Source organism: Gossypium hirsutum, chromosome D13, assembly GCF_007990345.1.
Source record: "Gossypium hirsutum isolate 1008001.06 chromosome D13, Gossypium_hirsutum_v2.1, whole genome shotgun sequence".
NCBI lineage: Eukaryota > Viridiplantae > Streptophyta > Magnoliopsida > Malvales > Malvaceae > Gossypium > Gossypium hirsutum.
The window spans coordinates 35,265,183-35,330,466 of record NC_053449.1 but is presented as its reverse complement, the minus strand read 5'-3'; the positions used below and the strand labels follow the sequence as shown (position 1 = coordinate 35,330,466).

Here is a 65,284-nt window from a genome sequence, read left to right as displayed (position 1 = left end):
TATCTGATAACTAAAGTCCAGTTAGCCTTAACTGTACTAGGTTGGTTTTAGTTTGGGCTAACATTTTATGATAGTAAATAATAACATGGAATAATTCATATATTATATACAATTGTTGAACAATTATATAATCTTTTGGTTTATTTGGATTTCAAGACTTGAGTTTTTATGACTACGGCTAGTTCGAATAGTCCTATACTTGTGGATGATAGGTTTAATGAGTATGAAAGTACTCTCAAACGTCAAAAGTCTACCACTTCGAAGGTGTGGGATGAAATGACAAAGCTTGAATAGGAGAACAAAAATGAATTGAAGGCACAATGTAATCACTATAAAAGTATCTTCTTTGTTGAATCTTCTAGTGGAACCTCTCATTTAAGACGTCATCTAAATAACTATTTGAAAAAAGTTAATAAGGACATCATTCGATACACCATAGCCACTCAACCATCCTTAGGAAGTAGTTTATCATAAAAAAAACTACAAGTTTGATGCTGATGAGTGTCGTCAAGCTGTTTCTACTTTTCTTGTGTGTGGTAAGCATTCATTTAGGATAGTTGAAGAACCAGGATTTAGATATATGATGAGAATTGCTAGTCCTAATTTTAATAATATAAGTAGATATACAGCTGCTAGGGATATCCTAATGTATTATGCAAAAGAGAGAGATCATGTTAAAGAAGAGTTGGCTTAAGCACCTGGTTTAATTTGTCTAACTTCTGATAATTGAAACTTAGAGCATACTAATGATGAATATATTTGCATTACTGCTCATTGGGTTGACAAAGATTGGAAGCTACAAAAGAGAATCGTAAGGTTTAGAGCTTTATTTCCTCTATATGATGGCTTGAACATAGTAGATGAGCTTGTTTATGTTTATTGCAATAGGGTATAGACAAGAAAATTTTTAGCATCACTTTGGATAATGCTTCTTATAATGATGTTATGGTTTCTTGTCTTAAAAATTGTTTTCGTGTGAACCGAGCTATTTTGTGTGATGATGTTTTTTTTTCAAGTTAGATGTTGTGCACATATATTGAATCTTATAGTTAGAGCTAGTTTGGAACTTGCTGATGATGTTGTTGGTAAGATTCAGAATGGAATTAAGTACATAAAAAAGTCGAGAATTCATAGGAAAAGATTTTATGATGTGGCCGACAAAAGTTTTCATTTAAATGTGACTAAAAAGTTGCGTTAAAATATGTGTGTGTGATGGAATTCTACTTAATTGATGATTGAATCTTCTCTTTACTATAAAGATGTGCTAGATTATTGGGGCCAAAGGGATAAAGATTATCAAATATTTGCACTTTCTAATGAGGAGTGGAGAAATGTTACTATTCTTTGCAAATTTTTGAAAGTCTTTTATGATGTGACTTGTGTTTTTTTCTGGTTCTAACTATCCAACGGCTAATCTTTATTTTAGAGGGGTTTGGAAGGTTCACAAGGTCTTACTTAATACGGTTAAAGGTCCTCATTCTTTTTTAACTCCAATGGTTAAACAAATGCAAGAGAAATTTAATAAATATTGGGCTGAGTATTTGTTGATATTGTCATGTGATGCTTTTTTAGATCATCGTTACAAGTTAAATTATGTGTAGTATTATTTTACTACAATCTATGGTATTCATGCTTCAGATTTTGTTGAAATCATTCTTAGAAATTTTAGACTCTTGTTTGATGAGTATGTTAAGAAATCCAAATCCACGTCTTCCTCTTTGGCTGGGAGTTCTAATGTTTCAGATAATAATCTTGTTGATTCTAGTTTGCATCAACACAATGTTAATAGTGTTGATTTTGGGGGAGATTTTGATGAGAGTGATGATTATAAACGATATTTAAATAAATCTAGCACTAAGAGCGAAAAGTCACAATTGGACATTTATTTGGAAGAACTGAAGCTTGAGTTGAATAGTCAAATAGATGTTTTGGATTATTGGAGCAAAAGTTCAGTTCGATATAATGAGTTTTCATTATTGGCTCGTGATCTTTTGACAATTCCAATATCGATTGTAGCTTTCGAGTCTGCTTTTAGCATGGGTAAAAAAGTTATCACACCTTTGACGAGTTCACTTAAGCCAAAAACGGTTCAAGCCGTTGTTTGCTTTGATAATTGGATGCGAGCTAATGGGTTTTCAGCGGGTAATTATTATTCTCGTTTTATTGTTGTAATTTTATAATATTTTTATCAATTTGATTATCTAATTATTTATTCTTATTTCATGTTAGAAATTGGTTGAGAATGATGATGACGATGAGAATGATGTTTCTTCGATTGCTTTTTAGGTTACCTTTCTAATTTTTGATAATTTAATTTAGCTTACAATTTATAGTTTGTTATAAAATTAAATATGTTGATTGGTTAATGTGTAGATATTTTGGTTGGTTGATTACATTTTGCAGGTTTTTGGTGCTATTTTGGTGTTGTTGGTGATACTGTTTTTGTGCTGTTTTTTATGTTGTTTTGATGTTGTTTTGGTGCTGCTTTTTGTGGTGTTTTATTGTTGTTTCGCAGTTATTTATTATTTTATTCCGTTGTTGTTTTTAATATTATTTGGATATTGTAGAACTTTTGTTTTATTATTAATTTTATTATTAATTTAGTTCTAACTTGTTTCTATTTTAATATAACCACTTTTTATTGTATTTTCAATTTGTGTATTGTTTTAAGAATTGTTTTAGTATCATTTTTTATTTGTTTATTATTTTAATATTTATTTTTATGTTTTTAAATGTATTTGATTTATTATATTTAAAAAAATTATTTAATAAAATAATCTAAAAAAATTAATATGGGCCGAACGGGGCTTGGACAAATTTTTAGGCCCAAATTTTGAGTCGGGCTGGGCCAGGCCTGAAATTTTTTTTTAGGCTCGACCCGACCCATGATCACCTCTACTATTGATATACCAAATACTAACCTATTAAATATTATTAAATTGTAAATGTTGATATTAAAAGAACATATTTTAAACAACATATAATATTAAACAATATGATGTTAAAATGTTTTCAATAACAAATTAAAAAGCATTATATATATTTGAATCAAAAACATAATATATTTAAATATAACATATTTCGAGATATATTATTTTTAAAAAATAATATCATATTAAAAGGAATATTGATTATATTTGAACATAAGCATGCGTAAAATATATTATTATATCATATTTAAAATAATATAATATAATACGATACACAAACATTACATTACGACAAATGGTGGTCTTTCTTTTATTTAAGTTTTATGAGATAAATTAAATAATTTTAATATATTTCAATTTCAAATTCCTAATTTTTATAGAAGTACAATATTTTTCAAATTTAATTCTCAAGCATTCTCCACCAATAGTGGTGATTATGGGTCGAGTTAGCCCGAATTTGGTTTGGGTCTCAAGAGAATTTAGGCCCATTTTTTTCAGTCCGGACTCAACTTGAAAAATGAGCTTAAAATTTAATCTGAACCCGACCCAGATAAAAATTGTAACACCCCTAACCTCGTATCTATCATCAAAATAGGGTTACAGAGCATTACCAAAGTTTATAAATCAAACAGACAGAAAATGAAAATATTTTCTATTATATAACATTCATGTCAAAAACCAATCAAAATCATACATATTGTCCCTTATACGAGCCATCGAGGCCCAAAATACACATTAGAAACAAATCAGGACTAAATCGGAAACTTAGAAAATTTTTCAGAAACATTTAATATTTTCAACACTATAGGGGTCACACGGCCGTGTGACCAGGCCGTGTGACTCACACGGTCAAAAGACACGCCCATGTCTAAGGCCGTGTAACTCACTGACTTGCATTCTTTTAAAAGATATAAGGGAAACACGGTTGAGACACACGCCCGTATCTCTGCCCGCGTGGACAAAAATAGGCTATTTAATAAGCCATTTTTCTCACCCAACAAGGCATGTACCTTCAATTAACATTGTGTATATAAACAAGTTATATTATGGCATCCAAAACAAGTCAAATCAATCCTTAAACATGTAGTATATTCTCATGCAACCAATATATTAAACGACAATTACAAACATATTTAACCATATAATCCATGTAACCAAGTAATCCACCAACATTTATGTCTAATCGCATTAATACACAACATGTAAATCATTTACTAAAACTTACCATTTGGTACCAATTGTACTAATTATTCAATAGCATCAAATATATATACACTTACTATAGCATAGTACTAAATCACACCAACTTAGAAAACGTACCTCATATGCATTTTTAACTACTATTTTACCTTTCATCATTCAACCACAAATTGTAACAGCCCGATTTTGGGTCTAGTTAGAACAGTGGTTTTTGGACCACAAATCCGACGAAGAAAAATGTAATGGCCTGAATTTTCAGAGGTGTCGAAACGGTGATTCGAGATCACTAAATTCGACAAATGAGTAGAAAATATTATTAATTTAGTGAGTATAAGTTAAATGTGAAATTAGGAAAATTTTTGAAATAGTGAATAGTTCACTAGAAATAAATATTAAAATAATTAAAATAAAAAATGAGGTATCGAGACCTCAGAGATTTTAAACCGAGCCATAAATATTTTTATAAATATTTATGGAGTGTTAAAAAGTTAGTATTAAAGTTTCGTTAAGAAATTTTAAAGTTCCTATAATTAATTGAACAAAAAGGACTAAATTGTAATAAATGAAAAATTATAGGAAATGATTAAATAGTTTAAATGATAAAAGGAAGAGGGCTTAAAAGGAAAATAGACCCAAGGTCTATTTGGGCTGGACGACAAAGGTACAAAATCAGCAAGAAAATAAGGAGAATTAAGGGCAAAATTGGAATATTACAAAATTTACTTAATAAAGCTAGGATTGAAGTGGAATTATCTAGATTTCTCTTTATTTTTCTACATTCTCATCAACTAAAACATCATAGAAGAGTTTCCTTAAGCTGGTTCTTCATATTTTTACTGTAAGTAAGTTCAATTCTTGATTAGTTCTTGAAATTTTTGCGTTTTTGTGACTTTTACAACTAGATCCACTTGTTAAATTCATTAGTTTTTGATTCTATGAAAGAAGTTGAAAGTTGCTATGTACATGCTGGAAGTATATGATGATTTAGCATGGAATTAGAGCTTTAAATTGTTCATATGCTGATTTTATTGAAAGAACTGAATAGATAGTGAAGGTTTGGACCTAATAGTAAAAGAGTTTGAAGTTAGGGTTTTATGTGGAAATTATGAATTTTAATAGTTGTGAAATAAATTATAATGTCTAGGTAAAGTACTAATTGAGGAAAGTTAGCTTAATTGAGGGGTTAATTGATCAAGGACTGAATTGTATGAACTGTGAAATTTGGGGCAAAATAGAAATTAACATTTTGCACTAAAACAATTTTGGACAGCAGCAGTGGTTTAACTTTGAAAAATCACCAAAACTTTTGGGAATTGAATTAGAGGGTGAATAAAATATTAAATTAAATCTTATTGAGTCTAGTTTCTCATTGAAGAAACAGTGTAAGTAATGGAATTGTAAATTATGAAATATAATAAATTTTGTGAGATAATATCAGAATGATTTCGGGTTCCCCTATTCTAACTTTGGAAAATCATAAAAAATTGAATAAAAATAATTTTGAGTTATAATTTATATGCTTAGAATCCTTAATGAGTCTATTTTCAAAGGAAACAAACAGAAACATAATCCAAATTTTGTACAATTAGATAATTCATTTTTAGTGAAGAGTGGTCAGAACTGTCAGACAGCGAAATAGGGAAAACTTTAAAGAGTAAACTGCACTATTTTATTGAACAAAAAAATTCTTAAAATTTTATGATAAGAATATATGTGAGTCTAGTTTCAAGAAAAATTAACGGATCTTAATTTGGAGCTCTGTAGCTCCAAATAAAACTAATTTAGTGACCCTGACTCGGATAAACAGCTTTGAATATACATGTGAGTGAATAGTGAAATTATAGTTAATGTTGTTTAAGTGTGTTATACACATTAAGGATGTGGAATGGAAAGGAGGAGGAGGAAAGTTGGGAAATATATGAATTATTTGTGTATAATTGGTCATATACTTGATTATAATTGATAAACGATGAAATAGAAATGGTGCTTATATTTGTGCATTATTGGTCATGGTTTAAGCTCATGTGTGAAAAATAAAGTTTCATAGTATGTGTGTATGGTATATTCGGTATATGATTTGGCATGAAATAATGTCATGAATGGTTTATGAATTAACACATGTTGGTAAGCGTGATACATGAATAAATGTTGTGCTCATCCATGCTTATAATGCTTATGCTATACGTGTATTTGGCTAACATATTTGGTGAACATGCTTAGGCTTTGGCCAAGTAGTGGCTATATTATGCCACGTTAAATTTATAAGTTATGCATTAAAATGGTAAGTGTCTAATTTGAAAATATGCTTGTGATCATGAAAAGGGTGGTAAGGTTTAAATTATGCAATCTCTAGTGAAATGGTTTAACATGTGGTTAGTTCAAAAAAAAGAGTTATGTTTAAATACACTAGCTTGCGACTATGGTTGAATGATATGTTTATATCTTGTGTGATGTGCATAGGAAATGGGTGTGGAAAGGTAATGAAATAGTAAGTTCATATGGCTAAAATTTAATGATTAAATGTTAATTTCATGAATTATATAATGTATGATGAAACATATTTATTGTTGAAATGAGAATAAAATAAAAATGTGAAAACCAAACAAATGATCAAATTGAGCGGAATGCCGGATTTGAGTACTTCTGATCAGTGACAAGTGATAAGTAGTAGCTTCAGCTGCACTTATCTGATCAGTGACAAGTGGCAAGTGATAAGTGATAGCTTCAGCTACACTTATCTGATCAGTGACAAGTGACAAGTGATAAGTGGTAGCTTTAGCTACACTTATCTGATCAGTGAGATAAGTGGTAGCTTTAGCTACACTTATCTGATCAGGGAAGAGTGACAAGTGATAAATGTGATCTGTGTAAGATCGTGGCAGTGTTATGGCTTCGGAAAGTGATAAGTGATCATATGCAAGACCATAGTTATACTATGGTAAAATGGAAGTGAAGTACTCAATTTTCCATAACCGTTCCCTAATTTGATTAAGGATGGTAAGTGACAAATGAACCCAAAAGAATTAAAGTAAATGGATAAGTGGTAGTATATTTATACCAGGATGATGTTGTTATTTAAGCTAAAGTGATATTTTCATTGCAAAATTGAGAATTTCATAAATGTGTTAATGAATGGTATAATCGATAAACGTTGAGTTAAATGGTAATTACGTATTAGTGTTGAACTTAATGACATTGAATTGTACGTGAATTAAATGGAAATTGCTAGTGATATGATTTAAATTGTGAGCATGAGAAATTGCGAATTGAATGAAATGGAAATGATGCATTGAATTGCATGAGTACGTATCAGGTCTCGTAGGCCCTATTTATTATGATTATAATATTTTGAGGATATATTGTGAAGAATTATAAAAGCATGTTAATAATTTTGAAAGTTTTAATTTAGATGTAATTTTATAACTAGGTTAAATACGTTTACAAGTGTATGTGTTCTGGTAATGCCTCGTACCCTATTCCGGTGTTGGATACGGGTAAGGGGTGTTACACAAATCATTCCACACATCAACATTTTAAGCAAAATTATGCACATATCAAAATACCAAAACATAAGTCAAATGAGTGGCTAAACTTAACAAAACACATATAAGCCAACATTTAGCCAAAAATAACCTATGTAACACCTCAAACTCGGCCTAGACATTATGGCCGAATCTGGCGATGTCACATGGAAAGGGATTTGAAGACAAGATTGTCGAGTTTAAAAACCGTTACAGTAAGTTAGCTTTTACTTAATTCGGAAAAAAAAAACTAGTTGATTTCCTTTAAAACTTGTCTCTTAGCCGAAGCTTTTGTAACCAATTAATTTAGGGGAAATCATTTCTATTCATGAAAAATCTTAGTTTTTAGAAGAAAAAAAACTGTGTTTTGTGGAGTTGCAATTTTTTAAAAAAATCCATAAAAAATAGTATAAAGTCCCAAATTTAAAGCCAACCAGTCCATAGTCCAGAAGATACATCAAAAACCCCAAATAAGTAATAAATTCTAGGCATTAATGGAAAACAGTCTAAAATTTACATGTGGCCACCGTCAAGTCTTCTGCTGCACCGACCCGTCAAGTCTGGGGATTACCTGTGTAGATTTAACAGAGAAATGGTGAGTTTTTACAAACTCAGTGTGTAATCCCCACAGAAAACATGTATACAGATAATCAACAGAATTCTATTAGATATAGTCTGGGGCCTGTGCCCATCACAGAATCAGTTTGGGCCTTAGCCTATATCAGATACAGAATGCAGATACAGTAAATCAGAATCCTACCCACCAGCCTCTACACACCATCTCCGTCCAACCCTACACACCATGTGGGGATTAAATAAACCCACCTATCCCTACACACCATGTTGTACCGAAATGAGGAATATAATCAGAAGGTTGCAGTTGAGCTGCCAGATAACAGACTTAATAGCCTTTCAGACACTTCCTACAAATAACATCAACCCACCCCGATGCAATCCAACATACAAAATATGTCATGCCATTATGCAATTAATAGTACATACATTCATATATCATAAGTCATGCTCGGTATAAAAATTAGACAGACATATCACACATATAGGGGTCTAAGTAAAGCTTACCAACCCTACAATAGGTCCACAGTCGACTTGGGCGACCCGTACAACCTTACTGAACTTTTCAGAAAAATGGGCTTACACGCTCATGTAGCCCACTTGGCCCAAATTGGCCTTGGCCGCGTGATCCATTTTTAATGTAACCCTGCTAGCCAAATATTCATATATGTTTTCACTATTTACTTATGTGTTCCTTCAAAGCTGTCTACTTGAGTCACTGTTACTAAATTATTTATATCTTGAGCTACAGAATTCTGAATTAAGATCTGGTTGATGTCTTTGAAACTAGAATCAAATACCTTTCTACCATAAAATTTTTAAATTTTTGGTTTAGCCAATAAGTAGGGTAAAATCTTCAAACTTACCCCTATTCTGCTGTCTAACAGCTTCAACCCTTCTTTGCTAAAAGTTAATTATCTCTTAGTACAAAATTTGGACAAAGTTTCCATTTATTTATATTGAAAATAGACTCATTAAAAATTTAAACATGTAAATTTTAACCCTAATTATTTTTCTCCAATTTTTGATGATTTTCCAAAGTTAGAATAGAGGAACCCAAATTCATTCTGACCTTGTCTCACAAAGTTTATTATATCTCACGATTTACAATTCTATTACTTACATCGTTTATTTTATGAAAAACTAGACTCAAAAAGCTTTAATTTCATATTTTTTTCATCCTCTAATTCGATTTCCACAATTTATGGCAATTTTTTCAAAATTAGCTTACTGCTGTTGTCCAAATAGCAAGCAATTTCAGCTTTTCGCTGAATCCTTTTTTTTTTTGCGTTTTGGGTACACACCTGGTTTCGTTTGATGCTAAAACAGTCCCCAAGAACTCCAAAGCCTATAATCAAGATACTCAACATCAATTTAATATATTTACAAGCAAATTAACAACCAAGAATTAATAGAAACTCAACTTACCACCAACGATACCCCTTTGTTTAACTATTGTTAAGACGAGAACACTGAATTCACCAGTCCGAGCCTCCCCCTACGCCCAAATCGTAGAGAAAAAACATTATCATTTTAGTCGCTAAGAGATTCATGACAGAAACGAAGAGAAACACTTACCGAAACTAAGCGAGCACTAACCGCGTGCGAAAACGAAGGAAAATTAATTGATTAGGGAAAAATCAAGAAGAAGAAAAAGAAGAGAAAGATGGAAAAACTCAAAGAATTTTGCCAAGAGGAGAGGGAGAAGAATAGACGGCAAAATTTTTTTGGAAAAGAGAGTCAAAATTTGATTATGGGAAAAAATAAAATAAAATAAAATCCCGATAACCCCTAAAATCCCTTAATCTTCTCCCCTAATTCCCACTACACATCTACTACTCAGAATCCCCCTATTACACAACTCTATCCCAAAATCTAAGCAAAAATAATACCCTTGCCTGTATAAGGATTCAAGCACAAAACCTCCACCTTAATAACACACCATTTAACCACCAGACCAGTAGGCCCATTCTGATGTAATTTACCCAACAATCAAATAAAAGCCTACTGAACAAGAGTAAGGCCTAATTCATTCAAAATACCAAAATTTTCCCAAGTGAAGGCTTGAACTTGGGACCTCCCAAACACTCCCAGAACACATAACCACTAAGGGTGCGTTTGGTTCGCTGTATTGGATTAGAGGTGTATTGGATTAGAGGTGTAATAGCTAATCCACTGTTTGGTTGAATGTAATGGAATAGAGGCGTAATAGTAATCTTGTGTTTGGTTGAATGGAATAGAGGTGTAATAGCATAATGGAAAAAACTAAAATGACTAGAATACCCTTAGTATAAAATTGTTTTGGTAAATGATTATTGTTATTGTTATTTAAATTTTAATAAGATTATTATTATCAGTAATAAATATTTTAATCATATTTAAACATAATTATTATTAAATATATTTTAATTAAAATATACAATTTAATAAAATTCTTATAATTAGCATAAATTTGTTTTGGTAAATGATTATTGTTATTGTTATTTAAATTTTAATAAGATTATTATTATCAATAATAAATAATTTAATCATATTTAAACATAATTTTTATTAAATATATTTTAATTAAAATATATAATTTAATAAAATTCTTAATAATTAATATTCTTATATTAATTTACTCAAATCATAATATATGATATTGTAAAATATAAATTAACATAAATATTATTAAATATATTTTAATTAAAATATATAATTTAATAAAATTCTTAATAATTCATATTCTTATATAATTTATTCAAATCATAATATATGATACTATAATTAATATTAAATATATTTTAATTAAAATATATGATTAAATACAATTTAAAATAATTATTATTAAATATAATTTCATAAAATGTTCTTATGAATTTACTAAAATCAATATAATTTGAGAATTATATTCTGCATAAACATAATTAACTTATACTAAGAAAAAGTTAGATGAAAATGAAATTGTACATCATAATCCATATGTTATATAGTTTTACAACATCAAAAAGTTTGAACATTGATATTTAATGGTGAGAAAGAAATCTTCTGACCCATTCCAATCGGGCAACAGAAGGTCAACTGAAGAAAACGATCATTTGAGTTGGATGATCGGGAATTTTACTCAAAGCATCATACCGCTGATCGTCGGTTAAACCTTCAATTGACCATAAGGCTGAATATAAATTTGAAGCTTTCTCTTCCATCTTTTCTTCTGACTTCTGCTGAACTACCACCTCGGAGGCAATACTCATACTGATTTTATCGCCAACGACCTGGATTTTTTCCCCCAACAAGGTCGCAGCCTCCTCAAATGAAGAATACACATTATCACGAGCATCAGATTTCTTCTTTCTCTTGTTTGAAGATGAGGAACCCCCTTGGTCTCTATCTCCTCGCGGATCTGTACCAGAAACATCCATGTCGTCTAAAGAGACGTCAGCTTCGCAGTCATAGAATGTGTTTCTCTCTTCATTCATAGCTGTAGTACGTTCATCCTCAGTATGTATTTCTTCAAGAACATCAGCAGCTGTTTGAGCGTCTTTCCCAGTCGCCCGATCTCTTGCGTATATCGCAGTAAGCTGGTTGTAGTAAAGGAAAGTACGATGTCTGAACTGAGAGGCTTCTTTGTGACTCTAAAAAAAATGAGGAAATCATATTAGTTATAAGTTTTTTAAAAAAACAAATGAATACTTGAAATACATTTTACCTTTACATAGGATTCCCAAACTGCATCTTCAGCAACAACGAGCTGCCTATGCTCGTCCCAACCAAAACCACTGTTGTTTTGGCCATTAAGCATGTCGTAGACGACTGACCATTCCCTTTTTAGGCACCTAATCCGAGATTCAATATTTGGTTTCGCCTTCAACATTGCTGTTGGTAAAGCCTTTTCTAACATTTTCTCTAGCTCGTTCAAATAACCGGCTTTGAACCCGGTATCAGCATTAAATCTTCCTACATTGTGCAAATCCACCATGCAAGAAACCAAGGCTGCATCCTCTTCTGGAACTCATTTTCTTTTGCTCCCTCGAGAAGCTTGAGAAGAAGCACCCGTTGGTGGAACACCTGACATATTGTTCTTAAGAAAAAAAACAAATTAACATTATTTTACTATTTTGAATATCATGAATCAAAAGGTTAACAGTTTATAATATTATATCGGTAGTTCAATACTAAATTTAAATTTATAACACATGCTGAATGAAAAGATAATTAAATTATAATTCAACAAAGTTTAGTACAATACAGAATTTTAATCAAAGACCACCAAAGTTTCATAAACTAGATACATAAAATAACATCAACAAATCAATTCAAACTCAATTTGTCCCTAAACCTAACTAATTTCTAGATGCTTGCCATTCATCGAACATTTGGGTGGCTAGTTCCATCCTCCAAGTAGCCCAAGCATCCGATGGATGAATATTTGTGATATTCGGATCATCGTCATCCACCACATTAGTAGGTAATCCTTCTCCCACCTTCGCTTCAATGGGATCAATACTCATATGGGTTCGAATAAAATTATGTAGCAAACAACATGCTATAATAATTCTATTGTGCACCCGTACAAGATAAAACGATGGAATCCTAAGTATTCCCCATCTAAGTTTTAATAAGCCAAAGCATCTTTCAATGACATTACGTGCTGAGGCATGTTTCATATTAAAAAACTCTTGCGGGGAACTTGGCTGATAACCCTGACGCCAGTCGTTCAGATGATATCGCTGTCCTCTAAATGGTGCAAGAAATCCCTCAGAATTTGTGTATCCAGCATCAACTAGATAATAACAACCTATAAAATAAATTTTACTCGTACATGATTAATTCAGCAAACAAAGTTTGATCTTAATGAATAATTCAAATTCCTCTAACTATACACTGTACCATGAGGAACTTTTAGTCCATGTCTTCTACTAATGGCATCTCGAAGCACCCGTCCATCGGCAACTGAACCTTCCCAACCAGGAAGAACATAAACAAATGCATCTCAGGTGTACAAACACCTAGCATGTTTGTTGCTATGTCCCCTTTTCGGGTTCGATATCTAGCTTTATCAATTGTTGGCACCCTAATCTTGATGTGGGTTCCATCAAGAGCACCTAGGCAATTCTATATCACATGAAATAAAACCTTGAGTTAGAATACTAATTTAAATCTAAGTCAACTAAACGTTGTACAAGCTATATATAAAACTCAGTCTAATACCTTAAACCATTTCCACCTTGTGTCAGAAGAATCGGCTGTAATTGGCTCCGGCTTTTTAAAAAGACATCTTGTAAGCGTATGACAGCATTTAAAACACTATGAAATGCTCTGCTAACAGTTTCCCCAGACCTTCTAAAGTGATGCTTGATAACTCGATTTTTCAGGTGATGGGAGATGATATGTAAAAACATTGCTACTTACTCATCAACTAGCATGTTTCTTGACGACTTCAATCCCCCTATCGATTCTAACATCTCACATAATTTAAAAAAGGCAGTTCTATTCATCCTAACTTGTGAAACACAGGTCTCGTCACTAGCATATACAAGCCTTTTCACATAATCCCGTTTTGCATAAAAATCTAAGGTATAGGACCAAATCCTTGGTCTATAAGTATGTAGGCTAAGGCTGGCACCCATTCTAAATAAGAACCAAATCGCAATTCTACAGAGTTCCAACCATAATGTCAATGCAATACCAATTCTTTTTCGCCTCACACTTTGTGCAATTAAAGGCAGACGAGCCATTACTGCAACATATTAAAATTAGAACACACTATCAAAGAGTTGAAGTTGCAATTACACATTATAAAAAAATTAAACAATATTAATTTAGAACACACTATCAAAGAATTGAAGATGCAAATTAAATTTTATAAAAATAATTGAGAGGCAAACAAATTAAAAATGAGAGCAACTAGGTTATTAATTTTGGGGGAGTTGATAGGATTATATGGGGGATAACTTGACAAGTTGCTTCTCAAACAAAAATGCTTATAAGAAATTACAGGAAGGAACATTGAATCTAAAAGAATCAAGATGGCACGTGTTTATTTTTAATTAGTAAAATTATTAGTAAAAATTTGCATAAATGATTGATAGCTATTAACAAATTTAATATTTTAAAGATAAATAAAATGAAATTAATAATATATTGTGTTTAACATATAGAAAATGATAATATTTTGTAATCAAATAATAATAAAGAGGTAAACACTCCATAAGTAATAAATAATTTATAACACACAGGTAAAAAATATTATGGAAAAAAAATTTGAATAATTAATATCAATAATAAATATGTTTTTCTATTAATATTAAATTTTAATTGTTATGCCATGTTTTATTTATATTTTCAATTTAAATGTATAGTTTTATATTAATATTATATAATCAAAATGATTTTAATTATATTTTAATATACCTTAAATAACATAAATAAAATTTTTATTTCAGCTTAAAGTTAGCACAATTTATTTTAATAATGATTAAATTTGAACGAGATCTTTGAAAGTATCAAAATCGTTATATTTTTATCATAATTGATATTAATACAAGAATTGGTACTAAAGTTTGATGTCCTTTTTAAATTATAACGAAGAATTGGTACACCGTTATCTTTAAGTATCAAAATATTTATCAAATACAAATAATAGATTAAAAAAAGAAAAAACACAAGTACCAAATTATATATTACTCCTTTTTATAACAACATTCTGTCCATGAATTTCCTTTTTAATACAAGAATTGGTACTAAAGTTTGATGCCCTTTTTAAATTATATAGTACTCATTAATGGTTTTGGGGACAAAGGAATATAACATATGATATCCAAGTACAAATCAGATGTGTGCTCACATGCAATTTGCAATCATAAGCATAACCTGGTTTTCTTAATGAATGAAAACAATTTATAAAACATCTTTTAAGGTAGACATATAACCATAAATATTCGACAGTTGCATGTTAATCTTCAAAAGATCCTAGAATTCCAACGATTTGCTTGAAAGTTGGACAATGGAAGGTGGAGGAGAGAGAGCAAGTGAAAGCAACAACCACGTGAGACCAAATTATATATTGTTTGGAAAGAAAGGAAGTACATCCACAACTGAAAAATGGGTTAATGTTTGATATATTGACAGATTATAAGTTTGACAGATAATTTAACACTTTTAAAAGTAAAATGACAGATTTGGTAATGAAGAAAGCTTTGGGTAATTTATGTTCCTTGGGTGGCATCAATTGGATGTACAAGTCATGGCTTCATTTTCACTTCAATATATATATATAGCCGAATAAGAAAGGGTTTTCTTGGTTTCTCATATATGGCCAGAAGCAGATACAGTGGAAGGAGACCTTATCAGCTAAATATTTCAGAAAGAGTGAAACGTAAAAGCAACATATAGGAAAATACTCTCTTAGTTTCATAATTCCACACCAACTTAGAGATCAAATTAGCAGTAAATGTACTTGGGTGTTAACTCATTTCAAACATTTCAAAGCATTCAAAGTTAACAGTACCAAATTAACAGCACCATTTCAAACATTTATCAGTGAGCAAACATTTCAAAGCATTCACCATTCCAAAAAAACGACTGACCATTTCAAACATTTCAAAGTTGAAGTACTAACAGCACCATTTCAAACATTTCAAAGCATTAACAATACCAAATTAACAAAGCCATTTCAAACATTTCAAAGCATTCAAAATTAACAGTACCAAATTAATAGCACCAGGACTATGCATGTCATTCTAGAGCTCATTATATGCACTTCAACATTGCAGTAGCCATGAAAGAATATCAGAGTATTTCTATTCAACAAAAATCTCAAAAAGCATACAAATCCAAACAGGACATGAGCATTCATAGTCCTTTGTTTTCATTTCTGACTGATCAAGCAGATGGAGCCACTGCAAATAAATTATATAGCCACTGGAAACAATTGTATAGCCACAAGCAATGGGGGAAACTAACCTATAATGAGGAAATCGGAGAGGAGACCGATGATGAACTGCAGCAACAAAGAACCTATAATTCAGGACAAACAAACAAACAATGAAAAAAAACCATAACCGATTTATGTTCGGTTTGAATAAATAACAGATTTATGTTGTTTTCTGATTTAACAATCAATATTCATGTCTCTATTTAACAATCAATATTCATGTCTCTATCTTCTTTTTAAAAATCATTTCTGATTTTATTTAAAACAATGGGTTGAAATCTTGTTTTTATTTGAAGTTAGTTGTTGTATAATTCCATGTCATTCGGTTGAATTTAGATTTAATTTTCAGTAATAGCAGTGTGTAAATGATAGAGAAACAAAACATGCTAAATAAAATGGCTACACAAGAGAACATGCTGATCATTGATAATAAATTAAGCTACAAAAGAAAAAATGGCAAGAGGAACAAAACAAGGTACAGAAACAGAAAATAGAGAAACAAAAAACCACTACAGAAACAGAACATCAACAAATCATATTCCTTTCTAAGCTGCACTACTTGTTACCAAGTAAAAGAATTGAATTTCAAGAAAGAAAACCAAACAAATAAATAAAATTTGTGATTTAAGCAACGTCTAAATTTGATTATGCATCAGTTAACCCAGTACTTTCATCAAACAACTAAACCTATGGAAAGAAACATAAAGCAGACAGTCAGCAGCAAAATAAAATGATATTAACAAGACTGTCAAGAAAATTCATCCAAGACAGTAAGCAAAATAAAGAAACATAAAGCAGACAGAATATGAAAAATGTTGGAGCAAAGAACCTGTAATTCAGGACAAACAAACAAACAAACAATGAAAAAAAACCATAACCGGCAAGAAACGAAACGCCGATTTACCAAGGACTGAAACAATCGCATGCAGAGAGGAAAGAAATAGGTTTGGAGATTACTGATTCAAGCCGTCCGGAGATCTGACACCGTCGAGTCGGAGAGGGATGCAAAGCTGAGATCGGGAGAGGGTAGAGGTTTGGTTCGCTGGCACGTTCTGTTTATGTTGGGAGGGAGAGGGTCGGCTGGAGGCGATTTCGGCAAGGGGAGGGTAAATAAGACACCGATTAGGTAATCTTTGCTGTTGCAAGGGATTACAAATCGGTGGTGAAGCAGCCAAAATGCGGAATCCGTCCGCAACGGATTAGAATAGTATTAGAGAAAACAGCGAACCAAACGCTGTATTCAGTGGGGCCACCGATTCGGGGTGTAATGGATTAGCCATTACACCCAACCAAACAAAGCCTAAAGCTGACAAATATTTGTGTCATATTTTCAAAATAACGAAATTAGAAATTTTAGGGCGTTACAACCTATACATGCCATTATAACTAGAATTAAAACATTCAAAAGTACCGATAGAACCGATGGATGGTATGATATAACTCTGATAAGCTTCCAACCCAATCGAGCTTCCGTTAATCTAAAAAGTAAAGAAAAATAAATACGTAAGCAATGAATGCTTAGTAAGCTTGTATAACCTTTAATCATATCAATTCATTTCAAATATGAAATTTATACATATCAAGAATAATCCAATATTGATACCACAATACTCATGAAGTTATATTCAACAACTCACAAGGTGAATAAATCCATAGCATCACTTATACATATTATTCTAGCATAGTAGGATTTTAAACAACTTTAACTCTTCCAAATTTCTTTATTGTCATTTGCATTTCTTTACTTTCCACACTCATTCCATATGCATAACACACCAGTCATAAGCATATCATTCAACCATTGCCACAAGCTAGTGCATTTAAACATAACCTTTTTCGAATTAATCACATGATAAGTCATTTCATAAGAAATTGTATAACTTAAACCTCACCACTCTTTCATGAGCACTAGCATATTTTCATTTGAGTACTTACCCTTTTAATGCATCATATAAATAAACATATTACCATTTAACCAATAGCTTGGCATTTGCCTATGCATCAAACAACAACACTTGTTAGCGTACTTGCACATATTTCATATAAATTCAACATTGATAAATTTATTTTCTCGACATGTCACAATTGAGTTTATTACTCATCTCAACTTACATAATTTCCTTGTATCATCATATCAAAAATATTCATTTATGTACACATAGTGATAGATATCATTCTCCTACCGTTTCTTCATAAACATATATCATTCATTTCATTATATCAATATATCATGTACCATCATTTCCATGTATGTCGTATACATATTCCGATAATAGTTCGTATCGAACTCATATTGTCTCATAACAGAACATTTCCCATTGAACCATTTAGAATATCGTTGGATATACGGGTAGTACACCGAAGTGTACAAAACTGTAAATCGTCAATTCATGTACATGTATACTCATACGAGCATGTAAACGGGAAGCTCTTCCGAGTCACATAACGGGAAGCTCATATAAGTTGTATCATGGGAAGCTCAAGAGTCAAATTCGAGAAGCTCATGCGAGCCAATATCGGGAAGCTCTGGAGAGCCATTAATCGGGAAGCTCATGAGAGCCAATTAACGGGAAGCTCGTGAGAGCCAAATAACGGAAAGCTCAAGAGAGCCATTTATTGGGATTCTCATAAGAGCTAAATAACGAGACGATCTTACGAGCTGTGGTGTGTCCGCAGCACATGCAGGACCACAACCAATTCGAGAACCCTTAATGACAATGTCATTTGTATCCATTGAATTTCTTAGGTTCGAACGAGACTTGGTACTTATTAGATATCTTCGGATATGTGATCAATACTTATATATGGCAATCATAACATTCAATTTAAATATATAAACATACAACTTAGTTACACGAACTTACCTGGCTAAATTGTAGAAATACCAAAGTTCAGGGGTATTTTGGTAATTTTCTATTTCCCTCAATTTTCCACCCGATCTTGATCTAAATTAATAATTTCATTCAATATATTAATTTAGATGATAAAACAATTCATTTCATGCAATTTGGTCATTTTTATATTTTTACAAAATTGCCCTTAAATTTTTACTTTTATTCAATTTAGTCCTTGAACCCAAACATGCAAATTAACCATTTTTAGCTGAATATTCATGGCATTTAATACAGCTCATTTTTGCAATAATTTCACAAAAAAACCTTGTATTTTTACTATTTTAACAAATTAATCCTTAATCGAAAAATTCATCAAAATCACTTAACAAAATACTTTTATTTAAAAAATAATTTCTCAAATTCATCATTTAACATCAAAAATCATATAGATTCATCAATGGCAACATACGAAAAAAAAAGTATATTATATTTTAAAATTAAGTATATATATAATTTGTTTATATTTTCTAAATATTATTTTATCAATAACTTTTATTAATATGTTGTTATTTAAATAATAATGATTTTATAAAATACACGAACAATTTGTGCATAGCATAAGATAGGAAGTTAGTATATAATATGATAAGATACACAAGCATTATATTGCGAGATGACAATTCTCCCTTTTTTATTTGATTTTTATGAGATAAATTAAGTAATTTTAATATATTCCAACTTCAAAATTCTGATTTTATAGAAGTACAATATTTTGAATTTTATGTAAACATATCTTATATAATTTATATAATAAAAATAATAAATTTAAATTTACTTGAATTCTGTATTGAATTACAGACTAATTTAATTTTTTTATGGGGGCTTATTTAAGTTTATTATTTAATTATAAATACTGATTTAACTTTAATATTTTATTTAAACTTTATCTAAACATATCTAATATAAATTCATACAATCAGAATTGATAAATTTAAATATTATCTGAACTCCTCATTTTAGGTATTAAATTACAGCTGATTTAAGTTTATTTCAATTAGAAGTATTGATTTGAGTAAAACCATGTATTTCTTATTGAGCAGTAGAGAAGTTAATTCATCTCAAGCTTACCACGATCGGAGTACTGATATTTTGGTAATTTGATCATTCAAATTGGTTTTGTTGTTCACATGAATTTTAAATATCTCCTTTTAATTCTTAATTTCCTCTGTTTTGTTGCAACTCAAGAGTAAATTTGGTGGTTGTTTTATAAAATTAACATAAAAAATTAATTAATTATATAAATGACTCATTTTTTTATAAAATACTAAAATAACCAAAATCTATAAAAGTTGGTGGAGCCAAAGTGTTTGACACCACCAACATGCCATGTCAGCAATTGGGATAAATTAATTAATTTTTTGGTAGAGCCATTTAGAATTGCGCCACCTATATAAATACTAAGGGAATACTACAATTTTTTAAAAACAAGGAGGCTTTAAACAAATTTACCTTTTTCTGGTGGAGCCAAATAATTTAGCGCCAGATTCCAATGCCCTATTTTGCTACCTATTATGCTGCCTATTGTTCTTTTTTTTTCATTTATTTATTATTTTTTCTGTTTTTTTTGTTTGTCATTTTTATGTTTTTTTATTTGTTTTAAAATATTTTAAATGTATATTTTAAATGTTTTATAATATTATTTTTTAAAATTTTAAATATAATTTTTTAATGTTATAAAATATTTAAAATATATTATTTTTAAAGATATGACCTTTCAAATTTATTATTTGTTTTATAACATTTAAATGTATATTTTAAGAATTTTAAATACTTTTTTAAAAATTTTAAATATAATTTTTTAAAATTATTTTTAAAGATAGTCAAACGTTTTTAAAAAAATTATATTTAAAATTTTAAAAATAATATTTTATTTGGTGGAGTTATTTAGAATGACTATCTATTGTGAAAGTGCGAAAATAGCTATCCGTTGTGAAAGGGCGATGTCTAGATTATTTTACAAGTTTCCAATCTCTACAGATCCGTTGAAATTTTGTGAGATGCAACTGTTAGATGATGATGACTTGGGCACTATGATGGAAATATGGTGGTCGACTGGGAGTGAGAACCCTCAACCAGTTGAGTTATTTGTTGAGTTAGCGGACCTAGAGCCTTTTGAGAATGTTAGTCCAATAAGACAACATTGCAGATTTGAATTTGATCTTAATGTCAGATGGACAGACCAGTTAGAATGCGAAGGGACATCGTAGATACCCAAAAATCTAAATTATGGTGGGAGTTCGTATAACAACCCTACCCACAGTCCCCGTTTACAAATATATCCGGATGTGATAATAAGCACAGAGGCAGACGTCAGAGAAAAAACAAATAATGGTGAAGACTCTGATCAGGACGTTGGAGATTTTAGTGACCCCATTGTTGATGAGGTCCTGGACGATATTGATGATGAAGGCCCGGAGGAGGTTGAAGATGTTCATGACCCTTCATTTAGTAACTCGAGTCGTGGCATTGTTTTACAAAATGAACTTGGAGGTGACATTTTGAACGTAGATCTAGATGCAACGCATGCATTTGAGTTCCCTGTGTATGCTAATATAGTACTTGCTCATAGATTGACGTCAAATTTGCAATTGGAGGAGTTGTTCGTTGGGCAACTGTTCGAGAACAAGGCAGGTTGTGTGTTTGCCACCAAACAGTACAACATGAAGTTGTCGATTGATTACAAGGTTGCCAAGTCTACACCGACATTATATGTTGGGGAATGTTAGAGAGCCAGTGATGGATGTGGTTGGTGGGTTCGGGCTACATTTATACAGAGGACTCAATAGTGGAAAATACGAAAATTAGAAAGGCGTTATACATGCACTGCCACATGTATGTCTCAAGACTATAGGAAATTGAATACCAAAAGTATTTTCAACTACATCATGCCACTAGTGAAAGATAGCCCAATCATTCCTGTGTCGACATTGATTGCGGACATGCAAGCCCGTTTCCAGTACAGAGTGTCATATAAGAAAGCGTGGTGGGTGAAACAAATGACCATACAAAAATTGTACGGTGACTGGGATTAGTCATACAACGAACTTCAGGGTTGGATTTCAGTGATGGTGGAGTACGTCCTAAGAACTGTCATGGACTTGCAAACATTGCCTTATAGAGCCTGAATGGTCAATTAGAACTGAGGAGAAGAGTTTTCCGTCGATTGTTCTGGACTTTCAATCCATGTGTTAGGGTCTTCTGCCACTGCAAACCACTAGTATAGGTTGATGGAATGTGGATTTATGGAAAATACATGCAAATACTTTTGATTGTGGTTGCACAAGGCGGTAATAAAAATGTACTACCGATTTCTTTTGCCATCGTAGAGTCGGAGAACTCCGAATCATACGCATATTTCATTCGAAACTTGCGGAGGCATGTTGTCAGGCAAGATAACATTTGCATTATCTTTGATAGATCAAAGGGCCTTGTTGCTGTGATTCAACAATTCGAGGTTCCATGGAGGTCCGTCTACTATATTCATCACATCACTGTCAACTTCCACAATGAGTACAAGAACAAAGACTGGTGCAAACAAATCGTGAAAATAGGTAAAAATATCGTATTTAAATTCGTATTTTTAAATGTTTTGAGTCTATTTCCTAATTGGGATGATAACGTGTTTTATTGGAATACATACCTAGGATATAAGCTGGAAATACACTGATTCAGACATAAGTTGGTGAGGTTAGAGACTGATATGGCAACGTCTAAACCTTCTCTCAAATAGTGGTTGGGTAGCATGGAGCTGTGGCAATGGGCTCAATATTTTACTGAAGAGGTACCAACACGGTCATATGACGACCAACCTCGTTGAGGCCGTTAACTCTATCTTAAGGCGTATGCATCACTTGCCAATTTCAGCAGTTTTTTAGCCACATTTTACAGGCTAGCAACCTTAATGCCAAAAATGGAGTTGAAACAAGCAAAATAGTTGGAGGCAAGACACATGCACGTCGAAAATATCAAGGATGCCATGAAAAAGAATGCTCAAAGGGCTAGGTCGATGAATGCAAAACTATATTCTCGAAACCTGGAAACTTTTCAAGTGATAGAGTACATTGATCATCAGTCGAGGATCCCGCTACGGTCCTACGGAGTTGATATCCGAAATAGGCGGTGTCAGTGTGAGATGTTCCAAACACTACGGTACCTGTGTGCGCATGTGGTTGCATCGTGTGCTACCTATAGTTTGAATGTTGAACAATATATTGACGATGTGTACACGCTTGAACGTACGTTGAATATTTCATGTAATGAGTTTTCTGTATTAAGGGATGTATCGATATAGGAAGTGCAACTGCTTAAGTTCGAGATGTTGCCAGATCGGTCACTACGTAGGAAAGTCAAAGGTCGACCGACAACAACAAGGATTCGGATGGATATCAGAGAACAAGTCTATCCAAAGCATTGCACCATATGTAGAACAATTGGCCATAATTGGAGCAAGTGTCCCCATGTAAACGTCTATACTGGTCAATCTTCACAGTCTAAAGGAAATTAAATGTTGTACCCGATGTTTGCATTTTATGGTCTTTTGGAAATAAAGTTTGTATTATTTAATGTTAAGTTTTTATTATAAATTAGTTGTTGCAACTTTTCATGCTTTAAAATATATCATGTTATGCAAAAAAAGGCTAATACATAAGTTGTATAATTATAAAGCAATACAACAAATATTACATAACACTTAAAATGTACATGTATAAAAATTGGAATGAACTGGGAGAGGTATCGCTATTCAAGGTATAGCAGTTTACGGGCCTCTATTGATAGGATGGATGTTGGGGTGTATTGTACACATCAAGAGGATCTGCAATTGGATCAAATGTGGCTTGAGGCGGGGTGGAGTACATATTATTACCAAACATATCAAATGATATTGGTGGTTGCTTTGGGTGATATGAACTCGAACCGCCCATGTCCAGGTGATATGAACTACTCTACGGCCCATCATAAAAAACATTAACCCATTGGTCCGATATGTCCAAAGGTTGGTCCTCTAAGTTGGGCTCCGCCATATGTTGATCCTCTAGGTCGAACTCCTTTATAGGTGACTTCCATGTTTGTTGTCGTGATCTGGTACTATCATAAGTTGTCCACCATATAAATAAACGCGATATCAAGTCATGTACCACTGCATGTATTTATTTGAGGGACTGAAGTCAAACATACAAGAGTGCATCTTAGGCCACCTATTGTACCGGACATTCAATAGTGCTACATAATGCTGATGTTTCACACTGCAATCTGTTGTATGTTTCCCCCTCATGGTCTTACCGTGGACATCAACAAATTGTTGTGGATCAATTGGCACAAATTGTCTACACCTAAATTGTCGCATAACTCGATCGGTGTTGTACCACTCAATGGTTGAGAAGTTGAGCATCGACGTGTTAATGCACCACACATGGGCTTCGGCATGAACCCAATGATGAATAAGGGTTGCAATGTTCAGTGCAGAATATGACATCCATAAGAATTACACAATATAACATAATGAGTCAAGTCACATCACATACTGGAAGTGAATAAGTTAAATCAACGTTACTTAAACTATATGAATATATATTACTTTACTTTCTCTCTGGTGGACGCCTCTATCATTTGGTGGTAAATGATTAATGTCTAGCTCACACCAATTCCCATAGACATGCCCATTTGAAACCGAAATAAACACGTTAGCACTTAAACTTGGGAAAATATTATCCACACTTATGAGTTGTTAAATGTTAAGTATAATTTTGTTTTTACTTATTTACAACTGACCACGAATATGGTTGGTGCCTAACAGTCGCTAGAAATGGCATCTTGTATAGAGCCCAAGACTGCAGCAGACCCAAACAATCGGCCATGTTACTAACCCCATGTTTTGTTGCTCAACAAAGCTCACGGTACAATATGCCCAACACTGCTGATCCCTATCTGTAAGTACCGGCACGAGAAAAATCCTCCAATAGAGGCAAGTACTTTAAGTGGACCTTATTAGACGTGTTGTCTGGCATAAGTACCCCCGATCAACTGCATAATATAGGCTCGAGCAGCACACATCACCTTATGCTCAGTGGCGGTGCTCAATAACTCCTAAAAATCTGCTCTCAACCATGTCAATGTTAAGCATGTGAAATTATGTTCCTTATCACTAGGGGATCATCCAAGCAATCTGTGGCATAATACTGAAGGTTCCAACACTTTGCTTCGGTCTGTGACCACAACACCGTCAATTTGTAACCCAAGTTGCATAGTGATGTCTTCCGATGTGATAGTGCACTCCCCGAACGACATAATGAAGGCGTGGGTCTCCGTACACCACCGCTCAACCAAGACGGATATTAAGTTCGCCCTCGGGTCAAACCTTCGGATCAATGCGACGTCCCCAAATCCCACCAATTGTAAGTATGACATGATTCATTCATCCGTATTGTACTTGGGAAAATGAAACCGCAACCTCAAAACCAGATACCCATCCCGTATGGTAAAATTTTTATAGAAATATGATAAATCAATTATCTATATAATTTAAACATAAAATTATATATTGAAAAGTAAAATTGAAAGCTTGGAAAACAAAAACATCACACTTATATTATACCAACGTAGTCATTCTAAGTATTTTTTATTTAAGTTAAATTTAATGAGTAATAAAATATTAATAATAGAATGAAGATTTGTCATAAAATATTAATAATAACATGTAGAGATCAAATGTAATTTCCAAATATGTTTGAAGCTTAAGTATCATTAATTCTCTTTCATTATTATGTCCTAATCATAATTAAGCATTAAAACAAAAGGCAACCGTATAACTACAAAAAGTACATCAAACAAAGAAAAACAATAATGTCCTAAAAAAACATAGGTGGTATGGGTAAATATAAAAATAAAAGGCTTATTTTTATTGAATCAATATCTATAATAATACATAGAGTTTTACATATAATATAAACCAAGCATATTCAAACTCAAAAATTTATCTTACATACGAGAACTTTTATAAAAAAAATATTCACTCATTAAAGATAAATTTAATATAACTCTAATAATTTCGAGCTTGATTCAATCTGATTTGAACACTTATAATATGATATATGAATTAGTTGAAGCCAAATTAATATATCTTCCTAGTTTCCTCATGTGAATGTGATTTTTAATTTTTATTTAGGTGGTGTCAAATTAGTGAAAGACAAATGTAACTTTTTTTACCCCATAAATGGAACCAAGCATAGCAACAATGCAAAATTAAGCAGAAAGGTCGTCATATTAAAAAAAATTAATACATAAATTTATAAATGTGTCATAAATTAAAAAAAATTATTATTAACACGTAGAGATTGATTTCATGCACAAAATGAGTTAAAAAGGATTAATAACAACTAAATAGAGATCAATTTCATGCAAACAAACACGTTGAGCAAAGTAACGCTTGCCAACAAAAAATGAGAAACTAAAATGGAATCTTTTTATTTAATTTATAATTAATTTTACTGTTTCGTTGATCCTCGATGAAGTGTGATCCATATTTACTCCAGAAGACATTTTGATATCTACATAATTTTAAAAAAATTACATAAATTAAATATAATTAATTATTATATTACAATAACTATAAGATACAAAATACAAACTATAAATACCTTACTAGTTTTTTTTTTCTTGTTTCTTCCGTCTCTTCTTTTACAAAATATTTGAAGGGGACCAAAACCCCACCTTCTTAAATAGGGGACCTTCTTTTTCTCCCCTTCTATTTCTTTTTTTTTTAAACTAAGAATTATTAAGCATTATAAACCTATTGACTAGTCACACCGTTAACATCGTTGACACTATGTAACCAGTCATAATATATATTTTTAATTTTTTAATATATATATTTAAAAAAGCCATAGTTTATTTAACAAATAAATCTTTTTTATTCTTTTTTTCCAATCAATTCAACTTTCAATTTTTTTCTCATTTTTTTTCAGTTTTTTTTTATTTTTTGGTCCTCCATTTTTTATTTCTATTAAAAATATCCCTTTAATTTTCTTGATTTCACATTACATAAATTATTTACAGGTTTTTTTTATAAAACTAACCCAAAAAACTAATTAATTACATAAATGACCTATTTTTTTTATAAAATATATAAATAACCTAAAATAGGTAGTAAATATACAAATATACATAAAATATTATAAAAAATAATAAACAAATAAAAAATAGAAAAATGAAATAAAGAAAAACAAATAAAAAAAAGAGAAAAATGAAATAAAGAAAAACAAATAAAAATAAGAAAAAGGACAAACAAATAAAAAAAGAAAAAAATGAAATAAAGAAAAAAAATAAAAAAGGAAAAAGGACAAACAAATAAAAAATCAAAAAGATGACAATAGGTAGTAGAATATGCAACAAAATAGGGCGTTGGAGTGGCGCCAAATTATTTGGCTCCACCAGAAAAAGGTAAATTTGTTTAAAGCTTTCCCATTTTTTAAAAAAATCGCAATATTTCTCTGGTATTTATGCAGGTGACGCCATTTTACATGGCTCTACCAAAAAATTAATTTTTTTATCTCAATTGCTAACGTGGTATGTTGGTGGCGCCAAATATTTTGGCTCCACAAAATTTTACTGTAGATTTTAGGTTATTTTTGTATTTTATCAAAACATAGGTAATCTATGTAATTAACTAAGTTTTTTGAGTTAATTTTATAAAAAAGCCTAAATTTGGTACACTAAGGAAATAGGTTAAATTCATGTTTCTTTTGATAGCAAAAGTTAATATTAATGTATTGCATTGTAATTAACATTGAACAAATTGTCATCATTCAATTTATAAACATTGATGACTTAGAATATTTTAAACATCACCTTTTGATGATAAAGAAACTCCAACTTTTGGTTGTGTGTGTGTGTGCAATTCCCGTATATTGTGTTCCTAAAAATTCAAGTGATGGAAGTGCTTCTTTTGATGATAAAGAAACTCCAACTTTTGGTTTGTTTTTGTATCTTCTTTAATTAACCATCAATATTTTGCTTAGAATATTTTAAACATCACCTAGTTATTTTTTAAGTTTATTGATAGCTTATTATTAGAGAAAATAGCTAGCTAAGTAACTAATGTAAGTTACGATCAATTGCATTTAATTGTAAGCAGTTACCATTTTTTGGTATTATGTTTTCATTTCATTTCTAGTTGTGCATCAATATAAATACGCACTACTCCTGTACTCACTCTTCAGGATTAATGAAATAATTTATTTTTTTTACATTTCTGATATCTTTCCCGATCGTTGTGCTATCTATGGATTATACAGTCTCAACATATTCAAAAAATGGGAAGTTCTTCAACCCTTCGCTTTTGGCTCTCAAAAAGTGACACTTCTGGTCGATGATAGTAATTTCTTGGCTTGGAAACATGTTTTTCTTGTCATCAAAACCCATCGACTACATCAATTTATTAATGGACTTGTTACTGTGTCGTCGCAAGTAATCGTTGGTGATGATGGTGTTTCCGTTGAAAATCCAGCATATGCTCAGTATGAACAGCAAGACTCGGTGTTATTTGCGTGGCTCCTCTCCTCCTTAAGTGCATCACTTCATAATAAGTTGATTGGTAGTTCCTCCTTTGCATATAAACTTTGGGAGGCTTTGACAAGGATTTTTGGCACTCAATCTACCACCAAAGCCAAGAGGTATAGATCTCTCTTTCATCATTTTAAGAAAAATGACCTTTGTTCTCTCTCCTTGCATATGTTGGACAACTGCTGCCCCAACCTAATCGAGCACCAGGGTTTACTTGTGAAATGACATGGTCAGTTTTCGGAGGCACAAGACCATAATGTTAGATCTGTGGCAACATCAACCATCTTGCTAATAGGTACTTCTACAGATATGACTTGGCTTATGATGATGATGCTGCTAACCCTATTTTTGGAACTAGACATTCTATTGGGCCATCTACTCACTTGAGTTGTGGGCCGTTTGCTTCAGCCTACATGAGTTATCCTGATCATGGCCCATCCGAGTCTCGCCGATCCAAGCCCTATTCTCATTATTTTGATTCGTTTGTTTTTGGATCATCTACAGGTTCTTTACCTTCTATCGGTGCTTCAAATATAGTACAAGAAGATGTTGCCTTAGTATCATCCACTCTATCTGTTCTCTTTGAACTGACGTGGTATCCTGACAGTTGGGCTACGACACATATGCTGAGTGTAGCTCGTACAATGGATCAAGTAAAGTGGTTATAGGTAATGATCATACTATAGCTATCTTGCATGTTGGTGAATTTATTTTATCTATTGGTTCTAACTCTTTTCTTCTCAAAGACTTGTTATATGTTCCAGATATTCATAAAAACCTCCTATCTGTCTCAAATTTTGTGAAAGATAATAATGTGTTTTTTGAATTTTATCCAAATTGCTGCTTTATAAAGGACACGGAAGCACGACAGATATTTCTTCAAGGTGTTAAGTTCAACGAGCTAAATCATTTCTTTCCTGCCACTACCGAGTCCAAGTTTGCATTGATTGATACACATACGACTGCTGATGAATTGTTCCAGACATCAGATTCACATGTCAAGTTCAACCACTGGCATAAAAAGGCTTGGTCATCCTTCTTTTAATGTTATGAATCAAATGCTAAATTCTTGTAATATTTGAATTCCTAGATATAAGTCTTCTTCACTGTGTAATGCTTATGAGCTTAGTAAAAGTCATAAACTGCCATTTCTATTGAGTAAATCAGTGTATCATGCTCCTCTTGAACTCATTGTTGCTGACTGATGGGGACCAACTCCTAGTTACTCTTCAGGCTATCAGTATTATATCTCTTTTTTGGATACATTTTCCAAGCGTACTTGGATTTATTTTCTCAGAAAAAATTTGATGTGTTGCAAGATTTTTTTTTTAAACATATGTTGAGCTACAATTGGGAGTTAAGCTTAAGCAACTTCAGACAAATGGTGAAGGTGAATTTAGAAGTTTTGATTCAAATATCAAGAACTTTAGCATTGCACATCGTCTCTCTTCCCTACACACATCTGAACAAAACAACTTGGTGGAAAGGCGACATCGATAGATCGTGAAAACCGGTATGGTATTACTTACACAAGCACATTTGGCCCTCTCTTATTGGGCTAATGCTTTTTATTCTGCAATATACCTCATGAATATAATTCCTACAAAGGTGTTGAGTGGAGTATTTCCATTAGAAAAACTTTTTGGACAAAAACTTGATGACCACCTAGTTAGAGTTTTCGGATGTTTAAGCTATCCTTTGCTATATCCGTACAATCGACACAAGTTACAGTACAGGTCTACTCCTTGTACATTTTTGGGGTATGCTCCTATCCATAAAGGCTACAAGTGCGTGGATCAAACTGGGCGTGTTTTCATCTCTCGGCATGTATGATTTGATGAAAGTATTATCCTCTTTGCCAAAGCTTCAACACTAAGTTCTACACCAGTCCTAGATAGTTCCAGCTCAGTCACCACACTCTCAGTTCTTATGATTCCATCCACTATAAATATGCCCTCTATTTTGCCTATGTCTGGTGCTTCTGATTCTATTACACTGTCACCTCAGTCTTCTACTACATCTACTCATTCTGACATTCTATCTTTGCAAGCACTAGATTCAACTATTCTTGTAGAACATATTGTGATTCCTTGAACACATTCCTATGACCTTCAGGTACAGATCAACAAGTCCCTGGTTCTAGTAACATTTACCCCATAGAGACCTAGAGCAAAGTTGGGGTGTATAAGCCCAAAGCTTGCATTGCCATGGTTAGCTCTATTGAGCCAACTAATATCCATAAAGCTATGGTAGTTCCCTCATGGAGGAACGTTGTCCAAGATGAGCTATAAGTATTAGTTAGAAAAAATAGTTGGGATTTAGTGTCTCCACCTATTGACCAACCACTCGTTGGATGTAAATGGTTGTTTAAGGTCAAAAAGAAGGCTAATTTATCAAAAAAATCATTTTTTTAAAAATTTACCGAAATTGGCCGATTTCTTGATTATTTACCGGAATGGGTCATTTTCCGAGAAATCGCGTCCACGTCAGCGCGATGTCAGGGTACGTGTCAGGACATCGCGTCCATGTCAGCGCGACCTGCTGACGTGGACGCGATGTCCCGCGCGCGTAAACAGTGGCCCAACGGTCAAAAAATAAAAAACTATAAAAACCCCCTACCCCCATTTTTTTCACAAACAAATCCTATCTAAATTTCCTTCCAAAATTCTCTCAAACTCTCAAATTCCTTCCAAAATCCTTTCAATTTCCTTCCAAAAATCTCTAAAATCCATATTAAATTTCTTTTTCTATTCAATTTCATTTTTTAAGATAATTTTAAATAATTTTATATTTTTTTAAAATAATTTTAAATTTTTTAATATTTTCAACAATGGCCGGATCATTGATTCGTCTTGATAGGAATCACATATCGGTGGAGCAAATGAAAATGGTAAGTATTAAATTTAAATTTTAAATATTATTTAAGATATTTTTATTTATGTATTTTTATATAATTATTAATTTATTGTTTGTTATAAAGTCTGAAGATCGGGTATTGGAATGCAATATCCGAAATATGTATGCTCCTCCATCACCGTTAGTAGAGGACCACCTGTGGGAAGCGGGTTTTTGGCACGTGGCGACGGTAGGCCGGGGATGCAAGTTGGAGCCGAAACTGATCAGTGCGTTGATCGAGAGGTGGAGACCCGAGACGCACACATTTCATCTTCCATGTGGAGAGTGCACTATCACTCTAGAAGATGTCCATCTGCAATTGGGATTGTCGGTGGACGGGCACCCAGTCACCGGGTCTGCCCAATCTAGTAATTGGGAGGCGGTGTGCTACGAACTTTTGGGCGTTGTTCCGGATAAAATGGATGGAGGTAAGGTGGAGATGGGTTGGTTGCGTGCCACATTCCCCGATCCGAATGCAAATTCAATCAAAATTGAAAGAATCCGATATGCTCGATCATACATTCTTCAAATAATTGGAGGTTATCTGATGCCCAACACGTCACGGAGCCGTGTACATCTAAGGTGGCTGCTAAAACTCGTTGATTTTAGAGGAGCCGATAAATTTAGTTGGAGGTCTGCCGTCTTGGCAATATTATATCAGGAGATGTGCGGGGCGACGCGACCGATGAGAGCAAACATCGGAGGTTGCCTGTTACTACTGCAATCATGGGCACGGTTTCACTTTCCATTTCTACGTCCTCGAGTGAACCACCCATATACATTCCCACTCGTAACGAGGTAAATTTTATATTACATTTTGAAATTGTTATGTAGATTTTGTAAGAATGAAAGTATGCTAAAAATTTATTTAATTAGGTGGAACAATCCGGCAAGTTATCGTGGATTACCGTCTGAACTTGAAGATATACGGCTTCTATTGGAGCAACGGTCGGAAGCAGAAGTAAGTATTATTGCAAATAAATATTTCCATACATTCTCTAGTGGATTGATATTTAGTATTTAGTATTTAGTATCATGTATATAAGTTATATTTCTATCATGTTCATGTAGTTTCAATGGACACCATACGAGGATCCGACAATCCGGGCAGTAATCCCGGAATAGTTTTTACAAAATCCGAACGCTTGGCACGCGAAAGTGGTGTTGATCAACTATGCAACCGTGGAGCCCCACCAAACAGACAGAGTCCTACGATAGTTTGGATGTAGACAACCGATTCCTGCGGACCTTGAGGTGTTTGACGATCACCACAAAATCGACCTTCGGCTATTAGGTACGGATTGGCCTAGATACTGGTCAAAGTACACGGAAATGTGAGAAAATCGGCATGAATATGTACCTACTCGGGAACAAATCATCGTTCCAGAGTTAGCGTGCGTTACAGAATACATACCATGGTTTAAGATCCATGGGAAGCCGTATTTACTTACGCCAGAGGAGAGGCAGCAGCAAATACGTGTCGGAAGGGAAAGGCGCAGGCCTCTAAATCCAAGGTGACAAGACTATGAAGGCAGCCCCTCAACGAGGCTCAGGCATTCACCCGGCTCATCATCAGCGGCCATGCAATCACCGTCCCCAACGAGAGCACCGACGCAGTCACCTGACGCAGCAATTCAACAGATGATACCCACGCAATCGCCTTTCCCTATGATGTCAGGTGTGTTTCCTAGCCCTTATATGTACCCTAACCCGTACATGTATCCTTTTCCGAATTCCATGGCAGGTTGGAGCCAAATGCCCGGATCAGCTTCATTTCCTATAATGCCGAGCGGACCACCAATAACTAGGCCAGCGGCGTAGGAGGGGTCGCAAGGGGGTCGTCGGGGAGCTCTCCTTTTTACCAATCGCCAGCAACGCATGGCTTTCAAACTCCGTCGCCGTTCATGATACAAACACCTCCACATACACAATTCTTTGAAGGTGGATCATCGTCCCAAGTCCAACAACCAGATGCCGAACCGGAAGAACAACAATCAATACCGGAAGAAGAACAACCGCCGCCGGAAGCTAGAGGAAGGAGGAATCCAGCGCATAACCGTCGACGGCCGCCATGTGGAACCGAATCCCCCGGTTATAGACATTGATTACCGTATTAAAATTTATTATTTGATGTAATGAAATAGAAGTTTATTCGATGTAATACACAAAAATTTTTCCGAGTTATTTTGATATTATTTGATACCCTAACCTAATTTATTTAAAAACCCTAACCCCTAACCGTAATAAAAAACCCTAAACCCTAACCTAATTTAATTAAAAACCCTAACCTAATTTAATTTAATTAAAAATCCTAACCCAATTTAATTTATTTAAAAACCCTAACCCTAACCTAATTTAATTAAAAACCCTAACCCTAGCCTAATTTAATTTAATTAAAAACCCTAACCCTTAGCCTAATTTAATTTAATTAAAAACCCTAACCCTAACCTATTTTAATTAAAAACCGTAACCCTAGCCTAATTTAATTAAAAACCCTAACCCTAACCTAATTTAATTAAAAACCCTAACCCTAACCTATTTTAATTAAAAACCTAACCTAATTTAATTTATTTAAAAACCCTAACTCTAACCTAATTTAATTAAAAACCCTAACCCTAACCTAATTTAATTTAATTTAAAACCCTAACCCTAACCTATTTTAATTAAAAACCCTAACCCTAACCTAATTTAATTTAATTAAAAACTCTAACCCTAACTTATTTTAATTGAAAACCCTAACCCTAACCTAATTTAATTTAATTAAAAACCCTAACTCTAACCTAATTTAATTAAAAACCCTAAACCCTAACATATTTTAATTAAAAACCCTAACCTAATTTATGTAAAAACCCTAACATAATTTTACCTAATTTGATAATCTTACTAACCATTAACACATTTTTTGGGGCTTAATAATTTTACATAATTTGATAATTTTACTAACCATTAACAAAAGTTTTTAGGCTTAATAATTTTACATAGTTTTACATAATGTTAGATTTGGTAAAATGTTTTGACTGGTACTAACAATTAAAAAATTAAAGTAATTTGATAATTTTACTAACAATTAATACAATTATCAATTAATAATTGAATAAAATATAATTTTTTATAAAATTACATTCAACTATTGCGATTAGGGCATGATCGACTTGTATGGCCTGGGTTCCTACACCATCCGCACAACTTCTGTTGACTGGCTGTTTTTTGGATATCCATATTGTTCCGTATTCTAGTGGAGCAAGGTCGACCCTTCGACTTGTGACGCAACTCTCTATCCGGTAACAGCTTAAAAGGAGCAAGAGATACGGACGGCCACTTACGTTCATCTGGGACCGGTGGGAAAACGTGTCTCCATACGTTGTACATGTTTTCTAATTTGTACACTTCGTCCACATAACTCAGCGGATCCAGACGGAGTTTCTGACAAGCTGCAATAACATGAGCGAATGGATAACGAAGTGCATCAAACTTCCCACAGTCACAAGTCCTGTTTCGCAAGTGTACACGATATTGCCCGCCAACACCTTGGTGCGATCTGTCAAACTCCGTCACGCGAAACCATAAATTGTCTCGATCGTGACACACTGCGTTCACGATGTTTGCCTTCGCCTTCGCCTTGTTAATTTCTTGAACTACCTTACTGCACCATACATGGCCACCCTGCATCTGGCCTGCATAAGTTACTGCTCGCTTTGGAAATAGCGCTGCCAAACGAAAATGTCTCTCGCACAACCGATGTTATCAGTAGATAGCGCGTTCTTTTAAGAACATAATTTATGCATTCTACCAGGTTCGACGTCATATGACCATATCGTAGGCCTCCGTCGTATGCTTGTGCCAATTGTTCGAAACGTATGTTGCAAAGGTAGTCCACTCCTTCTCCGTTTTGGGATCGTAAAATTGCCAACATCTCGTGAAAACGATCTTTATTCATTTCATACCCTACCAATATAAGAACATAGCGAATATTGTATACCACTTCTACCGATAAAACTAAATTGACAAACGAAATAACACAGTTATAGAGTAAATACCCATGTTGGTCACTTGTCGTCGTTCGCTCTTAGATGGATATTGCCTGTAGTAGTTCAAATCAACGTGTCTTAGGTAATATCTATGGTGTGTGCGCTGCCACAAGCTTCTCTCTCGATCAAATGCAGCTAGTATACCAGCGCCCCGGTCTGAAATAACACAGATATCAGGTTGGGGGCACACATGCCTCCTTAACCTAGAGAGAAAGAAATCCCAGTCATCAGATGACTCCCCGGTGTTATTGCAAATGCAATTGGAAGAATTCTCCCACCGCCGTCCTGTGCCACTGCAACCAATAGCCGATGAGTATACCTACCGAACATGAATGTACCGTTAATTTGTACCAACGGCTTGCAGTATAGAAATGCGTCTCGGTACTGCTTAAAGGTCCAAAATAGGCGTTTGAAGACTTGGCATCCACGTAGCAATCGGCCATTGTAGTACGCATGTTCCGTTTCAAGGTCTGTGATGGCACTTGGGACGTATCTCTCTAGCACCTGACACCACTGCCATATTTTATTATATGAGGCGTCCCTCCCACTATTCATCTTCTCCAATGCCTTTTGCTTAGCTATCCAAGCCTTGCGGTAAGAGGGCGTGTACCCCATTTGGCTACGAATATTGGCAATTATCACCGGCACTGAAGTCCTAGGATCTGCTTTTATCGTGAGCATTATCAAGCTAGCTAACATAGCTGAATCCATTTTGGGTGATCTTGTGAAACACCTACAGAGGGAGTACATTAAATAATACAACATTGGAAAATAAAATTATTATTCAGACACATTCAACACTGTACCTGCAGCACATGTATGTAGACCTTTGTACCTTTTTATCTCTCACAACCCTGTCCTTTTCCTTAACGAGGTGACGATTTTCCATGAACATGTGCCATCTTGCACTGCACACTTCGCCTCAAACTTATCAGATTTTGATTTAACGACGTGGTAATTAACGCCGTTTTTGATGCTATGTTGTTTCAAAGCACCAATAAAACTATCCTTATTGGTAAACTGATTACCAACTTCAAGTTCACCAAAATCTACCCCTGAACTTTTACAATCGCGCAACCGGTGTGGTAAATTTGGAAACTCTAACGCATCATCTGCTGACAGATTGACATTATGCATGTGGGCTGGAGGTGAGTATGCTCTGAATCGTGGATTTTCTTCATCATCTGAACTCCTTTCACCATCTTCACCTTCTGTTGGAATAGGCTCCCGTTCAGAAAATAATCTCACCTCTGCACCATCCAGCCCGGGCTTTCGAGGTGGCTCTACATCGGAGTCATCTTCAAACCCACAATCATCTACAGCGTACGACGTCCCCTCACCGGTTGATGTCGTAGGTAGTACGTCATCCCTTCTTCTGGGCATTTGATAACGTCCCCAACTGGATGTAGATTGCCATCCACTAGAACTTGATGCACTTCCCCAGTACGTATTCCCAGCGTCAAACGTCGAGCCACCGATGTACATGTCCCATCCACCGACAGAGTGTCTTGCGGGGGATGTACATTCGACACCGCTACCGAACATGGGCTGTTCCGTATTTTGTAACCCGCTAACCGAGTGTCGGCCAAGGGTCGTGTATAAATCTCGAACACCAGACGGAAGTACATCAGTTGGCGACGTAAATTGTACATATAACTCAATATAAGTTGCTCCGCTAGCAATATGAGTCTGCACCATTGCCTCCAAGCTACGAGCATCTTTTATGTCGAACGAGTCATGTCACCGGATCAACACAAGAACAAAATCGATACATGATTGACAAAACTTTCATTGGCGTCGTTCCGAAGATTTTACGCCTAATTCTTTTACGAAGTTCTGTCAAATCGATGTTCTGGTTAAATGATAGTCGCACCGTATTCTCCGACAAAAAAACAACACCATTCTCGGTGTGGCAAACCTCACCATCTTAATAAATAACAGCACTAATACGCTCACTCATTTTGAAGCTCTAACTTTCTTAGCCTCTCTAAAATGTTTCTACTATGACTTATGCACTCTAAGAACATTTTTTGCCTAATTTATAACCTCAGCCCAAACTTGCTACTGTAGCAAAATCGCGTCCACGAAGGCGCAATTTTATACTATTTGCTCAGAAACGTCAAAAAAAATTATTTCTTACATTACCAACTATAGCGAAATCGCGTCCACGAGGGCTCGATTTCACAATTTCTTCTCAAATATCATCCTGGTAGAAGCGATTTAATACTATTTGCTCAGAAACGTCAAAAAAATTATTTCTTACATGACCAACTATAGCGAAACCCTAAAAAGCCTACACTCTAAACCCTAAAAGCTAAAAAACCCAAACATGAAATCAATGTCAAAATCGTGTCCCCGGGAACGCGCTACGTGGCAAGACATCGCATCTATGTCAGTGCGACCTGTTGACGTGGACGTGATGTCCTGACACGTACCCTGACATCGTGCTGACGTGGATGCGATTTTCTGGAAAATGGCCCATTTCGGTAAATAATAAAAAAATCGGCCCATTTTGGTAAATTTTGAAAAAAATGGCTTTTTTTGGTAAATTAGCCCAAAAAGAACCCTGGTGGTAGTGTTACTTATAATAAATTGCATCTTGTTGCCCAAGGATTTTCTCAAGCTATTGGACTAGATTATCACGAAACGTTCAATCTAGTTGTCAAAGAAAACATCATTCAGACAATTCTTTCTTTGGCAGTGTCGAAGCAATAGAAGTTGCACCAGGTTGATGTTAACAATGCGTTATTAAATGGAGGTTTGGTTGAGGATGTGTACATGAAGCAACCATCGACTTCGATATTCTTAATTACAATGGGATTCCATTAGTCTATAAGTTGAATAAAGTTTTGTATGGTCTCAAAAAAGCTCCAAGGGATTGTTTAGTTTAGGATTTGCAGTTTCAGACCTTTCGAGTCGATCCATCATTGTTCTTCAAACAAACTTCGTCTGGTTATGTCTTTCTCCTTGTGTATGTTGATGACATGATTGCAACTGGTAACTTAGATTCTAACCAAGATGAAGTCATTCAGTGTCTTGATAAGAAATTCTCTTTAAAAGACTTAGGTGACCTGAGTTACTTTCTTAGTCTCGAAATCACCCAAAATGGTACTAGTGTGCATGTGTCCCAAAGGAAGGGTAACATTTTTCCCGACGAAACCCTAGTGTTCGAATATTATTTATAGAAGTAAGGTATATATGTAAGTTCAGAGTAAGTGGGTATTAAATTTGACTAAGGCCCCGTTCTTCTTTGCGTTTTAAATGGACTTTTGCATTAAAAAGTCCTTTTCTCTTAAAAGGAACGAAGAACGGCCTCTATTTTTTCAAAAAATTCACCATCTAAAACGTCATTTTCTCTAGATAGAGAAGTTGAAAATTTTACCATCTAAAAAGCTTGAAGTGCTTTTGGCTGGTAAATAACCAAATTAACCTGTCTTCTCCCCCTTGGAAAAACGTTCTTTCCTCTGCTGTGAAAGTTCTATACCCATTTTTTTCACATTTTCGCTGTGAAAGCTCTTTCCTGCTCTTTGTTCCTCTTCCATAGGTGAGTTCGTTTTTTTCTTCTTCTCTTTAATTATTAATTATGCTTTGTTTTTATTTACTTTTTAATTTTGGCTTTTGTGCCTCTTTTGCTTTACTGCTTTGTGCCTCTACTACTGCTTTGCTCTGCCTCTTTCGTTTTGTGCCTATTTTGCTCGCTTTGTAACTCTTCCAAACTATTTTAGTTGATAAGAACAGAAGAAATATAGACTAAATCAAAATTCGTATCCAAATTCCATATCGTTGCTAAATTTTCTGTATCTTTTGTACTTAAAAGTTCTGATAATGTTCTTTTTAATTATTTCTAGGGTTTAGCTTTACGATAAGAAACATTACTAATTACTCGAATTCAAGCTCTCCAATCTATTGTTGATATTTCGATACTGAAAATTAATTATATAAATGATCATAAAATCACATTCGACGGTTGGATTTTGCAATGAATCTCCGAATATTTAACAATTATTGTTATTTTTGAATGAATGAAACGTACTTTCTTTTTTATGCAAGAAAAATTGTTGTAATTTTTGGATTTTTTTTTAAATTTTAGTAGGAAAAAAGTATGATTAATTCAGTTAAGTGATATTGCCATTAGACAGATAGCTCTTTGTAGTTGCTTATCTAAATGTGTTTGTTTGTGTCTATATATATGTGCAGTGGTTTTAAAATGGAGAATGTCATTCAAACCAGAAGAATTTTAATAGCTTTCTTTGGACTTAGGAAGTTATGCTTTGCGTTTCAAACACAATGAAAGATACCATGCCTGTGTTTCATTTTGGTTGAAGTTATCATCGATTGTATTATTCTTACTTACCATCACTTATAGCGGGAAAGCAGTTTCTGATGTAGGGTAGATTTGTAGAAGATTTCCTACTTATAGAATACAGCTTTTTAAGGTTTATAGTAGGAACTTAGGGACAATGATAGGAATCCAATGAGGGTCGGATATCGGAGGAAGATTGCTAGGATTTTCTGAAGCATTGGAATGACAAGGAAATAAACTCATGGTTTTACCCTTGTGCTATGAATCATCCCCTGAAGCATCATAGTAGTAGTCAAGAGAAGAAGGTAGAAATATGACAATGGAATTTCCATGAATTTATAGTAAACTCAAGACAACATAATCCCTAACTAATTGTCTGACTCTAAACTCAAAGATAGACTCAATAGACCACTCTTTTTCTTTTCTTGGAAGCAAATCCCAGACCTTTTGTAATGGTATTTGGCTTCAATTTGTTCCAGAAGAACATACCTTATCCTCTAGAGTTTATAGCTTGTGGAAAATAAGATTTGATGTTATAACCACTTTAGTTGTAGATAAGAATCCTTTCACTATATGTTATAAGCTTTGATGTTCTCTTTATGGCATGTGATTATTTATAACCCTCATCTGAGACGTCCTCTCCCTGGACCTGGCATGGTACATTCTGACCCATTTGGTCCATGAATTCCTCCCCGTCCAGGTCCTTTTGCACATTTTGATATGTTGCCACCTCCAGAAATCATGGAACAAAAGCTTGCTGCACAGCATGTGGAAATGCAGAGACTTAGTACAGAAAACCAGAGAACTGCTGCTATCCATGGGACATTGAGACAAGAACTTGTTGCTGCACAGCATGAGTTGCAGATCTTGCATGCTCAAATAGAAGCTGTAACATCTGAAAGAGAACAACAAATGAAAAGCCTTACGGATAAAATAGCTAAGATGGAAGTAAAACTACAAGCAGCTGAGCCTGTTAAGGTAGAGTTGCAGCAGGCACACTTTGACGCTCAGAATTTGGTGTTCTCTTTATGTTATAAGCTGGACATTATTATAATAGAATGTTCTTTCAATTTTAAAACTGTATGAGCAAAATGAAATGGACTAGGATACTGCAAATGAGTAATCACTTTGGTAATAAGTATTATTTAATGAAATCTTTTACATATTCCTTAAAGTTTTTGTCATTGAGTTTAAGTTGGATTATAGTTTCAATTGTATTTATTGTTGTAGAGGCTACACTAGGTATCAACTTTAGCACGATGACTTGTTTAATTATTGGTTATATTCTTATTTCTTTTAATGCTTGCATCCTCTTGATTACCGTATTCTTCAAAATAAAAGAAATGAATTATCTTAATTTCTCTAAAAGAATACAAATAAAGATTACTGCAGGTTTATCTAACTAGGATGGCATATTGTAATCTGAGAACTTCAAAATTCTCTTTGTTTATGTGGGACAATTGTATGTTTAAGGTTTTATGACATATTTGAGTTATTTTTTCACCATTCTTATTTAGGTGAAAAGATTTTTTGCAATGCCTATTGTTTACACATTGTCCAACTTAGAACGGGTGGGGATCTTTATCAGAAATGAAAAAGAAAAAGTCTTCTTGAATTAAAAATATATATTATCAGTGCAAGAAAAGCATCAGTATGCACACTGTGAAGCACTTGACTGTAGCAAAACAAACACTGATGGTTTAGAACCCTGTCTCTTTCAATTTTTTTTTCAAATGGTAAATAAATGTGTATGGAAATATTTAGGGATACTGAACCAACAGATCCTAAAAGAAAAAGTAAATTAGAGTCAGATAGTCAAACAGATGATTATTTGATTAAAGATTTAAGTAAAGTTCAATATACAACCAGTATGTTGACTAGTAATATAAAAAATTTAACTATCGATGAGAAAAATCCTAAAAATAGAGATTGTATTAATAAAACTTCACTAGGATGGTTAGGTGTAAAACCTAATACTCATCATAGGCATAAAAAGAAAATATATAATAAACAAGTCAAAAGGAAACTAGAAAATAAAAAATTTTTTGGTTATATTATAAATCAGTTTTCTAGAAGAAAAACTTCTAAAGAACTTAAAGATATTTTAGATAATAAGATAGGATATATTGTCAAAAACTTTTCTAATAAAAGAAAAGAAGTTGAAAAAAGAATTAAAAGTCTTGAAAAACAAGACTTACAGATAAGTTATAAAAAAGAAACAAATCCTTATAAAATTAAATCTAATAAAAATGAAAAAATATTTTTATTAGAAAATTCTAAAATAAAAAAGGTACAGACTATTATTCAACAAATGAAAATTAGAAAAAATGATATTATTACTTTTTCAAATTTTAAACCTAAAAAATATTATATCTATATTGAAATTAATTTTCAGTTTCGAGAATTAAAAAATATTCTTTACATACTTTATTAGACACTGGAGCTACAACTAGTAGTTGCAGAAAAAATGCTATTCCTATATAAAAATGGGAAGTTATGAATAATCCTATAAGAGCAATAGGAATAGATGATAACGAAACCTTAATTCAATATAAGGCTAGAAATATACCAATCTACACAAACAATGTTAGATTTGTTATTCCCAAGATTTTATGTTTTCCTGAAATGCATGGAGATATATTACTTGGTAATAATTTTATATATCAACACTTACCTTTTTCTATAGATAAATATTTTGTTATTTTATCTGTAGAAAATTTTTCAGTGGAAATACCACTTGTAGAAAATCATAAGTTTGTGTGTGATCAAAATTTTATTCCAACAAGGAAAGAACAAATTAAACAACTAGAAACAAATCATTGGTTGTTTAAAATTCTTGAAAATAATTTTAGTGAAGAACCATTAAAATTATGGAAAAACAGTCCAAGATACTGTGAAATAAAATTAATTAATCCTAATAAAATCATTAGGGTTAAACCTATAATCTATACTAAACAAGATATAGATGAATTTGATGTTCAAATAAATGAACTTCTAGAAAAAGGATTAATAGAAAAAAACTAATAGTCATCATTCCAGTCTAGCTTTTATGGTAAGAAACCATGCTGAAATTAAAAGAGGAAAAGCTAGGATGGTTATTAATTATAAGAGATTAAATCAAAAAACTATTTTCGATGGATATTTTATTCCACAAAAAGAAGTATTAATCAATCAGGCTAAACATGCTAAATACTTTAGTAAATTTGATTGTAAATCGAGATTCTGGCAAATCATGCTAACCGATGAATCAAAACCTTTGACAGCCTTTAGTGTCCCTAATGGTCATTATTAATGGAAGGTAATGCCATTTGGTTTATGTAATGCCCCACAAGTTTTTCAAAGATGGATGGATTCCATTTTTAATAAGTATAAAAAATTTTGTGTGGTATATATAGATGATATATTAGTCTTTTCAAAAACACTTGAACAGCATAGAAAACATTTAAATATTATTTCTCAAGAATTCCTAAAACATGAAATTATATTAAGTCCTAAGAAGATAGAGCTTGAGAAAACAGAAATTGAATTTTTAGGTCTAAAATTATCTGCACACAGTCTTCAACTTCAAGATCATATTATTGTAAAAATAAAAGAATTTCCTGAAAAAATTGAAGATAAAAAACATCTTTCACAATTTTTAGGAATAATTAATTATGGAAAAACCTTCTTTCCAAAATTAGCTGAGAAAATAGGTAGCTTATATGATAAATTAAAAAAGAATATTTGCTTTTGTTGGTCTAAACAAGATGAAGAAATTATAAAAAATATAAAAACAGAAATAACTTATAATACAAAAGTTTATTTACCTAAAAAAGGTGATAAACTAATCTTAAAAACTGATGCATCACAATATTATTGGGAATGTATTTTAAAAGCTAAAACAGCTAATAATAATGAAGAACTAATATGTGGATATAGTTCAGGAAAATTTAAACCTAATGAGGTTAATTATATTATTTATAAAAAAGAATTGCTAGCTATTAAAAAAGGAATAAAAACTTTTCTCATTTATTTAGCACCTGAAAAGTTCATTATAAGAACTGATAATCAGGCAGTTAAACAGTTTTTAACTAACAATAGTTTAGAAACTGTTTCTAGAATAATTAGGTGGTATAATGATTTATTAGTTTTTAACTAACAATAGTTGGTGAAAGGACAACCGTTCACAAAAAGCCCAACAAAGGGAAAGCAGAATCAAACTCCAAAAAAGGATTTGAACCTGCACAAATACCATTTTATCCTAACCAAGGATATTATGTGTCTTATCCGATGGTAAATCAACCACTTGGATCAAATGTTTTAAATTACCCTATGGTAAACCAACCAATGGGAAATACTTTTTCATTGACTCCAAACACGGTGAGTCAATTACAATGGTCCCAAAATCCGAATTCAGTATCACAAACAAGTTATGCTGAAGTCATCAAAGGAGCTGAGAATTTGTTGAATCAACAACAAATTCAAGAATTAAAAGATCTTTCAAAAATTAAAGATTTTTATAATCCTGGTTTATCACCAGAATTTTATGATTTTATAAATGAAATATGGAAAACCCATATTTCAAATCAAAGAGCCAATTTCTGAAGAGCTCTTATCAGATTTTCATTATTCTTAGTTGAAAAAACAACTAAAGAAAATGAAGCTGAAAATTTATTATTAAAATCTATTTTATATAGAGATTGGGATGAATTCCAGTTAGAATTCATGGATATAAAGGAGATAAACAATCTTCTTGATATCATTCAATATTTTATTCATAAAGGAAAAAACAATTCTATTATGAATAAAGTATTTAGAATATGTATGTATAACAAAGCTAGGAAATTATTACCGATAGAAATATTCACAAAAATAAATGAAGTAATTTGCAGACAGCAAATTCAATTTCAACAAGCTTTTTTAGAATATTTTCTACAAGCTTATGTTTTTACTGACTATTTAGATAATGAATTTCCTACTTTAAAATACAGACTTGATCATGAACCATTTGATATAACCAATATTGAATAGGGTTTTACTAAATAAATAGTTGTGCAAAATCTCTCCTTTCATCTTTTAAAAAATTTTCTAGCCATTCTAAAGTCTGTCTTACAAAATATCATAAACAATGATGACTTTTATTACTATTTTCATATTGAAATTAGTAGCCTAATTGGTATAGCTGAACAAGAAAAATTTTATCAGCCATATCAAATTTGGATTATTAAAAAAATGATTGGAACCCCCCAATTATCTGCTGTAAATGAAGATAAAGAACATTTGTCAAAAATAATTGATAAATGTTATAATAAATTTGAAGATTATCAAGTCCAAATAGGATTAGATTTATTATCACAAGCCTATTATCTTCTCCATGATGAAGTCTACAAACTATGGACCGATGGTAGAAGAATATTGGCATTTCCAAATGGAAACATCCAGGAGAAAAGAAATGAAGAATCTGTGAAACTGTTGAACAAGATTGTTGAAATGGAGATAGAAGAATTTCCATCTCACATCACAGAAAAAATCAAATATACATTGGAGATGTTGAACTCACCACCAAGACTCTCATCAGATTCTTTACATTTAGATGAAATCGAAGAAATAAATTTTAATAATATGCAAGAAGGTTGATGTCAACGAGACAGTAACATACAAGCAAAAATGGAAGCAGTCATTAATGTTTGATGAAGACATCTAGAAGAAGACAAAAAGTCTTAATCATCATTAAAACAATGATGATGTAAGAGGTAACAAAAGCAACTGTGACATAAGCAATGACAACAACAGCCATAAATGCAAAGCATGACACATGGAAGCAACCATAGCCATGCAAAAAGATAAAGACGTGGAAGCAACCACATCCGCAAAAAAGCCGAGTCCTTATCAGAAATACTGTTCGGAATTCAAAAGACAGTTGTATAGGATTTTTAATCTTCTCTATAAATAGAGAAGAAAGCTCAATTGTATGGACATCTTGTAAATTACCAACTACTTTACTTTTTAGTTTTCTCTCTTATAAACTTTTCCTTTTGTAATAAAAGAGTCTATATTCCCTTCCGCTCATACTCTCAAAAATCCCTTATCTCCCCTTTCCCCGGCCTTGGTATCAGAGCTATATTACACATTCTTTTATTATTTTCTTCAAGTGGTATTTCCACAAAATCCTCTTTTATTGATAACCAAATAGATTGTTTATCAATAGTAAAGGGTAAATATTTATATATAAAATTATTTCCTACTAATAAATCTTTCATTTTTAGAAAGCAAACTATTTTAGGAATCATAAATTTAACATTATTTATGTAAATTGGTATATTTCTAGCTTTGTATTTTATAACATTTTTACTTCCATCTATTCCTAATATTTTTATGGGTTTTTTCATTAATTTCCATTTTTCTACAGGAATTGCATTTTCTCTGCAACTACAAATTGTAGCTCCAGTATCAACCAAAGCATTTAGAGAATATTTTTTTATATTTTCTAAATTGAAATGTAACTTTAATCATTATTTCAACTTTTGACTTTTTATCAATTGTTGAAGTTTGAATTTCTTCCATTCTAGTTTTTCTAGAATTATTACTAGGTTCAGTAGGAAATATAAGAATTTGTACAGTTTTTATTCCTATTGGTGTACTATTTGTACTAATATTATCCTCTTCTTCTTCTGGTTGAGAGTTAGAGGGTAAAACTAAATTTTCATTTGTATTTGTTATACAATTATTTTTAAAATACAATTTATTACCTGATGACATATATTCTATAGTACTAACTGGTTTACAAGTACTAGAACAATTAATTTTTTCCATCATCCAATCTCTTGGTATTGACAGATCTCTTATATCTAATAATCTTGGCTGAATTTCAGTAGTAAACCTGTTTGGTTCAAAGAGTTCAATAATTTTATTATTAATCTCTTTTATTTCTACTTCAGCAGTATTTGTATATTCATTAATGGAAGTCCAGCTGATTGCTAGATCTTCTGCCAAACCATTAATATCAGAATTTTTGTCTGAATTCTAAGGCAAAGACACTCTTCTATTAGAGGATCTGTAATGGAAATAAAGTAATTAGGTTTCACTTTAAATCCTATTATGCCTGTATGTAAATTAGATTGAATACCTCCAATAAGTGCTTTTATTGGGTTTTCAAATCTTTTATCTAAAAGGACAGCTATAATAGAAATATCATGACCTCTTTTAAATAAAGCCCTAATAGTAATCATGGTTATACCTAAATGAATATATCTAACCTAAAGATATTTCTTTCTAATCCTTTTGATTTTTTCTTTAGTAAAGAGAGGGATTTTTGTTAATCCTCCTCTTGTATCTTTAGCAACTGTGTTACCGCTAATTTTTTCTATATGTCTCTGAGTCCATATTTTAAACTTAGAGATCTTATATATTTCTTCTTTAGAAATATGATTTTTATTTATTTTTTCTATCATTTCATCAGAAAAGTCTTTTTCTTCTCCGATTAAATTGCCTAATTTAATATCCTGTTTTTCAAGATTTGGAATTTTTTCTAATTGATTATTAGAACTGCTTCTTATATTAAACATAAATATATATTCATCATTACTATCAGAATCTGTTTCTGATATTAACTCATATAAGATTTCTTCAGGATTTGTTTCCTTTTGATAACATACTTCTAAATCTTGTTCTTCAAGACTTTTTATCATTTTCCTAGCATTTTTCCCTTTATTAGGACAACTGCTAGCTATATGACCTTCTTCATCACAAATAAAACATTTACAGATTTGTTTCTTTGGTTTGGAATTCTTTTTTCTAACCACTTTTTGATTTTTACCAGAGAATTTTTTATTACCTGGTTTCCATTTTCTTAATTTATATTTTTTTTACGTTTTTTATAAGTATTGAGATATATTTGTTTACACCCAAACTCCCATTCATTTTCTAAAATTTTAGAACAATATTTATGATTTAACTTATTTTTGACTTGTTTAGTCGCTTTACTTTGCAAGCAATGTAAAGTTATTCTTTCTTTTGCAAAGGTAATTCTGTTACCTATAGTATCTATATTATCTTTTGAAAGCCCTGAGTTTCTAAAGTACTTATCTAAATAAGATACATATTTGTTTATACATATCTCATCCCAAGGTGAGGTAACTTATGAAAGTATTGGTTTTTCCAAAACTCTATATTTTCATTTTTTAATTTTTGATATTCATGAAGGAATTTTTTAGAAAATTCTTCTAAATATCTAATATCACATAATTTTATTTTTGAGAGTGTAACTAGCTACACTATCTTGATCTTTTTTATCACAATAACCACAAAATTCTGTTTCTGATAAGGACTCTACTTTTTTGCGATAATTCAATTTCAAAAATCATTTTCTGAATATTTTCTACAATCTTATGTTTTTACAAATTTTATAAGCAAAGAATATCCAGCTATAAAATTTAGACTAGATCATGAACCGTTTGATATAACAAGTATCGAATGGTTTTGTTAGAGAAATAGTAGTACAAAACTTTTCTTTTCATCTTTTAAAAGATTTTCCAGCTGTAGTAAAATATTTATTACAAACCATCGTAAAAAACGATGACTTTTTCTATTATTTCTATATACAAATAAGTACTCTTATTAGTATTTCTGAAAAAGAAAAAAAAATTCAGCCATATCAAATATGGGTAATCCACAAAATGCTCGGAAGCCCCCGTCTCTGCTGTAAATGAAGAAAAAGAATACTTGGCAAAAATAATTGACAAGTGTCGAGATAATTTAAGCTATTATCAGATCCAAGCTGGTGTAGATTTAATGGCTAAAGCTAAATATCTTCTTCAAAAAAAAATTATCAATTCAGAACTGATGGAAGAAGAATATTAGCATATCATTCATATCTTATTGAAGAAAATGATGGTGGTATCAATCTGCTAAAAAAGATAGCAGCCATGGACATTGAAGATTTTCCATCTAACATTCTGCAACAAATCAGAAGTACATGGGAAAATTGTCATCAAAATATATCTACTATTCATCATTTTGAAGGATAAATAATGATGAAGACAAAAGGACTTAATCAGGTCTTAATCATCATTAAAACAATGATGATGTAAGAGGTAACAAAAACAGCTGTGACATAAGCAATGACAACAGCAGCCATAAATGCAAAGCATGACACATGGAAGCAACCATAGCCATGCAAAAAGATAAAGACGTGAAAGCAACCACATCCGCAAAAAAGCCGAGTCCTTATCAGAAACACTATTTGGGATTCAAAAGACAGTTGTATAGGATTTTTAATCTCCTCTATAAATAGAGAGGAAAGCTCAATTGTATAGACATATTGTAAATTACCAACTACTTTACTTTTTAGTTTTCTCTCTTGTAAACTTTTCCTTTTGTAATAAAAGAGTCTATATTCCCTTCCGCTCATACTCTCAAAAATCTCTTATTTCCCCCCTCCCTCGCCTTGGTATCAGAGGTGCCAGTGTAACGAGTTTCCAGAAAAATAATATCGTAATATTCATTATAAGTTTTTGTCTTTGATTTACAGTTCTATTTGTTTCACAGTTGTTTGTTTCAAAACCTATATCTGTTTATCGATCTTCTTGTTGCCGTTGAGTCCAGTGAGGACGTTAGGCGTTGTGTGAAGACGTTAGGATAACAGGCCAGTCTTAAGTACCCGAGACAAACATTATGGAGAAAATTGAGTGTCAATTTAAAGATAAAACTTGTGATCATATTACGCATATAAACGCTAGAAATGAAAACAACGTTTCATCTCTGAGTAAGGGTATTAATAGTCTTGTTGATATGACTTCTTTTTATTTCAGTAAATTATATAATAAGATCAGTACTGTCGAAGAAAAAGTAAATAACTTACGTAATATAAAAAAGTTAGACTTAAATTACGAGTCTAAAGAAATATTAACTAATGTTAATAATAAGTTAGATCAAGTATTTAATAATAATATCGAGTCTGATGTAGATTTAGGTCCTTTATATTATGGTAATGGTAAAGATCATATTTTAGTTTTATCTGAAGAAGAAAACACTTCTTCTGATGAGTCGACATCTATGTTAAAAAATTAAAAAAAACATAAAAAACGTAAAAAAAGATAAACAAAAAGAATATAATTTCCAGTCCTATAAAACCCTTATAGAACATTGGAAAGAAAAATTTACAACTAGTAATGATCAACTTGAAAGAGTTGAATATTTAAAATTAATAGAAGAACTTTATGAAAAACATAAAAATCTTTTCAGTATGTTTAATTATCATTATATGTTAAAATATGATGATAACAGTAGTTCAAGTAATTCTGAACAAACAGAATTATTAAAGAAACAATCTGAAGAAGAAAAAACTTCAACAGATCAGGATGAAGATATAAAAGTCTCAACATATAATTCTGATGAAGAAACAACTTCATCTGAAGAAGAAAATATTAATATTTCAGAACTCAGGGATACTGAACCAACAGATCCTAAAAGAAAAAGCAAATTAGAGTCAAATAGTCAAACAGATGATTATTTGATTAAAGATTTAAGTAAAGTTCAATATACAACCAGTATGTTGACTAGTAATATAAAAAATTTAACTATCAATGAGAAAAATCCTAAAAATAGAGATTGTATTAATAAAACTTCACCAGGATGGTTAGGTGTAAAACCAAATACTCATCATAGGCATAAAAAGAAAATATATAATAAACAAGTCAAAAGAAAACTAGAAAATAAAAAATTTTCTGGTTATATTATAAATCAGTTTTTTTAGAAGAAAAACTTCTAAAGAACTTAAAGATATTTTAGATAATAAGATAGGATATATTGTCAAAAACTTTTCTAATAAAAGAAAAGAAGTTGAAAAAAGAATTAAAAGTCTTGAAAAACAAGACTTACAGATAAGTTATAAACAACTGAGCTTTCCTCTCTATTTATAGAGGAGATTAAAAATCCTATACAACTGTCTTTTGAATCCCAAATAGTGTTTCTGATAAGGACTCGACTTTTTTGCGGATGTAGTTGCTTCCACGTTTTTATCTTTTTGCATGGCTATGGTTGCTTCCATGTGTCATGCTTTGCATTTATGGTTGATGTTGTTATTGCTTATGTCACAGCTGCTTTTGTTACCTCTTACATCATCATTGTTTTAATGATGATTAAGACCTGATTAAGACCTTTTGTCTTCATCATTATTTATCCTTCAAAATGATGAATAGTAAATATATCTTGATGACAATTTTCCTATATACTTCTGATTTGTTGCAGAATGTTAGATGAAAAATCTTCAATGTCCATGGCTGCTATCTTTTTTAGCAGATTGATACCGTCATCATTTTCTTCAATAAGATATGAATGATATGCTAATATTCTTCTTCCATCAGTTCTGAATTGATAATTTCTTTCTTGAAGAAGATATTTAGCTTTAGCCATTAAATCTACACCAGCTTGGATCTGATAATAGCTTAAATTATCTCGACACTTGTCAATTATTTTTGCCAAGTATTCTTTTTCTTCATTTACAGCAGATAGACGGGGGCTTCCGAGCATTTTGTGGATTACCCATATTTGATATGGCTGAAAAAATTTTTCTTTTTCAGAAATACCAATACGAGTACTTATTTGTATATAAAAATAATAAAAAAAGTCATCATTTTTTACGATGGTTTGTAATAAAAATTTTACTACAGCTGAAAAATCTTTTAAAAGATGAAAAGAAAAGTTTTGTACTACTATTTCTCTAACAAAACCCCATTCGATACTTGTTACATCAAACGGTTCATGATCTAGTCTAAATTTTATAGCTGGATATTCTTTGCTTATAAAATTTGTAAAAACATAAGATTGTAGAAAATATTCAAAAAATGATTTTTGAAATTGAATTATCTGCTGGTTACAGATAGTTCTATTAATTTTGTTGAATATTTCCATAAGTAAAATCTGTCTAGATTTATTATATAAACAGATTCTAAATACTTTATTCATAGTAGAATTGTTTTTCCCTTTATGAATAAATTATTGAATGATATCAAGAAGATTGTTTATCTCCTTTATATCCATGAATTCTAATTGGAATTCATCCTAATCTCTATATAAAATAGATTTTAATAATAAATTTTTAGCTTTATTTTCTTTAATTGTTTTTTCAACTAAGAATAATGAAAATCTGATAAGAGCTCTTCGGAAATTGGCTCTTTGATTTGAAATATGGGTTTTCCATATTTCATTTATAAAATCATAAAATTCTGGTGATAAACCAGGATCATAAAAATCTTCAATTTTTGAAAGATATTTTAATTCTTGAATTTGTTGTTGATTCAACAAATTCTCAGCTCCTTTGATGACTTCAGCATAACTTGTTTGTGATACTGAATTCGGATTTTGGGACCATTGTAATTGACTCACCGTGTTTGGGGTCAATGAAAAAGTATTTCCTATTGGTTGATTTACCATAGGGTAATCTAAAACATTTGATCCAAGTGATTGGTTTACCATCGGATAAGACACATAATAACCTTGGTTAGGATAAAATGGTATTTGTGCAGGTTCAAATCCTTTTTTGGAGTTTGATTCTGCTTTCCCTTTGTAGGGCTTTTTGTGAACGGTTGTCCATTCACCAACTATTAGAGGTTGTTTACTTCTATCCATGAGGCCTGCTCAAGCAATCAGCAAGTAAATTTTCATCACTTTTAATATAAAAAACTTCAAAATTAAAAATACATAAATCATTATATCACCTAATTCTTCTAGGAATAGTTTCTAAACTATTGTTAGTTAAAAACTGTTTAACTGCCTGATTATCAGTTCTTATAATGAACTTTTCAGGTGCTAAATAAATAAGGAAAGTTTTTATTCCTTTTTTAATAGCTAGCAATTCTTTTTCATAAATAATATAATTAACCTCATTAGGTTTAAATTTTCCTGAACTATATCCACATATTAGTTTTTCATTATTATTAGCTATTTTAGCTTTTAAAATACATTCCCAATAATAATGTGATGCATCAGTTTCTAAGATTAGTTTATCACCTTTTTTAGGTAAATAAACTTTTGGATTATAAGTTATTTCTATTTTTATATTTTTTATAATTTCTTCATCTTGTTTAGACCAACAAAAGCAAATATTGTTTTTTAATTTATCATATAAGCTACCTATTTTCTCAGTTAATTTTGGAAAGAAGGTTCTTCCATAATTAATTATTCCTAAAAATTGTGAAAGATGTTTTTTATCTTCAATTTTTTCAAGAAATTCTTTTATTTTTACAATAATATGATCTTGAAGTTGAAAACCATATGCAGATAATTTTAGTCCTAAAAATTCAATTTCTGTTTTCTCAAGCTCTATCTTCTTAGGGCTTAATATAATTCAATGTTTTAGAAATTCTTGAGAAATAATATTTAAATGTTTTCTATGCTCTTCAAGTGTTTTTGAAAAGACTAATATATCATCTATATATACCACACAAAATTTTTTATACTTATTAAAAATGGAATCCATCCATCTTTGAAAAACTTGTGGGGCATTACATAAACCAAATGATATTACCTTCCATTGATAATGACCATTAGGGACACTAAAGGCTGTCAAAGGTTTTGATTCATCGGTTAGCTTGATTTGCCAGAATCCCGATTTACAATCAAATTTACTAAAGTATTTAGCATGTTTAGCCTGATTTATTAATACTTCTTTTCGTGGAATAAAATATCCATCGAAAATAGTATTTTGATTTAATCTCTTATAATTAATAACCATCCTAGCTTTTCCTCTTTTAATTTTAGCATAGTTTCTTACCATAAAAGCTGGACTGAAATGAGGACTATTAATTTTTTCTATTAATCCTTTTTCTAAAAGTTCATTTATTTGAACATCAAATTCATCTATTTCTTGTTTAGTATAGGTTATAGGTTTAACCCTAATGATTTTATTAGGATTAATTAATTTTATTTCACAGTATCTTGGACTATTTTTCCATAATTTTAATGGTTCTTCACTAAAATTATTTTCAAGAATTTTAAACAACCAATGATTTGTTTCTAGTTGTTTAATTTGTTCTTTCCTTGTTGTAATAAAATTTTGATCACACAAAAACTTATGATTTTTTACAAATGGTATTTCCACTGAAAAATTTTTTACAGATAAAATAACAAAATATCTATCTATAGAAAAAGGTAAGTGTTGATATATAAAATTATTACCAAGTAATATATCTCCATACATTTCAGGAAAACATAAGATCTTGGGAATAACAAATCTAACATTGTTTATGTAGATTGATATATTTCTAGCCTTATATTGAATTAAGGTTTCGTTATCACCTATTCCTATTGCTCTTATAGGATTATTCATAACTTCCCATTTTTCTATAGGAATTGCATTTTTTTCTGCAACTACTGGTTGTAGCTCCAGTGTCTAATAAAGCATGTAAAGAATATTTTTTATATTCTCGAAACTAAAAATTAATTTCAATATAGGTATAATATTTTTTAGGTTGAAAATTTGAAAAAGTAATATCATTTTTTCCAATTTTCATTTGTTGAATAATAGTCTGTACCTTTTTTATTTTAGAATTTTCTAATAAAAATATTTTTTCATTTTTATTAGATTTAATTTTATAAGGATTTGTTTCTTTTTATAACTTATCTGTAAGTCTTATTTTTCAAGACTTTTAATTCTTTTTCAACTTCTTTTCTTTTATTAGAAAAGTTTTTGACAATATATCCTATCTTATTATCTAAAATATCTTTAAGTTCTTTAGAAGTTTTTTTCTAGAAAACTGATTTATAATATAACCAGAAAATTTTTTATTTTCTAGTTTCCTTTTGACTTGTTTATTATATATTTTCCTTTTATGCCTATGATGAGTATTTGGTTTTACACCTAACCATCCTAGTGAAGTTTTATTAATACAATCTCTATTTTTAGGATTTTTCTCATCGATAGTTAAATTTTTTATATTACTAGTCAACATACTGGTTGTATATTGAACTTTACTTAAATCTTTAATCAAATAATCATCTGTTTGACTATCTGACTCTAATTTGCTTTTTCTTTTAGGATCTGTTGGTTCAGTATCCCTGGGTTCTGAAATATTAATATTTTCTTCTTCAGATGAAGTTATTTTTTCATCAGAATTATATGTTGAGACTTTTATATCTTCATCCTGATCTGTTGAAGTTTTTTCTTCTTCAGATTGTTTCTTTAATAATTCTGTTTGTTCAGAATTACTTGAACTACTGCTATCATCATATTTTAACATATAATGATAATTAAACATACTGAAAAGATCTTTATGTTTTTCATAAAGTTCTTCTATTAATTTTAAATATTCAACTCTTTTAAGTTGATCATTACTAGCTATAAATTTTTCTTTTCAATGTTCTATAAAGGTTTTATAGGACTGAAAATCATATTCTTTTTGTTTATCATCTTTTTTACGTTTTTTTTATGTTTTTTGTAATTTTTTAACATAGATGTCGACTCATCAGAAGAAGTGTTTTCTTCTTCAGATAAAACTAAAATATGATCTTTACCATTACCATAATATAAAGGACCTAAATCTACATCAGACTCGATATTATTATTATTAAATACTTGATCTAACTTATTAACATTAGTTAATATTTCTTTAGACTCGTAATTTAAGTCTAACTCTTTTATATTACCTAAGTTATTTACTTTTTCTTCGACAGTACTGACCTTACTAGATAATTTACTGAAATAAAAAGAAGTCATATCAATAAGACTCTTAATAACCTTACTCAGAGATGAAACGTTGTTTTCATTTCTAGAGTCTATATGCGTAATATGATCACAAGTTTTATCTCTAAACTGACACTCAATTTGCTCCATAATGTTTATCTCGGGTACCTAAGACCGACCTGTTATCCTAACGTCTTCACACAACGCTTAACGTCCTCCCTGAACTCAACGGCAACAAGAAGACAGATAAACAGATATAGGTTTTGAAACAAACCGTGAAACAAATAGAACTGTAAATCAAAAACAAAAACTTACAATGAATATTACGATATTATTTCTCCAGAAACAGTTCATCATATTCCAAACTCACAAAGGCTTACATCGGGAAATACTTACTTATTTTGCAACACTAATTCATGTACTCACACTGTATTTAGGAACATAAATCACAAACAATCTACTTATACAAACTTGCATGAGTCGATATTAGAGACTCATCTGAGACTCACATTGCAGAAGGTCAAAATCCTCAATTCTGAACTGCCTTTCACGACTCCATAGCATCAACTACTTAAAAGAACATGGATTCACCATTAAAACCCATTTACAAATATATTGCTAACATTTCATCTACAAATAACCCCCATGCATGACCTTTTAATCATAACTTGCAGCATATACATATCATAGTACCCTTACTCTTAACATGCAAAGTTGTTAGACTTACCAAGAGATAAAACATCCTTTGTTTATTCCCAAGAATCCTTAACTTCCAGTTTATATAAGAACAAAAACCAGTAATAATATTTGATATTTAATAATTTAAGAGTCATTTTGAAGGAAGAAGAGACTTTTTCACAAACTCTACTCACATGTATATAATTTACTTTTGTTTACTAGATTTTGACAAGTGTAAAAAAACTTTAGATTATGCCCTTCGTAATGGTTTATAGAATCCGAAAGAAACATAAATGAGAGTCTTGTCCAAAAACTATTTGTCCAATCAGTTTAATTGGTTTATAACCATATCTAGTTACTAAGACTTGCTCGTAATAATGTTCGAACAAACTAGGCGTACTATACTTTTGGTAGTAACACAGAGTTTACTTTTCTTTTATCAAATGCTTTTATTTTGAAGAACACATTAAAAACTAAATCCTAATACACTTTTATGGGCAAATACTTAGTTCACTAAAACATTAGTTCACCATAAGTTTAAAATTAAGCGAACTGACCACCAGAGTGCACCAAAATAGACAAGTTCACGTCTACACATCTTTAATTAGGGTCATTCAGATTTAGGGTGTGACATTGTTATTTAGTCTTATGCTGATCTCTCATGGTTCCACCATCTCCATAGAGTGCATGTTCCTTCTCTATGCTATTGATAGAGTGTCTATTAATATTGACAAACTTATTGTCAAGGAGATCCGAGATTATTCTGTTACACGTGTAGGACATGTCTTCTTTCCCTCTCTTATCACTAAACTTTGTGAAAAAGCTAGTGTACCTATGTGAATGTCCACCGAAGAGTGCTATACAAAAGGTCGTATCACTTTAATCGATATTGAAAGAATTCTAGAAGAAGAATCTCAACCACCACAATCAATGTCATCTATCAAACCAAGAAACAATCCAATAGCGCATAACCTTGCATCTACCAGTGCCACCCCAACAACTCATGCCTCACTAATGGACATGATGCAGTATATGTAGCGATAACAACAAGCTTATTGGGCTTATGCTAAATTTTGTGATGATTCTATGTGTTGCGCTTTTGACAGGGTTTTCCACAGGCTTTTTGATTTCCTACCTTACTTTCTGGAGCATATACTTGAACCATAAAGCCCTACCGCTAGCGAAGAGTAAGAAGAGCCCGATACCAACACCAATGTCGATAGAGATAGTCATCAATAAAAGTGGAGGAGCTTTCTTTTTCTTTTTCATTTTTTAATTCTTTCATTATTTTTTTAGGATTGATTTGTTATAAATATTTGTTTTGCTATTTTTTTATTTGTGTAGTAATGAGGATATTGATTTCCTTTAAGTTTTTTTTAAGGGAGGATGTTTAAGTTGCTATTTTATGTTTTAATTTCTCTTATTTTCTTAGGTTCTATGATGTTTTAAGATTATGGTGTTTACATGGTGTCTAGGTTGTAATAGAATAACTTTTTACTTTGGATTTGTTCCAATGAGAAAGCTTAATGAAAAAAGAAATTGCAAAATAATGATAAGTTTTTTATGCTAATAGAATTATGGTGCGAGTGTGAACCTTGTTTAATGCACATAGTTCAATTGTTAAATTTTAATTTCTTAGAGAGATCTAAGCGACATAAAGATTTTAAGTTTTTATAATTGGCTTAATAATTCCTTTTAGGTGAAATCCTAAGAGGTGAAATCCTAGGAGGCTCAGCGATTTACAAAGGATTTAGGCAATTTTGTTGGACCATTTGAGCTTTTTCAAGCCTACCTTGTTAATTATTATCCCTAGAAACCCAAATTTGAGTTGAATGGTCTATTTTTATTAACTTAACCATACATTAAATAATTATGCCCTTTCTAAGTATTCCTCTTTATTTTTTACCAAATCTTATATTTAGTTTGTCTTAGACATCATCTTGCTCAAGTTTGGAGGAGTTTAGAAAGGTGTATCTTTTTCTCATTGATTGTTCCTAGTGTTAAAATATATGAAATTGTATGTTCTAATTTATCTCAGCTATGACCAGTTTTAATATTTCCAATTTGTGAAAAAAAATTGTATACAGTTTGTCTTGTAATGTTACTGTTGAGCATATAGTTGTAATTGGAAAAATTTCCAAGAATTGAGTAACTTTGAGGGATATCTCCATTTGTAAAGGGTTACTACATTACTATTCATTGGGTCCAAGGCAAGCTAGGTTTTAAGGTTTTAACCTATAAATTTCCATCTTCATACATACCTTGAACCTAGCCACATTACAACCATGTAAGATCTATTGATCTAGATCGTTATGCCAACTACATTAGTGGAGAGGGGTTATTGAGTTCAACTTATGAAGACATGAATTGAACTTTAGGATTGTTTCTTAGCTTAATTGAAGGAATAGAGATTGATTAGGAAGAACTATTCACACACTCACGAGGAAAGCATTCAAATCAGGCTTTATTAGCATTTTAATACTTGGCGAATTAGGCTTATAAGTGCACATGAGTTAGATATTTGAAAAAATGATTTAAGAGCATTATATCATAGTTGCATGACCATTTGGAGAGTTGATTCTGATTAGCTAGTCTTGTTCGTTTTGTTTTTGAGTCTGTGTCATTGGTTGTTTGGGTCGTGTCTCTTAGGTTAGATAGTGCCATCACTAGGGATGAGCAATTAATTAAGTTTGGGGATGTGATAACTTTAGGATATAAAGTTATGTTGTTACTTTAAAGCTTATATTTCAATCAAGATAAGAGTGGTTTATAGTATTTTTTATAGTTATTTTAATTATCTTATGTTAAGTAGTTAATTTTTAAAGCTTTTGTTTTAATAATATATTTCTGCCAAGTGAGATACTAAAAATGTGATTTTTTGTCCTTGAAAGTAGATATTGGAAATGTGAAGAAAAGAAAATGTCAAATTTTAACATCCAAAGCCACAATGTTATAGCAAAGTCGTGGCATCTAGTCTAAAGGGAGTAAATTGGAAACCTCAAATTTAAAGAACACCACATTAGCTCTTAGACTAATTTCTTAGTCAATAAGTGATGATTACTGAAAGTCCGAAGGAATTAGGCTCTGCAAAATTTGAATGGCCCAAGTACTTACAAGAAAAAAAAAAGCGAATAGAAATGGTAAAGGAGGAAAAGATCTGATGTGACGTGACCTAGCTCTTACCATCTTTAGGGATATAAATACATCATTCTCAAAACAAAGTAGTGATAGAATAGCCTGGTACAAGTTGAGAACACCTATTTTTAGAAAAATAGAAGCTGGAAAAGAAGAAGATAAGAAGAGGAAGAAAGAGACAAACCAATTGAAGGGAATCACCTTATTTGGCTTGTAGTATCTTCACTTTTCTCTTTATATTTTGTGTTTTTTTCTTATTTGTATGGCTAGATTTATTTTAATTGTCTTTAATTTAGTATTTATGGGCTAAATGTTTATTAGTTAGGATAATTATGGAACCTTAATATGAGATTTAAATTAATCTACACAAAATATTTTCAAAAGAAATTCTTGCAAATCCCAGTATCATGTGTCTAAGACCTCAAAGATAAATCTAATCTTCGATACCAGAATGAATAAATCTATTCAGATACAAATAAATAGGTTTTTATTAATTTCTTAGTGCATATGATTTAAGAATTTTGTAATAAACTAGTGGTTAAAGGTAGGAGGATTGGTTTTCTTTTTCTTTTTCTTTTTTTGATATTATGCATGTCTATTTTACAGTCTATGCTTGGAGTTTATGGATACTCTTCCCAACAATGTTCTCTCGAAGGTTCAAACTTATGTTTTCCTTTTGGAAGTGCTATGGGCAACTTATGTTTTCCTTTTAGGAGTGCTATGGGCATTACCATTACATCCAATTACTTGTTGGTATAGGATACGTCAAAAACCCAAAGATATAAAGGCGAATGGTTAAGGAAGGTGAAAGAGAATCCTTTAAGACTTATATGGTAATTGTTTTAGAGTATTGTGAAAAAAACATGGCTATCAAAGATCTTGAAGTGGAAAAAAATAGAATTGTAATAAGAAAAAACAATAAACGTGTATTTTATTTATCAATAAGGATATTTAACGTACTTTTTCAATGTGTATATTTATAGTCATAAAAAGTAAATTATATAAAATTTTACTCTTAATGACATTAAAATTCTAAAATTCATCGAACTTTTTAATTCTAATAGACATCCATATATAAAATATTTATAATAAATTTTTTTGTATTGTTGAAATGATAAATATTCATAAATAATAAATAATTTACAATTAATCCTAATATTTTAAAAAAAGCCTACTGTGCATAACTCAAAGAAAGAATCTTTACTTTTCATTTTTCATCTTTAATGTTCTTAATATAATAAAAAAAATTATTTGATATGTTATTAGTGGATTTTTTTTGACTTTACAAACAGGTTTAAAGTTTGACAAGTGTATTGTATAATATAATAAAATATAAAAAAAGTAAATAAATAATGTAACACTTACCACATTTTCAATCCGTTTGTGAAATATAGAACACTCCAATAACAATTTATTAAATAATTACCTATAAAATAAATAATAAACTATATAAAATAACATATAATTATCTCAAGTAGTGCCTACGGGAGAACAATAAAAAACAAAACCATAAAGATTAGACCTAGAAGACTCTAAAAGTTGGATTTAAAAAAAAGGACCTAAGATAAGCTTTCTATAGGAAACTCTAAAATTGGATCGAAATCAGGCTCAAAACAACACTAAAAATTGGCTTAAATTAGGCTCAAATTTAGATTAAAAATTTGGCTTTAAACTAAGCTCAAAACATCTTTCAAAATTAACCCAAGATCAAGAATTAAAATTAGATGTCTCTCTTGAGTTTCACAAAACCAAAAATAACTCTAAGCTAAAAATAAGACTTACTCGGACCAAATTATATATGTTTTTTTCTTTTTTCCAATAAGTTTAGTCTCATTCGGGTCAAAATAAAGTTTTTTTTATTCAATTTCCACATTCCCATATGAAAATTGACTTTGGCCTTAACTTTAAAGTTAAAAAATCCCTCTTTCCATTATTACTTTAATATTAAAATTAAGGGCTTTCAAATTACACAAAGTAATAAAGTGTTAAAATATAATATTTAAAAATATACAATATAGGAGTTCTTTCATTTGCTAGGGTTTTTTAGCATGTATTTTCTTTATTCCGTTTGTTGAGTTTCAAGGATCATAATCTAGGGTTTGGTTGTTTCGGACAAAGTGTGAGCTCTAACAAGGATTTGATTGTCAATGGAGACAGACATCACAAATCTAAACTTGAATGACGAAGAGGAGGAACCGATTCCATGTGAAAAATATTCAAGTAAAGAAGATGATGAACATCGACTCTGTTTAGTAGGAAAAACACTAATTGATTGTGTAGTTCACTTTCCTTCTCTCAAAAGAACTTTGGTTGATCTATGGCATCCATTAGGGGGAGTAATAATCTCAGATTTAGGGGGGAAATGGTAGTTATTTCGATTTTTTACAATGAGGATATAAAGAGGGTGATGGATGGCATGTCGTGGTCATTCAACAGGAATCCTATAATTTTTCATTGGTTCGTTAATAGGGAATATCCAAAGCAAATTCCTTTAAATTATATTTATTTTTGGATTCAAGTCCATTATTTGCCATTTGGGGAAATATCAGAGGGAATAGCAAAGCAATTGGGGGATTTTATAAGGCAATTCTTACAATATGATGTTGTGTTGATCTCAAGAGAGGAACGAAGGTACATGCAATTTAGGGTGAAAATTGATGTAAGACTAGCTTTGAAAAGAAAGAAAAAATTAGCTTTGGGACAAGGACAGTAGGGATATGCCTACTTTCAATATAAGAGGTTTACTTTGTTCTGCTTTTTATGCAAAAAATTAGGTTATAGGGAAGATTTCTGTCCGGTTAGGAAAACAATCATGATCCAAGAAGTTAAATTTGGATGGGACTCATCACTAAGAGCACTGTCAAGGAATGAGATGTTCGTTAAAAGCAAATGGCTAAGGGAAGATGTGCCCAGTGGGTTCTAAAGGAGTAGTAATTCTATCGGTATGGAGATACACTTCCGAAACAAAGAAGGAATAGAAGGAGACAAATTTGCACAAGGAGAATGGCTAATGGGCCAAAGGAAACCATACTAGAGAACAAATCAATTAGGTTTTGTGAAGGAAAGAAAAGATAAAGAACAATGAATAGACATTCAAATAGGGATGATAATTCGGGTGCATTGATTCAACTTACTGAGAGATCGTCGGTCGCTAGTAAGCATGTCGACTGGATGTAATGAAAATATCAAGTTAGAACGTTCATGGATTGGGGTATCCACAGACGATTAATCACCTCCAGAATAAGATGAGGCATGTACAACCCCAAATTTTGTTTCTAAAATTGAATGAAAAAAGAATGGAAAAAGTTCATGAGAAATGTGGTTTTACTTATGAATAGACGTCGGAGCATATGGATCCAAAGGGGGATTGCCAATCGGATGGAAAGGGCAGTATGTGGTGCAATTGAAAAGTTTCTCAGCAAACCATATCGATGTGGAAGTCACAGAAAAAGAAGGAATGTTGTCTTAGAGACTTACAGGGTTTTATAGTGCACCAAAGAAATACAAAAGGAAGGAGACTTGGAACCTTTTAAGGGGTTTTGGGAATTATCAAGGTTTGCCATGAATGGTTGTGGGAGAATTTAATAAGATTATGTTTTCTTTCGAGAAAAGTGGTGATCGTTTAAGAAGTGACAAAAACATGGCTCGACTCAAGGAAGTATTGGAGGATTGTAATCTTAATGATCTAAGCTTCTCGAAAAAATGGTATACATGGGAAAGAGTGAGGTTGCCAAAAAATAATGTTTGTGAAAGAATCGACAGAGGAGTAGTGAATCAGGCATGGTGGGAGATTTTTCCAAGGTATTATTTAAAACACTTAATGCATGCTATACCAAATCATTGTTTGATCTTGGTAGATTTGAGGATTGATAGCAACATATACAAGACTTGAGGGGAAAGGGGATTTAGATTTAATGCTAATTGGGCTTTAGAAAATGAGTGTAAACAACAAATTTAAGATTTTTGGGAGGGGAACTCAGAGGATGTGCCTATAAAGTTATGAATGTTGGGTGAAGCGCTTAATGAGGAGATGGGTAGACTTACGACCAACAAAAGAAAGGAGTCAACTTTACTAAATAAGAGAGTAGCTGAGCTGAACTTAGTTGACCCGGACGATGAAACGCCTGTAGAAATAGAAAAAGTCAAATTGGCATTAAATCTGAAAGCTGATAAAGAAGAGTTATTTTGATAGCAGCAAGTAAAGGCAAATTGGCTCAAATTTGGGGATCGAAATACGTCTTTTTTCCATAACTTTTCAAACCAAAGGAAAAAAAGAAACAAGGTGAAAAAACTAAAAGGGTCGAATTGAGAATGAATCGTTGACAAAGAAAAGAAGATAACGGTGGCAACAAAATATTTCAATAAACTATTTTCGACGTCGAATTCGAGGAATGATGATAGAGTGTTATCAGATAGTACAATGTGCATTCAAAAAAACATGAACATGGCATTAGTAGAAAAATTTAAAGTAGAGAAAGTGACAACGGTAGTAAAGAACATGACACCTTTAAAAGCATGAGGTATGGACGGTTACCCTGCACTATTTTATAAGAATGCTGGCATATTGTGGTAGATGAGATTTCTAGGCACTTATTCCAAAAGTGAATTCACAAAATTGTATGACACAGTTCAGGTTGATTAGTCTTTGCAATGTTGTATACAAAATCATCTCTAAAGCTATGGTTAATAGATTTAGAACAATACTAGATATATGCATTGACGAAACACAAGCGACTTTTGTTCTTGGGAGACAAATCACGGATAACACGCTTATTGCTTATGACATTCTACAATCTTTGAAGTAGAAGAAAAGGAACATGGGGACAATTTGTGTTGAAATTAAGTATGAGTAAAGCTTATGACAGGGTTGAATGGAACTTCATAGAAGACGAATGAGTTTTTTTGAATAATGGTTGAATCTAGTGATGAGATGTGTGCGAACGGTGAAATATTTAGTCTTGTTTAATGGGGTTCGTAGAGAAAAACTAAACTGTCCAAGGGACTAAGATAAGGAGATCCCCTAAGTCCATATATATTTTTATTCTATGCAAAAGGCTTTTCGTCACTACTAAAATTGGAAAAAAAAAAAAAGGAATTATCAAAGGGGTAAAAGTGGGGAGAGATGGACTATAGCATTCCATCGGAGGAAGCAAGAATGGAGGGGGCAAAGGCTATTAAATCAATATTAAACAAGTACAAAGTGGTTTCGAGCTAGCTAATCAATTTTGATAAGTCACTGATTTACTTTAGTAGTAATGTACAGAGTGATTATAAGGAACAGATTGGAGCGTCTCTTGAAGCAAGAATTTTGAGTAATTAGGAAAAATATTTAGGTCTTCCAACCATGATAGGAAGAAAAAAATAAGTGCTTGCAAATTTTAAAGACAGATTCTCGAGACGTATTGAAAACTAGAGTATTCGACAATAATCGCTTACAGGTAAATAAGTCTTTATTAAGTCAATTTTACAAGCCATACCAGTTTATACAATGTAATGTTTCTTATTGCCTATTATCCTTTGTCGTGAGTTAGAAAACATTATTAGCAAATTCTGGTAAATAAATTCCAAAACATGAAAGGGGATTCATTGGTGTGAGTGGAGGGAGGAGTGCAAATCGAAAGCGCAAGGAGGATTAGGTTTTAGAGATTTGGCTAAATTTAATATTGCTTTACTTACATAACAGGGTTGGAAGTTAATTATGAATCCAGACTGCTTATTTGCTCGTGTTATAAAAGTAAAATTTTACTCAAATAGTGAATTTTTTAATACAAGTTTAGGATTTCACCTATCATTTACCTAGGGGAGCATATGGTGCGCGAGAGGACTTTTTGAGTAGACATAGGATGAAGGGTAAGAAATGGCAAATCAATCAATATATGGAACGAAGCTTAGCTTCCAAGGCCTGGACATGGAAAAATAACTTGTTAGAATATTAATATCAACTTCACACTAGTAGCAAACTTAATTAATTCTGAACAGATCACCTAGAGGTCAGA

The 65,284-nt window shown here is 31.8% G+C and overlaps 3 long non-coding RNA genes across 3 annotated transcripts in view; 2 read left to right on the top strand and 1 right to left on the bottom strand.

Annotated features, from left to right (window-relative positions):
* The first annotated feature begins 27,971 nt into the window (after positions 1 to 27,971).
* On the top strand, positions 27,972 to 29,854 carry LOC121225062 (uncharacterized). The gene is made up of 3 exons (XR_005922833.1): positions 27,972 to 28,886; positions 29,096 to 29,259; positions 29,445 to 29,854. It is a non-coding gene; the product is annotated as an uncharacterized lncRNA (long non-coding RNA).
* Positions 29,855 to 38,656: 8,802 nt separating this feature from the next.
* LOC107918780 (uncharacterized) lies at positions 38,657 to 40,991 on the top strand. The gene is made up of 2 exons (XR_001690235.2): positions 38,657 to 39,058; positions 40,518 to 40,991. It is a non-coding gene; the product is annotated as an uncharacterized lncRNA (long non-coding RNA).
* Positions 40,992 to 64,940: 23,949 nt separating this feature from the next.
* Positions 64,941 to 65,284, bottom strand: part of LOC107920741 (uncharacterized) — a 1,788-nt gene continuing 1,444 nt past the window's right edge. The window contains exons 1-2 of the long non-coding RNA XR_001690761.2: positions 65,273 to 65,284; positions 64,941 to 65,190 (exon numbers count right to left, since the gene is read on the bottom strand). The exon at positions 65,273 to 65,284 is cut by the window's right edge and continues 1,444 nt beyond it. This is a non-coding gene — a long non-coding RNA (uncharacterized lncRNA). The remainder of the gene's footprint in view (positions 65,191 to 65,272) is intronic.